General features: G+C 43.8%; 1 protein-coding gene across 1 annotated transcript; it reads right to left on the reverse strand.

Annotated features, from left to right (window-relative positions):
- Positions 1-30,424: 30,424 nt before the first annotated feature.
- TBX19 (T-box transcription factor 19) lies at positions 30,425-52,939 on the reverse strand (the record flags this gene model as incomplete). Its single annotated transcript, XM_084250077.1, has 8 exons — positions 30,425-30,710; positions 33,886-34,018; positions 36,212-36,400; positions 38,072-38,133; positions 40,034-40,095; positions 42,941-43,075; positions 44,372-44,636; positions 52,743-52,939. 8 exons carry the CDS (start codon positions 52,937-52,939, stop codon positions 30,425-30,427), a joined length of 1,329 nt encoding a protein of 442 aa, XP_084106203.1.
- Positions 52,940-60,948: the final 8,009 nt, after the last annotated feature.

Consider the following 60,948-nt stretch of genomic DNA (forward strand, 5'->3'; position numbering starts at 1 on the left):
GTATTTATTTATGCACACAAGAACTGGGCTAGAGGCCAGAAATGTGGGGGGTGAGAGGATTCCCCAGAGAGAGAGAGTAGGGAGCAGAACAGGCAGATCTACTGAAAAACACTGTTGAGGAGAGCAGCGAGTAAGACAGGAGAGGTCTGATGAACTATGTGGGTCACCTCTGTGGCCAAGGATCGAACTCATGCTGCAGTGGCTGCAGATAGCTTCATAGTGCTGCGACTTAACCCCTTGTGCCACCAGGGAGTCCCCAAGTTTTTATGATAATCAACATGAGTATTTGAACCAGGGAAGCAGTCCAATAGATTTCACTCTCTGAGAGCTGTTACAATAAATGTTAAGTTTTGTTACAGACACACCTCCATGAAGAGGAGACACCATTTTCCCCATCATAACCTACATGCAGTCACCTTGGATTACAAGTTCCACAATGCCGTGAACTGGACTTCCTGAACAAGTGGCCTACTGTGAAGGGGAGTGGGGGCAGAGCTGAGAGGACAGGTGGCCCTATATAACATGGAAGGCAGGTGAGCATCCCTTACTCTTGCTTCTCTGTCTTCCACTTGCACCCAGGGGCTTGAAAGAGCGACATGGAAAAGAGACATGGGGAGACACTTAGAAGTGTTACTTCAAAGAGACACATGGGGAAGCTGCTCCTGGCCCCTGGCATAGTCACTGGCAGCAGTTATCTTGACTTTAAGTTGGATTATATGGCACATTTTGAGTTTTGAGTCTTTCCTTCTGTCCCAGTTCTCTGGGACTTGCTTAACCCCTTTCTCATGGTTCTTTGCCAAAAAGTAACTTAGACTTTTTACTGCCAGTCCATTTGATTTAATTTGATTGTTTGACCAGCCTAAGAAGAACCCACAGGAGAAGGGAGACATTGCCTCTCCCCTATAATTCACTACCATGAGGTATCTAATCACCTCCAACTACTATGTTGTCCCTCTTTTCAGCCCTGCCTGTATACACGTTTTTGTGCTCCAGAGTCCCCCCCTCCCACCTTGGAGCCCCTGAAGGAGCCCTCTGCCCATCCCCAGTCTGTAGACTGTTGCCTTCTCTGTTTCACTCCTGCTTTCTGTGCACCTGATCCTTTCAGTGCTTTCCACAAGAGCCCTTGGGAGGCACTTGGCTCGGCAATACTTAATTCTAACTTTGATCATCCTCCTCCATTCCATCATTATCTCTGTTGCTCTTTGCTAAATACCACAAGTGTACACCTATTCCAGGACCTAAAAAGGTTACATTCACAAAACTGTCATGAGACTCTATTGTCTACATCCCGTAGGAAGCAATTACAGCCCTCAGACTCAGGGATAGCTCTTTGGGCTAGCTGCGGAGGACACCTCTCTTTTTATACTCCAACTATTTTTGAATGTCTGTGTCCTCCCCTCCCTTGTATGTGTCCTCCCCTCGTGCCTCACACTTTGCCCTCATTGTGGCCACTGCAGTATTTCTAACACCTCTCTGGCCATGTCACTTCTCTTCTTAAAATTCTTAAGTGAGGCCACATAGTGCAGTGGCTAAGACCACAGACCCTGAAACTGGACAGCCTGGTTTCAGATTCTGAGGCCCCCATTACTCCCCCCATTCTGAGGTTCCCTTAGCAAGTGGCTGAACTTTCCCATGTCTTGGTTTCCTGGTGTGTAAAATGGGGTAATCATAGTAGTTTTCTCTTCAAAGTTGCTGGAAGGACTAATCAAGGTTAATGTTGATTTAGCAAAATATCTGGCACAAAGTCAGTGATCTACAAGTTCTTATTAAGTAGAAAAATGACTCAATTCTACCTACCATTTATTTTTATTTTTATTTATTTATTTTTTAAAGATTTATTTATTTATACAAGAACTGGGGTACAGGTCAGAGGTGCAGGAGGGTAAGAGAATTCACCAGAGACAGAGCAGGGAGCAGAACAGGCAGATGGACCGAAGACATGGCTGAGGGGAGCAGCGGGGGAGGCAGGAGAGGTCTGCTGCGCCATGTGAGTTTCTCCCTGGCCGGCCAGGAATTGAACCCGCACTACAGAGGCTGCAGACAGCTTCACAGCACAGCGTTCAACCTGCTGCACCACCGGGGAGGCCCTCTACCTACCATTTAAATCCAAGTTTCTGGTGCCTTCTCAATGGCGTGAAGATTAAGACACAACCTATGAAGCTGTCCGCAGCCACTGCAGCACAAATTCCATCCCCCGCCAGGAGCAACCCACATGGCACAGCAGACCTCTCCTGACTCGCCCGCTGCTCCCCTCAGCAGTGTACTTCAGTCAGTCTGCCTGTTCTGTTCCCCACTCTGTCTCTGGTGAATTCTCTCATCCCCCACACCTCTGGCCTGTACCCGAGCTCTTGCATGCATAAATAAATAAATCTTTTTTAAAAATGTATAAATGCAAGTTTCTGAAAATGTCTTCACACTCTGATCCACTGGCCTTCTCAGTCGCATCTCCTGAGCCCCCACACCAGCAGGGGTGCTTCAGACCCAGTGAGCCAAATATGAACCCTAAGTGCACACCCCACCCCAATCTCCTCCCCCACCCCCAACCTTGAACCTTGATCTGTACTTTCCTTCTGCCTAGGAAGTTTTTCCTTACTTGCTCGTGGCCTAGCTGCCCATCGCCCTGCCTGGCCTGCGCTGGCCGCTGGGTGTAGGGCCTTCCCCTGTGTTCCCCTGCTCCATTTTTAACCTCCCTCATGGCATTTCCTAAGCTGTATTCTAATGACTTGCTTTCTACTAGCTTAAAAAAGCCCAGTTGTCTTTCAACCTGCCACACACAGTGCTTATTACCTCATAGGTGTTCAATAAATATTTGATGAAAGAACAAACGTCCCACCTGTGTGATAATTAATTATCAGCCTATTTACAATGCTCCAGTCATTTCAAATACAATCTTTGGACTCAGCTCTCAGTGTCATGAGGAGAGTCTTCTCTTTTGAGGATATCTGAACCCCAAATGGACAAGGGCTGGGGTTAGGGGGAAGGGGAGGGGATTGGCTGTAACAGGGAGGTGTAGGCTCCAATAGACCATGGTGAAGAATTATTGTGGCAGTGGTGGTGGGCAGGGTGTGAAAATTTACATTTGTGGAGGCTTAAACTTTTAACTCCCAAAGCAGATAAACAATGTAAACTCAATAAAAACAATGTGGGAAAAAATAAAACGTAAGCCAAAATATTTAAAGTGAGGAGGAAGGTCCTCCCTGGTGGCGCAAGGGGTTAAAACGCAACCTATGAAGCTATCCGCAGCCACTAAAGCACAAGTTCGATCCCTGACCAGGGAGCTACCCACATGGCGCAGCAGACCTCTCCTGACTCGTCCCCTGCTTCCCTCAGCTATGTATTTCCATCTATCTGCCTGTTCTGCTCCCCACTCTGTCTCTGGTGAATCCTCTCACCTACCCCCCCACCTCTGGGCTGTACCCCACTACTTGTATGCATAAATAAATAAATCTTAAAAAAAAAATAAAGTGGAGAGGAAGAGAAAAAGAGGAAAGAGGAAGGGAGGCGCGAGCAAGACAGACAGGGAAGGAGTGGGCACCACATACCAGGATCTGCCTGGGTGGGGGTGAGGAGGGAGGGGTGAGGAGTGGGGGGTAGGGGTAGGGGATAGTGGGCAGGAAGAAAGGTTTTGTCGCAGAACAGAAGTCAGAGCCAATGCTGCCAGCACCAGCGGCCTTGTAGCAACTTGATGAGGGCAGTGTGTCCAGGTCTGGTGTGTCCCAGAGACCAGGGTGACATTGGTTTCACCCTTAAAGTTTCTTTCCTTTAAAAATAAATATTTTCATTTCATGAAGTAGAGAAGGTCTCACTCTAGTCTAAGGAAACTCCCCTGGCATTTAGCAATAGCAATGGTGAATGCTCCATCCACCCTTGTTTCTCCAGCAACATGATAGAAGACAGACGGTGAAGTCAGACAAAGGCTTGCAAATCCAGCTGCTCCACTTCCTCACCCGTGACCTGGGGGATGCTACTTAGTGTTGACTGGCCTCGGCTTCCCCACTTATGAAATGGAAAAAATATGTTCCTTAAGGCTGTGAGGAGGAAATAACTGCCATGTGGAAAAGTCCAGGCACTTTCCCAAATATGAGAGACTCGATTTTGTTAATATTAGTGTTGCAAGACCACTAAGGCTACAGTAAGGGCTGACACACCTCACACTGGCCCTCAAAAAAGGCCCACAAAGAGATACAAATCTGCACATCCACAACAAGGGTGCCTAGGAGAGGCTGCTAACTGGGTGTTGAAGGGTTTGCCTTCAGCAAACCATATGACCCAGGCCTGCAGGGCAAGGCTGTCCCCCCACCACAGGGGATCCTTGGGAAGATGTGTATTCAGCAGTGGGGCAGGGGACATGAACCACACTCTTCAGCCCACTGCCTGTTCAAGAGACTTTCCTATTTCATAAGTCTTGGAAGGAGAGAGTCCTCTGCATACCTTCTACAGCAGTCAGTGAAACATACCACCCAGAATTATGAATATAGCACCATGTGCTCCCTGATCCCTTATCCGGATACAGGACCCATCCGAATAAACATGTTCCTGCCTGTTTGCCAAGCTGCTTCCATGACTTCCCACTGAGCTGCAAGCCCCCACCTCTGCTTCTATTGTTTATATCCAAGAAGTCCAGCCAAGCACCAGTCAGGGGAGTCAACAGTTCCTCAGGGACACTTCATGCCCAGTGATGACCTTTGTCAATTCCTCGGTGTCTTCCCTTCTCAGAATGCCTTGAAGATCCACCATTCCAACCAAAGCAGACACTCTACCCCCAAACCAAGGGTTGCAAGCCCCTCCCTCAACACCTCTGTGCCGGGAGCCTTGACCTCCCAGATAGGCTTTGAGTTCGTGAGAGCAAGTTCCCACAGGCATCAAAATAGCATGTGGCTGCTTGAAACTTGCACTGGTTAAACCTACTCACCACATTTTCAGAGAGCACCCCTTCATCATAGGATGAAAGCGGAGTTCCTGCTTTCACCGAGGTTGCCTTCTCGTGCAATAATAATGAAAACCAAGGACGGAAATTTTTGCTTCTCTGAATGGTGGCCCCCACACGGAAGTTCTCTAAAGACTGCATATCAAATGAAAGCTCTGTTTTCCACTTGCAGATAGAGCACTGGTTCATTGTTGCATTATAGTTGACACTCTTCTCTACACTTTCTAAAAATAACACCTAGTTTTGTGCATTGTGAGCTCTCCAACCTCCTAACCAGTGTAGAGGCCTGTCTGACTATCCTGCTGACCCTCAATGCCTCCTTAGGTGCCAGCCGACAGTGCCCCCAGGCTGGAACATGCTGGCCCAGCAAGTCCACCAGTAAATGGACATAATTTTGAAGTTGCCCACCTCTGTGTTGCCATTATCTCTTCAACTACTGTATCTTGTAACTCTCATATCTTTTCCCAAGAACAGTTCTTGTTCAGTATTTGGACACTTTTTTTTTCTTAATCTTTGAAGTTTTAACTTCATCATGCTAGTTCCAGCCTGTCTACCAAGCCACTTACATTATTTTCAAATCTCAGTCCTGCCATCATTGTTAGCAGATCTCTCTGAGCTTGGTGTCATCTGCTAGATTGTTAAATGCTTCTTTCTTCAATAGAGTCAAGATACAATTCTTGAATATGACAAAGGTAAGGTTAAGGACAGTCTTCTGTCTCAATGACAGACCATCCCACATGCTGAGACAGAGTACTATTTGTTCTAGCAGGTCTGGGTACATCTGACAACAAATGTGTCCTGTCAACTGTGATATACTCTTCCCCACCAGGACAGTATGGAGCCCATTTTCCTGAATGCCGGGCAGATATGGCATACTGCACAGCTTTCCCTGAGCAGGCATGTTAATTGCCCTGTTTTAAAAACATTAATAATATTCATGATTTCATTTTTTCTCATAGAAAGTAATCACTGCCTCCATTTCAAACCATTCAGTCTCTTCAAGAAGTGGGGTTTGGGCCTCCCTGGTGGTGCAAGGGGTTAAGCACCACATTATGAAATAATCCACAGCCTCTGCAGCACAAGTTCAATCCCAGGCCTGCCAGGGAGCAACACACATGGTGCAGCAGACCTCTCCTGACTCACCCACTGCTCCCCTCAGCAGTGTGTTTCAGTCAGTCTGCCTGTTCTGTTCCCCACTCTGTCTCTGGTGAATCCTCTCACCCCCCTCCCCACCACATCTCTGGCTTATACCCCAGCTCTTGTATACATATATAAATAAATCTTTAAAAAAAAAAAGAATTCAAAAATAATAATAATAAAAAAAGAAGTGGGGTTTTGCCGTGTGGTTTGGTTCCCTGGCCAAGGACTGAACTCAGGATGCTACAGAGGGTCATTGTGGTGGTAATGCTGAGACTTAAGCCTGGCCTACACCCCAGTTCTTCTAAGCAAAAATAAATAAATAAAATCTCAAAAAAAAAAAAAAAAAGAAGTGGGGTTTGAATGTTAATGTGTCAACAGCTTGCTTTTCTGCCTGTGGCATTCTGTGACTTCTCTGTGTTATCCAACAAAATTCTGAAGTCATATTTGCACGTTTCTTCAGCAGAGCTCACCTTCCGGCCTTGCCTGGTTTGAGAGTGGCTTCCCCTTTTTAGTTTCTTATTCTCCTTCTGGAGAAGAGGTGGCTTGCCTCAGGTCCTTTAGAGAACACACTGAGGAATAAATAAGCATAAATAAATGTAATAAAGGAATCGCAAGAGGAGGTTAATTTTTCAACTTAAATCAGCCTTCCTCAACTATGAGGTTTTTTGGATGCAAGCAAGATTTCCAAGTTTTTTCCACTACACTCAGCAAGGTTAGAAGCCTGCCTTCCTTGAGACTTCTTCCTGTGATGCTCTTTCCTGGGTACGGGGTCTAATTTCCCCTCCTTTCAAGGCTCCTCCTGCAGGCAACACACTGGGGCAGAGTCAGTGCATCAGTGAGGAAAGAAGCCTGCATGCTGGGGCTGTGACAGGGTGCTCCCAAGAAAAAGGGGAGGTTCCAGGTTCCCTGCCCCACTCAGAGGAGGGTGGAGCTGAGCATCGAGGAAAAGCAGAAGGGGATCAGGATGACTGGAGGGGGCACATGGAGCAGAGAGACATGTGAAGAAGCTGTGCTTACAGCTCGGCCTTGGGCTTGTTTCAGGGACTTGGGGTCATGGCAGGAGACAATTGTAAGAGACAGAGACATGGGTGAGAGACCTGTGGAGAGGCTGACAATGGCAGCCTTGTCTCGAATCCTATTTTGATTTTCTTCCTTTCATCCCAGACTTGCCTGGCCCCTTCTGCTCCCTTCCCATGGGTCCCCTCCAGAAGGTGACTTAGATTTGTGGCAAGCTTTTGGTTCATAGCAGTTCTGCTTTGGGCCAACCCTGTTTGAGTGGGCATTTACCAATGTGGGCCTGGGTAAATTTGGATGTTTAATTGGAAACTATTTTAACTATATTCTTTGTTTTTTCTTTATTACACACTAATTGTATTAAAGTTATTTTCTTTTTTAAAAAAAAGATTTACTTATTTATGCATATAAGAGCTAGGGTATAGGCCAGAGGTGCAGGGAGTGAGAGGATTCACCAGAGACAGAGTAGGGAACAGAATAGGAGGATTGACTGGAATACACTGCTGAGGGGAGCAGAGGACAAGTCAGGGGAGGTCTGCTGTGCCATGTGGGTTGCTCCCTGTCTGGGGATCGAACTTGTGTTGCAGAGGCTGCAGATAGCTTCATAGGTTTCATCTTAACTCCTTGCACCACCAGGGAGGCCTTAAAGTTATTTTCTATTGAAGGTTTTACACAATAAGAGTATGCTTGTCTTTATACGGTGGATGGCAGAACCCCTTTAGAGCATGCAGGTTTGGGGGGTCCTGTGATGCCCCTCCTTCTGCCCTATAACAGTGCCAGAACTGACTTCTACCTGACTTGGGGTTGATCTGCCTTAAGTTGTTGTGTAACTTCATACCGCCACCCCCAAACCCACCACCAGCTCACCCCTTCTGTTGTAGAGCAACCCCAATACAAAACAGGGTGCCTGACTGTGGGTCCTCACCCACGCGCTTAAAAGGACTTATCAATGCTCTACTGCAGGCACACGCGAAAGGTTAATAAAAGGTTTATTTACAAGGGAAGGGGAAATGAGGAAATGTACAGCTCAGGGAGAAAAGTGGGAGACAAAGTTTTAAATGCGTCCTACCCGATCCGCCGATCAGGAATCCCAAATGGCAGTCTGAGAGCTGGCCACGAGCCAGGAGCCGTGAAGCCAGGAGGCGAGCGATAGCGAGCCCCCCAAGGCCCACGTGTTTGGTTTTTATATCCAACCTGGCTGCCCAACTCCACCCTCATGTCCCAGCCACCCTCCCTTGGTGGTGATGGGATTTGTCTTTCCCAGAGTCTTGATGGCTTTAGTCTGGAGTGGGGGTGGAGTCCACAAAGCCTGTATGGGATTAGCGCAGGACATCATTTCCCCCTAACACTTCCTTCACATGGTCTCTCTAAGAGGAACTCACTGGAGGTATTAAAGGAGGATATGAATCTGGGTCAATGGTTACATATTTATGCTCAACTGATGGGATGGCACGCTGCAGTGAAGGAATAAAGGACAGTACAGTTACCTGATGAAGACCTGGCTGTCTTGTAAGCATGAGAAGAGAACAGGTGATTTAAGAGCAGTAAACCCTGCTTTCTCCTGGTCATTTTGGAGTTCTGTGGGCTATGAAATGATGACTTAGGAAAGACGTTTTAAAAAATGATTAAACTTGGGCCTCCCCGGTGGCGCAGCGGTAGAGCGCTGGGTTGCGAAACTGCGCACGGCCTCTGTGGCGCGGGTTCGATCCCCGGCTGCTCCCCGGCCACCAGAGGAGGGTCCCACATGGCGTGCAGACCTCTCCTGCCGCCCGCTGCTCCCCTCAGCAGTGTACTTCGGTCCTTCTGCCTGCTCTGCTCCCCGCTCTGGCTCTGGTGAATTCTCTCACCCTCCCGTGCTTCTGACTGTACCCAGTGCATGTATAAACAAAACAAACAAACAAACCAGCAAACAAATAAATAAAGCATGCCTCTATAAAAAAAAAAAAAAAATGATTAAACTTAAAATCAGTGGGTATATGGTAAAATTAGTCTACTCATTTATTATATGTTGCAAGATAAATTGGTACAATCATTTTGAATTATCACTACAAATTATTACTACAAAGCCAGGGTAAATAAGGAATTCACATTTGTATGGCTGTTCATAAATTAAATTCCAGTATATCTACAACAAGCATGCTAAGTTTGATGTTCAAGGGCAAAATTCACATTTAAAATTCAGGGATACATCATGACAAAATAACCAACAATTTGGTTTTGATCTATCTTATTTTTAAAGATTTTTTTTTAAGAGTCATTTATTCATGCACACAAGAACTGGGATGCAGACCAGAGGTGTGGGGGGGTGAGAGGATTCACCAGAGACAGAGTGGGGAACAGAACAGGTGAATCTACTGAAATACACTGCTGAGGGGAGGAGCGGGTGAGGCCGGAGGGGTCTGCTGCTCTATGTGCATAGCTCCCTGGTCAGGGCTGGGATTGAACTCCTTCTGCAGAGGCTGCGGCTTCACAGTGCTGTGCTTAACCCCTTGTGCCACCAGGGAGGCTCTGGTTTTGATCTATCTTAACACAGCGCACAGTGCCCAAGCCAATGGCGAGATGCCTTTTTCACCCAAGAGTCTCCTCCACCTCCTGGCTCTTCCCTACCCACAGCCAGTTCCAGATCTCTGACTCCCATGAACTGCACCGCTCATACCCCCACTGTCCATAACCCTCCATCAGTGCCCTCCGCTCTGTGAGCAAGAACCAGGTGCATGACCGCAAGCCTCCACCATGGAGGGACTGCCCTGCAAATCACCCAAGATGTGGGCTACAAATGGGCCACTGTCAGTTCCCATTTGGACTTGCTACCTGATGACGTCCTGGGCTGTCCAGCACCCAGACCCCAGGGTTCCCTGGGGTCTCTGATGGGAGGATACCCAGGTTCCCTCTTCTATCTTGGTGAATATGCATCATTGGATAGGTTGGAGCTTGGAATTATGCAGATGCCTTGTTTACCCAAGAGCTCACTCCTGTGATGAGCCCTCTCCCACCCTCCTCTTGTGGGGATCACTGTCTTCCTTGAATTGCCAGGCAGGGGAAAGAGCAAATGCACCTCTTTAGAAGGCTGTGTGTACAGTTCAGGGTAGCCGTGGATTTTGAACAGATGAGACTCCTACAACATCCTACTTTGCTATTATGATCCTCAGTTTCCCTATACAATATGTGAATATTAGTCTTGGCAAATGTCAAGTTAGATAAAATACTTGAAATCTTTTTTTTTTTTTTTTTTTTTGTGGGATCCTTGCCGGTGGCCGGGGATCGAACGGGCTACTGCAGAGGCTGCGGGGAGCCTCGCAACCCAGCGCTCAACCACTGCACCACCAGGGGAGGCCCCTAAAATCTTTTTGTAAGTTTCAAAAGACCACACATATTCTTTGGATGTTATATACTTATAGTTTGATTTACTTCATATTCTTCTAGTCAACCTCCTCATTGGCATGTGCCCTGGCAAAGAAATTAATTAATTTTGGTGAAGTGATAGGTGAAAATTGAAGTGTAGAGTTTGAATGTCAGGGATTCACTGACAGCCAGCTCGCATTCATTAATCAAAGATGAAGGGATTTCGGTCAATATATGAGTACCAGAAACAGGAGCCTAACATGCCCTTATATTGGGTAAGTGATCCACTGGCCCAGGATGTCAAGGAGATTCATCTCACCCCTTCCCCAGGCTCTTAAGAGAAGGCAGGGAGTAAGGGCCCAGGTGCTCGGTTCCTGGTCTCACTGAAGTCACGGGGACACCTTGAGAGTGAGGCTGTCAGCACTTCCACACAGATTGCAAAATTGTGTTTTCCATCCTCTGTAAACTTACAGCTCTCAACTGCCCTTGAAATCAGGGCTACTTACATGAGAGTGAGAGAGGAAAAAATAGAGGTCTCCAGATGAGGATGGGAGGAGGTGGGAGGTGGGGAAAGCTATCTCCTCCTCTGATTCTAGTTTCCTCTCCTCGGCCTTTTGTAGAGCCTGCATGCAGTCCCCAAGGCCATAAAAATAGCTCTCAGGCGAGCTGAAAAATTCATCTTCAGCAAAAAGATGGCTTTTGCAAGTGTAACAGCCTGTACTGAAATAGGTTGGCTTCTTAAAGGACTTTGACAGCTCTCTAAAAAAAAAAATCCTCTAGAAGTTGCAGTGAGGGGGAGGCAGGCGTGGGGCTGAGGGATGATGGAGTGGATTTACTGAATTCTAAGAACCATTAGGTCTTGGGAGATGGAACATCCCGGTGTTCTGGCCCTAGCAAAGTGCTCTAGTTTTCACTGCCTCCCCTATCCCCAATTTGTCCTTTCCTTTCCTCTGGGATGCAGCTTAGACGGGGCTGTGTTGGCAAGTGGCTCATCTACTCCCTGAAGGCTCCGCTTTAGAGGCACAGGGAGTGGGGCGCAGGAGCCATCCTTGTCCATTAGGAAGCCCCACCTCGCAGTTATGCACACCTCACTCAAGCTTGCATGGACAGCCTTCCATGAAACCACATTTGTTTGTTTGTTTGTTTGTTTGTTTGTTTGTTTGTTTGTTTGTTTAGTGGGACCCTCGCCAGTGGCCGGGATCGAACTGGCGCTGCAGAGGCTGCGGGCAGCCTCGAAACCCAGCGCTCAACTGCTGCTTCACCAGGGGAGGCCCCATGAAACCACATTTTAACTCCCAAGCTGCCGGGAGAAAGCCCCTCAGAGAAATACCCTTCCAACATGGAGTTGTCAGCCCCAAAGCATCAGGACCCGATTCGCACTGTGTTCTCAGAGCTGTTTCATATGAGATGGCTTGGTAGGAGGGAAGGTGGTTATCTGTTTTCGTTTGGTTTGCTTATTGTATTCAGAAAGGAGCTTTTCTCCCGACGACACGGTTCAGGTAGCGCTGCGGCCCTCTTTAAAGCCGCCAGTGTTGTGCGAGCAGCAATTTCTCTAAAAGGAAAATCTGCAGCATCACATCTTTTTATAAGTTCTGCGTCAAGACACCCTGGATGCCGCGGGGGCGGCTGGTGAGTCGGTGCTTTGCTGCCACCCAGTGGCGGGTCTCCAGGTTGCTGCTGCAGGAAGGCGGGGCAGCGCCGCAGGTGGATGAGTCCTTGGAATAGCCATGGCGGGGCGGTGGTGAAGGCTCCAGGCCTAATTCTGCAGGCAGTGGGAGTAGGACTTGTGTCGCATTCCGGGTCACTTGATTGGTCTGAACCACACATACTCACACGCAGAGAACCCAAGGTAGAAGCCTATCTCCAGGGCAAATGTTGGGTGTGACCACCTCTCCCTTCCCAACAAATGCTCCCAGATGCCCTCCAGTGATTTCTTCCTCCCTCCGGAACCCTGTGCCCCTCCCCTCAACTCCACTGAATCAGTAGAGAGGAGGAGCAGGCAGTGGAGAAAGGTTAGCCATGTGATTTTGTCTCGGTGCTTCATCCTCTCCAGAAATCTCTGAGCTCCAAGATAGCTAAAGGAGAGTATCTTATATTCACGCGCGGAAGCTTCAGGAGATGCAAACCATCAAGGTAAGATGCATGATGTTCTACAGGGAAAGGCTGGCGAGGACCTGTGAATCTGCCAGGAACAGTCAGGGAAAATAACTAAGGTCATTTATTTATTTATTTATTTATTAAGATTTATTTTTTTTTTTATGCATACAAGAGCTGGGGTACAGGCCAGAGGTGCTGGCATTGGAGGTGAGAAGATTCACCAGAGACAGAGTGGGGAGCAGAACAGGCAGATCGACTGAAATACACTGCTGAGGGGAGCAGTGGGCGAGACAGTAGAGGTCTGCTGCGCCATGTGGGTAGCTTCCTGGCCGGGAATTGAACTTGTGCTTGCAGTGGCTGCGGTTAGTGCCACCAGGAAGGCCTATAACTAATGTCATTTAACTGAAAATATTTCTGCTGGCTCTTTTTAGTTCCTCCACAAGTTTAAAGTGCCAGTAGCCCCTGGTATGTATTATATATGCCCCAAATTGAAAACAACTATCCCATGAGGCCACTTGAATCCTTTAATAACAATGTTATAAACTTCAATTGATAGGAAGAGGCCAGGCCTGAAAGGTTTAATTCAATTTTCTAGTTAACTAAGAATGAACAAAGTAATCGCCTCTCTTATCCAAGAAAGTGGTTTCCAGAAGTTTTAAGTCTCAGTGCACACGTATGTCCTTTTGAATAGTTCTGTTAATACATAGGAAGACTTTGTGACATGCTGGCCAAATTTTAAATGGTGTGGGCTGGGAAAGATTGGTAAGGCATTACATGGCAGAATTTCATTCAGAAATAATTCAACAGGCTAAAATTGAACCGTCTTCTCTTATAACAGATAAGACTAAATTCCTGCAAGTGATGTTTTTAAAAGATTTATTTATGCATACAAGTACTGGGGTACAGGCCAGAGGTGTGGTGGAGTGAGAGGATTCAGCAGAGACAGAGTGGGGAACAGAATAGGCGGATTGACTGAAATACACTGCTGAGGGGAGCAGTGGGCGAGTCAAGAGAGGTCTGTTGCAACATGTGGGTTGCTTCCTGGCCAGGGATCAAACTCATGCTGCAGATAGCTAATAGTGGTGCATCTTAACCCCTTGTGCCACCAGGGAGGCCCCCTGCAAGTAATTTTATTTCAAGTTGACAACACAGACAATGATGTGCAATTTTGGCTTGATAGCAGTTGATGTGGGAAAACACAGGTGTTTTAGTCACCTGGCATAGCTGATGGAAAATACCAGAAGAATCTTAGGTAGCACCAATTGAGAGGACTAAACAAAACTGGATGCTAGTTAAAGTGTGAAGACAGATTTCAATCAGTAATATGTAATTGCAATAGGTGGAGGAATCTAGCATGTACTGAACTCAATTCTGAGTTTTATAGCAGGGACTGGATGTTGTAAAGAAAGAATGATGGTTGTGGGGGGTGGTAACAGGGATTCAGCAGAGTATGATAAAAAATCACAAAAAGCAGGAAGATCCATGGTGCATGAAAACCCATCTGGGTTTGCTAATGGTACAAATAGTGGTGGCTAGACCCCTACCCACCCACAGAGACTAGAGACAGAGACCGTTGGCAGCTTTAGCAAGAATGGGGGCTGCTCTCTACCATTGAAAGGCCAGAAGAAATTGAACTGGAATCTTAATGCTAATTCCAAATTCCTGGGAGAGAGAAGACCAAAAAATAGCCTGGCATGGATCAGATGTCAAGATGGAGGGCTTCCCTGGTGGCTCAAGGGGTTAAGATGCAGCACTATGAAGCCTTCTATGAAGATGCATCCACTGCAGCATGAGTTCTATTGCCAGGCAGGGAGCTACCCACATGGCACAGCAGACCTCTCCTATCTCATCTGCTGCTCCCCTCTGCAGTGTATTTCAGCCAATCCACCTGTTCTGCTCCCCGCTCTATCTCTGGTGAATACTCTCACCCCTCACACCTCTGGCCTGTACCCCAGTTCTTGTATGCATAAATAAATAAATCTTTAAAAAAAAAGAAGTCTAGATGGAGAGGAAGGGGAGGGGCTTAAGGATTGGCCGCCCCAAGATATCCCAAATAGGCCAAGGTGTGTGACTTTGGCATGTGGGTTGTCTCAAGCTGAGGTCCATTGAGGCCCTATAGGCTCATGAGAAGCTCTTACTACTCCGTAACTATCTAAAAGAATGAAAATTGGGGATATGCCCAGATTTAGGGTTATCTCCAGAAATAAGCTTTCTATGGGAGTAACCTATCTATATGGCAGCGCAAACAACTAATTCCAGAGCATTTGGGCTTCCTCATATCAGTTACTCTCTCATCATCTGAAACCCTCTCCTAAAACCCCTCCCATTCTTTGGCTTAGGATCTATACCCTCGTTTTGCCTCATCTACTTTAGAATTTATACCCATGCACAGTCTACATATGTATGTAATTAAATGTGTTCTATTCTACTAATCTGTCTGATGTTAATTTGATTGCAGGTCTAGGCCAAGAAGAACCCAGAGGGGCAGGGGATATTTCCTCAACTCTCTTACAGGGCATGGCATTGTACAAACACAGCTGTGAATGTTCTCAATCCCTTGCAAATTAAGGGGTCAAGGAGTCTGTGTGCTCTACAGCCTGAAAGGTGTAAACAGGCCTATGCAAAGAGGTACTGCTCTCCCCAACACGCCTTTGGTCATCAGAGAAAAGGGAAAGATGAATTTTTGTTCTGGAATTAAAAATTAAATAGAGTTTTAATAAGAAAAGATGAAAGGAGCTAGTTTCACACAGAGAGAACAGTAAGAGCCAGAACAAAACATAAATTTTATGTAAGAGGAAAGAATAATGAGAACTTACACTGGAATAGTATATTGAATGCAATTTTGATTTACTTCAAAGCCCAAGCTAAGGAACTTGGTCCTTATATTTATGTTGGCCACAGCGAGTCACTGAACATTTTTGGACAGAGGGGTGACACATGTAAAGAGGGCCTTAGGGATTAAGCAAAGCACTGTGAAGCTATCCGAAGCCTCTGCAGCATGAGTTCAATCCCAGGCAGGTCAGGGAGCTACCCACATGGTGCAGCAGACCTCTCCTGTCTCTCCCACTGCTCCCCTCAGCAGTGTATTTCAGTTGATCTGCCTGTTGTGTTCCCCACTCTGTCTCTGGTGAGTCCTCTCAACCCCCGCACCTCTGGCCTGTACCTCAGTTCTTGTATGCATAAGTAAATAAATCTTTAAAAAAAGTAAAGAGAGACTCAGGACAATGGTTCTGGTGACCGTTGCAGCAGGGTCTACAAGGCAGAGAGGGGGAGCAAGAGCCCCAATCCAAGAACACAGTCAGCAGTGTCAGAGCAAGAGTCGAGTGGCAAGACAACACCCATGGCTGGCTCTGGTAGGTCTTTGAAATAATGTGAAAATGTGCTGCAGCCAGCAAAGCACAATTCAAATATCAGTTCTTACTCTTATTACTATTAACATTATTAAATGAAAAAGAAGGGGAGAAAATCCCTATAAGCCAATATTTTTACTGCTTAATATAAAGCAACCCACCAAAAAAAAAATTGGAAAGGGGAATAAAAGATTAAATGAATGACTAAAGTGAAGCTTGGGAATTAATTTTTAAAATGCCCCATTCTCTATTAGCATGGAAAATTCAGAGTCATCCCCATCAGAGCCAATGATGGAAAACATTTTATGAGGGTTGGAGACACAGAATGAAATATGCTGGGAATGGCTGAAAGGGAGCAGACTCTGCCCTAAGTAATGGTCAGTACAGCTTTAGTGATCATAAATTTTTACTTTAAAATACACTTTCTATGTTGTCTGTGTCTCCAAACCTTCATTCATCCTCCACTCTTCACTTCTTACATCCACGATGGTGCCCTAAGGGACACTGTCAGGTAGCTTGGCTAAATGAGAGAGAGAGTGCTCAGTTAGGGTTGAGGGGAGCAGTTATAAACCCTAAACCCAGTACGTTACTGGGGGCTCTAGCCTATCAATATCCATATAGGATAAAGTGAAGTGAGGCGGGATGGAATTTATATTTCTTTTTTATCTGAATAAAAACAAGAATGGAAGCATCACCCCATGTGGGCACAGAACCAGGAAGATGCTTTCCTACCCTGGTATCTTTTAAGTGCATTGCACTAAAATATTTATGCTTGCTGCATTGCAGATTTATGGGACCATAGAAATACTAAACTCATAACATTAATTTATTGGTTATCTATGGGTTGTATCTCCAAGAATCTCAAAGAGTCTTTAAACAATAAGCAACTTTTTAAAAAACCAAAATAAAATAAAGAAGTCAGCAGGAATGAATGGATTCTCAATAAAAGACCAGAAACATGAGGTGTGAACACAGGAGAGTTCATTTTCATCATAAATAGTTATGGAATCTCTATTAAGTAACATTTTTGTGTTTGTTGCTAGAAATACTAAGATGAAAGGAAACACATATCCCAGGAGCTTCAGCCGTGGACTAGCGAAAGATGCCTAGGAAAATAAAATAAGACCTTCATAAAAAACATGACCTTCAAAAGGCTACATTGTTGATTTAAAAAAAAATGAACTTGAGAAAGTCTACCAGCTGATACACGAATAATTGTATGGTAATTATCTGTCTTTGCCTGGGCTCTGGATAGGAGAAAGGGTTTACCTTGATAGTTTAAAACATCCACCTGAGACATTGGATTTAAAGTTAGTTTACAGACTTGGATCAGAAACTGGATTGGTTTCTTGGTTCAAAATTTTGGAACAAGAAAACCCCAAATTGAGAAATGAACATGAAAATTAGGCCTGGACTAGTATGGATTTTTTTCTTTTGTTTCAAAAATAGCCCCAAGAACATTTCCCAGGCCCATGTTCTTCTTACAACGCGACTCTGGCACACACATTCTCAGAAAGGTAGAGTCAGTCCATTCTCCCTCCCCCTTGAAACTGTGTGAGCTGTGACTTTGACAGAAGAGATGCTATATGACTTGCAAAGCTCAGTCATAAAAGAAAAGACAGGTTTTCTTAACACACTTATTTGTTAGAGTAGTCTTAGTTTCACCGCAAAATTGAAAGTACAGATTCCCACATAACCCTGCCCCCACACACTCACGGCCTCCCCTATTATCAACATCCTCTACCTGATGGTATATTTGTTGTGACTGATGAACTGATTGGACAAATACATTATATTCACCCAGAATAGTTTGCATTAGGGTTCACACTTGGTGTTGTACATTCTATAGGCTTGAACACATCTGCAATGACTTATAGCCATTATAGTAACATATTAGAGTTTCACTGCTCTAAACATCCTCTGTACTCTGTCTGATCGTCCCTCTCCTCCCCTGTGCACTCCCTAGTCCCAGTAATTCACAGGTACCATTGTTCTTTTTACCTTCTGGACAGCTTTTACCTGGTACTTTTCAGGGTGTTCTCCCCTAGAACACAGATACCATGGCTTGAGTCCAAGCAGCTGCTTACAGAGTACACATCTAAGTGTTCTAGACATGTATTCCAGTTGACAGTCAGTGCTGAACAATCAGCACCTGACTGAGTAGCTTTCAGATGATTCAGCACCCAGCCTTTTGTTCCTCTTAGCTGACATCTTGGGAACCTTAGATCAGAAATCAACAAGCTCTACTGTACCCTTTTCTAAATTCCTATCCAACAGAAGCCATGTGTGTTATAAACAGTTGTGATTTAGTGTAATAAGCTTAAATGCTTAGTTATCCAGAAATAGTAACTAGAACAATTGAAGAGAGGCCAGAAATACAGAAGAGAAGCAAGGGTAACCGTGCTGAATGGACACTCCCACATCTGAACTCCTAACCCAATAAAAAATAAAAATAGGGAAGTAAAGAATTGGTAAAATTACACAAGTTAGAGAACAATATTCTCCAAAGTTGAGCTGCACAAACCCTAAGTCTGGGGGTCTACTTTTGGGTGTCTATCCTGCAGACACTCACACTTGTTCACCAGAGACAAGGATGTTCACTGTTTATGGCAGAAAACAGAAATTAACCAGCTGTCCTAGGTAGGGGATAAATGAAAAACTATCCTAAACATGATAGAAGAATTTAAATAAGTTTATAGTATCTAGGCTTCAAAATATATATGTGTTTTTAAATAATTTATGGAACTGCTTAAAAAAATGACTTGTAGAGGTTGGTATCATTTACTTACCACTTAAACACTAAACTCTTATATTGGCTGTGGATCCATAGATGCCAGGAAATTTATAAGAACATATGTAGAAACAATACACATCCAGAACAAGATTGTGGTTACTGCCAAGAACTATGAAGGGTCTAAGATTTTATCCACATTTTAAACTAATCCCATAAATTCCCCTTGACTCCCAATTCCTGTGGCCATGCTGCTGAGTGGCCTGCATGGGTGCTGTGCACACAGTGGATTTCTATCACAGCTGAAGAATTCCAAGGTTTTTTTTTTATGTATATATTCGTATGTTATATAAGGATTCATTTTGATTATTTATGAAATTATAAATAAATTATATCTACATGTATCTTAACCACTTATTTTAGCCACATAAAGTTTATGAAATTTGGGCAAATAGTACATCTATCTCTAATTCTTCTTTTTTAAATATGGGACATAATTTTATTTTTATTTTTCCATTTTTACAATTTAAACTTTCTATAGTTAGGCTGTTTATGAGAGTTTTTGTGTTTGTTTGTTTTTTACTATTTCAAGAAATTCTGTATTTTGAAGTCTCCATCTGCACATGTGCAGGTCTTTCTCCTACATGTTAAATTTCTGGGTCTTATTAAATGATAAGAGAAAATATTTGGTTTATTCAATTAAAGTTGATTTTTGCAAATTTCTTTCCATAGTGTCACACTTTTTTATAGTAATAAGTGGTATGTTAGTATTCTTGTTACTCTGCAGCATTGTTCCTTTTTCTCTACATTCTCATTTTAAAATATATTGTGAATTAATATCCCATGTGTATCCCAACAATAGGGTTTTTTTAATTTTCATTTATCTTCCCTTCAGTAACGTTGAATACAATCATTTTCTATTAATTTTCTTTTTTTAATTTTTTTTAAATAATAAATTTTATTTTTATATTCCCCATACAATTGCAACCCCCCCATTCTGACCCCAATCCCTCCCCTCCCTCCCCTCACCCCCCAAAAAAGTATCTCTGGTTCATAGTTTTTTGTTGATTTTGACTTTCGCTTTCTTATAGTTATTCATTTTTCTGGTCCCTTATTTAAGTTTTCTAGATTCCTGCTATGAGTGAGACCATCCGGTATTTTTCTTTTTCTTTTTGGCTTATTTCGCTGAGCATGATCCCTTCCAGCGCCATCCATGTTGCTGCAAATTGCATGTGTTTATCTTTTTTGAATGCTGAGTAATATTCCATGGTATATATGTACCACATCTTCTTAATCCAGTCATATATTTTTGGGCATTTGGGCTGTTTCCAAAGCTTAGCTATTTTAAATAGTGCTGCTATAAACATAGGGGTGCAGGTGTTCTTTGGAATTGATGTTTCTGTGTCCTTTGGGTAAATACCTAGGAGTGGAATTGCTGGATCATATGGAAGCTCTATGTTTAGTAGGTCCAGAAATCTCCACACAGCTCTCCATAGTGGTTGGACCAGTTTGCACTCCCACCAACAGTGCAGAAGAGTTCCTTTTTCTCCACACCCTCACCAACACTTGTTGTTGCTAGTTTTTTTTAATATGTGCCATTCTCACTGGTGTAAGATGGTATCTCATGGTAGTTTTGATTTGCATTTCCCTGATTACAAGTGATGTTGAACATTTTTTCATATGCCTGTTGGCCATTTGCATTTCCTCTTCAGAGAAGTTTCTTTTTAGCTCTTCTGCCCATTTTTGGACGGGATTATTTTCTTTGTTTTTGTTGAGTCTCATCAGCTCTTTGCAGATTTTTGTGATCAGTCCTTTATCATGAAACCATAAAATATATAGAAGGAAATATAGGCGAAACACTACGTGATTTGCACATCAAAGACATCTTTACAGACACATCACCCAAAGCAGTGATAGTGAAGGCAAAGATAAACAGCTGGGACTACATCAAATTAAAGAGCTTCTGTACAGCAAAAGAGACAATAACAAAAACAAAGAGAAACCCCACCAACTGGGAGAACATTTTTGCACACAACACTAAGAATTCCAAGTTTTTATAATGAACTATAAGAAAATTATCCCCTTGTTCTAGAGAGAGACACTAGTAAACAAACATGTCCTCTGCTCTTAGGCAGATGGTATCTCTACTTTTTCCATTTTGGTAACAGGGTACAGGGCTAACCTCTGGTTTTCATTTCTAGTGAAATAAGGTTAATGGCAATTGGGATTCAGAGAAGGAGATGGTGAATTTGAATCAAAAAATATTTTTGAGGTAGGACAGACTCCACAGATGTGGAGGGTGAAAAAGATTCTCTGGAAACTTACAGCTTGCCGGCCTGAGCACTGAAAAAGTGGCAATGCCATTCATCTTCAAGGGAAATCTAGAAGCAGATGCAGTTATTAACTTGAGTTTTATATGTGCTGACATTGCGGTATCCATAGGGCACAGAAGTGGAAATATCCTGTACTCAGTGATTGACATATGTATGAGTCCGGAACCAAAGAAAATGTCTGTTCTGGAGGAATTCACACAATAGAAAGTGAAACTGGGGGCTCACCATATGCCCATGCCCGCTCCCCAGACATGTAGAGCAATAGATCTTCACTTTAGAGGGTGATGGAGCCATTGGAAATCTAGTCAAAAAATTCATGGAGCCCTTACTTTCAACCTGTCCCCCAAATTTACCCAATGTACATACACATAAATATCTGCCAACTTTACTCCAAAGCTCTTGCTTTGGAGTTGTTGATGCTCCTGGCTTCTAGACAACTCTGGGACATTCAAGAAAGTGCCCAGAGCATAACTCTTCAGGACTCACACAGCACTCCTCCTGCAAGGCAGGAGATCAAGGGAAGAGGGTTTCCTTCCCCTTCCTTTGAAAACCCACTAACTGTGGGTTAAATAATAAGCTTAAATAATAAGCTAATCATCGATCATGGGCAATGTCATAAGCACAAGCTTGGGGCATCTTGCCAAGCCCAGGGTGTGTCTGGTGAATAAATCAGAATTCTGTGTTTCACACAATAATGTGAACTTTCATGACCCACGAACCCTGGCTCTTGATTGGTTAAATCTCACCAGCCCTGAACCAGGCTCCAAGTGTAGAATTTCATGGCAACTTTGAGAAAACAAAATCTTAAGACCATTTGCTGGGCCTCTAGGTTTCACACCGTGGTCAGCACCGGTCAGAGGCACCCGATAGAATCAGGACAGGTGAACTGGGCTATCTATGAGGAAATAAGCAGCTACTTTTTTTCCTGTCCTATATATATACATATATATATATATATATATACACGTTATTAAACTGTATGCTTCTAACTTCAAAGGTTAAGGAATTATAAGGCGTTTTGGATGCGGTACTTTGAACTTAATTGCTTGCAAAGAAATTTTTGCAACTTCCATTATTTTGTAGCTATTTTGAACATCCATTTCATAGGAGGGATATTCAGGACATATGGGCAGCTACTTTTAATACATCCTTCTGGCTGTCCTAAGCAGCAGTTTTCTTTCTGTAAACAATTGTGCTTAACAATAGACCCACCTACAGTTCGCTGAGAAAAGTGCAGCAGGAATGGGAAGGTCAAGGGAATGTCTCCTCTGTTAGTTTTTCTTCTCACCTGATCTCTGCCCTATTTCTTTTCAGGCAAACACTATTCCCCATGTGGCCAAAACAACAGGGTCCTGACTCCCACTGGGCAGTACAAAAGCACATTCCCTGTTATAAGCCAACCTGCAGGACTCACTGACTCCCCTGGGGACAAGAAGTGTCTGAGGTGCCCTGTCTCTCATCCTCCCTGCTGGCCAACAAATAGTTGTCCTCATCCCGGCGGTGGTCAGCCAAGCAGTGGCCCAACTCAGATATGAGCCCCCAAGGTCAACTCTAATCACTGTAAAGGATTACAAATCCTCTTCATCTTTTCATCACATTTGTGAATTTTTTATTTTTATTTTTTACATTTTCAAAGAACAAGCTTATTAGAGACAAGGAGAAAGAAAAAGAGAGCCATCTGCATAGTCATAAGGTAAGCAGGCAATCTACCCACTTTTTGTGAATATTTTTTTCCAAAGATTCATTTATTTATATGCATACGAGAACTGGGGTATAGGCCAGAGGTATGGGGGGTTAGAAGATTCACCAGAGACAGAGTGGAGAGCAGAACAGGCACATCACCTGAAATACACTGCTTCAGGAAGCAGCAGGCAAGACAGGAGAGGTCTGCTGCCCCATATGGGTATCTCCCTGGCCGGCTGGGGATGGAACTCGTACTACAGAGGTTGTGGACAGCTTCACAGTGCTGTGCTTAACCGGTTGCACCACCAGGGAGGCCCCTTGTGAGTACTTTAAATGTGAAGTTAATTCTTAGATTGCTGAGCGACTTTCGTCCATGCTTTGGCTGTAGCACATGTTTACTTAAGTGTCAATATGTGCACATTGAAAACAAAATCTATTGATATGCTAAAATCAATTACCTCTTTCCTAATGACAATATTTGCCAGGCTTCACTGCACTTGGAGGTCACATTTCCATTAATAATTCAAATTACAATGGACTCACATTCTATTTACTCCAAGATATTCCATCATTTACCAGAATCTGTCCTGAAGGGTTTCTGAGAATCCCCCAGAGATACTTCCCTGTCACCTGGTTCTCCCTGGAGGCACCTGCAGGCCCCTCGAAGTCCCTGGCCATGAGGCCTTGTCTTCTTGTCTCCTGCTTCCTGGCTCCCAGTGTCCAGCCTCTTCCCAAGTGTGTCACAGAGGCCTTCCTTCATTGCCCAGCAGTTCTCAAGATCTCATTAAACTTGACAAGAAACCAAGGGGAAGCACAGAATAATATGACAGTTCCTACTTGCATTCTCTCTCAGCACAAGGGAGGTATTTTGTGGTGGTCGGAGCATGGTAGGGAGACAGGCCACTAGGTAGGACTGAATTCTGCTCTTAATAGTTGCATAAGTTAGTTCCCTGCAATAAATCTGTGTATATATTTATACACACATACATATATATACTTTATATAATATATACATATATGTGTACATAGACATATATATGTACACAGAGATGAATATATATGTGTATATACATATAGCCCACTGGCTCTGCTTTCCCAGTAGATCCCTGCCTAATGCACTAATACAGACGCCATCTTACTCTGTAAAATCTGCTACCATAGAATATTGTATCACAGCCAAGGAGCCTGAACACAGGCAAATTGCTCAATGCCGGTGACAGAACTGAAATGTAAATTCCAGTGTCCTTCTCTGTGTCATTGCTCACAGTGCTCTTGCCTCTACTGTGTTCACACTGGCACCCATCAGAGGTGAAATTGTATCTGTCTACTGGGCTTCGAGATTTTCCCTGCAGAAAATCTCTACTCTTTAGGGGATCAAATTTAAAAATCTTCTGCAAAAACCGACCTGCAGATACCAAACTCTGCTGAGCTTCAGCAACAAAGGCAGCCAACTCTCTCACCCCTTGGTCCAGTTCCAGGTGCTTGGCAGGGCCTTGCTCACTGGTGTAGAAAGGAGGAGCTGACTGCCTGCTCCCTCAGCGCTCCTGTCTGCTCCTCTCTCCATTGCCACCAGGGGCACAACAAAGGGATTTTTGAAAAAAATAATTGCTATAAATCAAATCCAGGTTTCTCTGGGCCTGCTGATCTCCCCACTCAGTCTTGCCACTTTCACACTGTCTCTCATGGTCTCTCGGCTGCCAGACATCAGCCATGATTTATACCATCATCGAGAATCTCTTCACCTCAATAAAACTTACTATCTGGTGTCTGCCCCAGAACTTCTTAATTCCATGCTAAATAGTATGATCATTTGCGTGACCATGGCCATTATAGGCAACAAAAAACTAACTAAATACTCTTCACTGATAATATTTACATAATAAAAGGGGTTCTCTTATCTCAACCCAAAAGAAACACAAAGGGGTAAGAGGGAGAAAAGGAAAAAAATGGGAGTAGATCAGGCCTGGGGAAATAAGACCTGCAGCCTCCTTTGTCAGATACCATCATGTCCATCACAGATGCTGGGAGTGACCTGCTCCATTCACGGTTAATGTTAAGCTGGCAAGTAACGTGAATGAACTACAATAAATGTTCTCTAAAGTCCTTGTAGAAGAGCAATCCTTTAGCTGCTAGACGTGTGCAGAAGTTGGGCTTACTAGGCTGCATGATGTGGCTAGAGGAGGGGAGGGAGTGAGGCTCTAGCAAAGGTGGGGGCACATTCTCCCTGCCAGCACTCTGGATAAAAGATGGGAAACTTCATCGGGGAAGTTCTGCTTGTTTCTGGGCATCAGGTTCTTTGTTCAGATAGCAATAAATTTAATTGTGTATTGAGGCTATTTCAACTAATCAATGAAAAAATGATCATCCTCAATGAAGGTGTTGGTGGGAGCTGGACAGGGTGCCAGACAGTGTCCAGACACAGAGGACTCCCTCCCACCGGTTTCCGCTTACAGGAAGCTCAAGAACAGATTGAATTAATATGTGGTGGTAATGGTAGTGTTATAGGGCAGCCCCGATATTGAACGGGTTCCCTGGCTGTGGGTCCTCACCCGCACGCTTAAAAGGGACTTATGAATACTCCACTACAGACACACACAAAAGGTTAATAAAAGGTTTATTTACAAGGGAAAAGGAAATAAGGAAAATGTAAAACTCAGGGAGAAAATAGGGAAATAAAGTCTTTAATGCTTCCTACCCTAGACGACGAGCTGGAAACCCAAAAAGCACTCTCCGAGCTGGCCGGACGCTGAGAGCTGGCGGAGAGCCAAAATGGGGGACTCCTCCAAAGCCCACGTGTCTGGCTTTATACCAACCTGGCTGCTTAACCCCACCCTCAGGTCCCAGCCACCTTCCCTTTGGTGGTGATGGGATTTGGAGTTCCCAGTGTCTTTGGCTTTGGCCTGGGGTGGGGGTGGAGTCCACAAAGCCTGTATGGAATTAGCTTTAGGACATCCTTTTCCCCCTAACAGTAGGAGCAGTGTTGATTTTGGGAGTGAATATTGCCTGGGAAGCGACTCAAGGGTGATTTCTGGGGTGCTGGAAATGCTCTATAGCACAGTCTTATTGGCGGTCTTAAAAATAGATACATGTGTAAATAGTCATCAAAATTGTACATTTAAGAACTATATAGTTACTAAAAGTCACATCTTTTTTAGGTGACAATAAATTGAAGGTGATTAAATTATCTTGCAAAGCAAGTTTTCTGGACTTGTAACCCTTATGCTTAAATTCCCTCTGTAAACAGTAAACCTCTATGGGGAGAAAAGATGTTACAGCTTGGTTTATGTCACTGTGGGGTGATCATGTGTCCATCCATAGCTGAACCAGGTTGAGGGTGGTGACTTTGGGAGATACTGCAGTAATCTATAAGCTGCAAAATCTAACTGGCTGCCTTCACAGAATCTTCTCCCTACTTGGTCAACTAAGGAGGGGCTGTTGGTAGTGGGGTTTCCCTCGCAGCCCCTTCTGTCCTCTGGAACTGGTGACTCAGATCCTGACCACAGCCTGAGAACCAAGATGTCTGCAGTATAGCCAGGCAGACAAGCTGACGTTGAGGACAGCTAGAACACACACTGAGGGCCAGACCTGTCATGGAAAAGAGTCTCCACCGATCAACCCAAGAAAAGTGGTGTTGGCCCAGCCAGCACTGTAACTTGTGTTTAGCACAGAATCTGGCCAGAGTTGATTTGCAGAAACCATATGTAGAATCCTGGTGAGAACAGCTTCACCTAAAGTGGTCTTCTTCATTCCCATTCTAGGCTAGAATAGTGAAGTCTGTCATGAGGCTCTCAGCTTGCCAGAGCTCTTAACCCCTTGTCACTCAGGTATTTCTAATTCTATTTAGTTTACAATAAAGGTCATTTCCTCCATTTTAAAGACTCTTGAGGGCATTTGTATAGACATAACAAAGCAGTTGACATAGTGAAACTTGGAGTTATCTAGCTGTGTGTGTTTGCCCATGTTGGACAACTTGTTCTTTTGCCTTTCTTGGCACTGCCTCTTCCCACCCAACCTCTGCTTGGGGTGCCCACCTCTGTATACCAGTCTGACCAGGAACCAACAAGTGGCTGCAATAAGGTGGGAACAAGTAGAGGAAATCAAAAGGAGGGAGTTGAAGCTAGTGCCACTGGGTGCCCCAGATGCCATCCCAGCTCCGACTGACTCATGAGAAATGCTACAGGGAGTGGGAGGAAAATAATTGATGGAGAAGGTTGGTTATGAACACGCTGAGGGTACAGGAGCTGAGCTTCTTGTTACAAAGGTTTAAGTTTTATATAATTACCAGCTCTAACAAACCCTGTGCTTGGGCAGGGCTAATTATAAACTAACTAGGTTGAGATTAAATCTGCTATTAGTTTGAGGCACTTTTGCAAAGTAGGCCCTACTTCTCTTGGCCTTTTGTACCATAGGAATTCATATTCTTCTCAAACGACATGTTAACTTGCTGATGTTTACCCCAATATATTCCAGTCTTGGCAGGAAGTAGCAAACACCTACCAGGACGCCAATATCTTTTGTTGAGATTTTTTCCATTCATAACTTAGTATTACCCCTCTCCTCTCCTCCCCTTGCTCCCAGTTCTAGGAGTATCTCTGAGTAGTATGAAGGTGAGAAAGAGGGAACCCCTCAGGCATCTGGCTCAGGTATAGTGGGCAGAGGTACTTGGTGCCAAGGCTGGCTTTGTTGGAGCCAAACCTAAAGAAAGACCCCACAAGGGGAGACACTTTGAAATAAGCCTGGTTTTCAGGAGAGTTAAAATCTCTACCCTCTGGCTAATGGAATTTTTAACTCTTTCTCTTCAGGTAGAATAAAGTTTCTCTTAAAATTTCATGTGACAGGCCTAGAATCCTGGAGTGACCAATTTTTTGTGACTGGGTTAAAAAAAAAGATGAATGAGCAAGGAAATGATGTGCAAGTCTCCAAGCTTTGTCTCAACCATCAGAGACTGTCATTTATGAAACCTAATTAAGCTATCAAATGTTGCTTCTCCCAATTGGGAATTATCCCTGAAGTATCTGGAGAAAACACCAGAAAATGTCTCGTTCTGGCTGGCTAGCTAAGCCAAAGAAAGACCCTCTGTCTAGAACCAGCTAACGTGTGTTAAAAAATCACCATAGGGGCCTCCCTGGCAGCTCAAGGGGTTAAGTGTCAGCACTATGAAGCTATCTGCAGCCACTGCAGCATGAGTTCCATCCCAGGGCAGGGAGGTGACCCATATGGCGCAGCAGACCTCTCCTGTCTTGCCTGCTGCTCTCCTCAGCAGTGTATTTCAGTCAATCCACCTGTTCTGTTTTCCACTCTAACTCTGGTGAATCCTCTCACCCACTCCACCTCCCGCACCTCTGGCTTGCACCCCAGCTCTTGTATGCATAAATAAATAAATCTTTTTTTAAAAATCACCATAGATTGCAAGCTGAGTCTCCAGGAAGACCAATGATACATAATCATCCCAAATGCAGATAATGTGTGTTATTGTTCTGCAGAGGGTTCAATTCATCTGAGCAAAATAAGTGAAAAGCTCACCAAGAGTAGTGATAGTGTTTCTTCCGCTCTGTGCCTCTGGGTTATCTTCCGCCTGCTCCAGATGGGGAGAGGTGTGGGAAAGAGGAGACAAAGGATAGGCTTTCATTGGCTTACCTGTGTTCACTGAGCAGTTGGTGGGTGAGGAGTTGCTGTAGTGGCCAATGGCAGACCTGGGCCAGACCTGCTGGGGCACTTGAGACCACAATGGTCTAAACTCTGAACAGAATGAGAAATGACCTCCTTTCACCACTTACCAAAATACCATCTTGCAAAGATACTTAAGCCTCAGCCACTCACACACCAATCAGGGAACCACCACTCTGGCTGGCAGCCCTGAGCTGGGTAAACTGGCTTCCCAGGACTCCTGCTGGCTAGGATGTCATTACTTCCAGAGATCTGCATCCAAAAATTGGAATAACACAAAAAATATCAGGCATTGGTAGCCACAACACATTAAAGGAGACCTCCCTCACAAGAGGTGAGAATCAAAAACGCCATGCTTGGACTCTCCAGGCTAAGGCATGGCCTGGGGTCACAAGGCTCCCAGAGGAAATATTCAGGACCTCGGTGATGCCCAAGAAGATTGCTCAACCCATGCAGAGTGAAGTTCATGCTGGGAGAGGTCTGTGCTCATCACCAGGTCTGGAAAACTCACTCCCATGGGTACCAGCACCCCCATCAGGGTGTTAGGAAAAGAAACCAGTGAAACAGTGGTCTTGCTCATTGGCTACAGAAATGACCTTGACTGTAGCAGAGGTTGAAACTCTTGTCAGTGCTGAGTTTCCTGGAATATTTATCATTCTATTTTGCTATTCTAGAGAAGTTGTTTCCAAACTTGGCTCTGTGACTCTTGTCTGGAGCGCTTGCTTAAAATTCAGATTCTTGGACTCCAGCTCCAATGATTCAGATCCCATAGATGTGGAGAGTGCCCAGGAATCTGTATTTCCTACAGTGCCCCAGTGATCCTGGCACAGAGCATCCAAGACCTATATTTGGGAGTCAGCTCTCTAGAACACACTAACTCTATAAGTCATCAATGCCTGAGAACTGACCGCACCTCAGCTGAGGAGTCAGGGTTACCCCATGTGCCCTAGGCTGCCATGCTACCATGCTGCCCAGTCCCAGACATTAGCTGAGCTCAGACATCTCTGAGCTCTGCCTCCTACCAGCCCTGCCACTGTCTTTGAAGCACACATGCACTTCACACCAATTCAACTCAGTCAATATTTATTGGGTACCTACAATGGGCAAGGCACAGTTCCAGGTGCTGAGGGAAACAGAGACAAGAAAGCCAGGACTTACCCTCAAGGGGTTTACAATCTTGTGGCAGAGACACACTCACAGGTAACAAAGAAACAAGGCAGAAGGAGGTGAGCTCTGTAACACAGGCGAAACCGGTGGGAGAGCAGGGAGCCGGGAAAGATCAAACTTGCATAGGCAGGTGTAGTGTTTGATGCAAGGATTGGGGCTTCAACCAGTCCCAGGACATGGACAGGATTCACACTGGAGGATCTGGGCAGGAGAAGGTGTAGACAGGTAATCTACAATGACTGCGCAGAGAACAAACAGAATGCAGCCTTGACTGAAACGTGGTGTGTTGAAGTGTGGCAGAAGAGCAAACACTGGAGCAGTAGATTGAGGCTGGACTGTAGAGGCTCTCCTTACAGTAAGGAGATGTGACTTCCTTCTGCAGCAATGGTGAGCCAATGAAGGCTTCTGAGCAAGAGAGTGACATGATCTCATTTCCTCAGTTCTAGGCTACCTTGGGTAATACGTGATTAGTTCTATTTTTATTAAGTTCATCCTCTTGGCCTCAAAGCAGAAGTTCTGTGGCCGGAGACAATTTCCAGGGCTGCCCAAAACCAAGAGGCAGTGACCACAGACTAGGTAAACTGAGTCACTTAGCCATTTTGCACCACCTCCACAGAACAGGAAGTGAAGCCTTCTAGAAGCAAATAAGTATAAGGGGCAGGCACAATGAGAGCGTTCAATGAACTATTATTGCGTGGGTGAGCATGACTATTATTATTGGGTGAGCATGACTATTATTATTGTCATGCTGTGGGTGAGCTGCAGAGAAAATGGAGTGGAAAATGGTGGCAGGTGAGTGACAAATTAGCATCATCCGAACAAAGCTGTCTCCCAGTAGGACTTCTGATATAACCCACCCACCCTGTAGCTCACTGGGTGGGAAGACCCTAAAATCTGACTCACTAGAATCAGTAGATGGGCTTTTATGACTTCTACACATACAAGATTCTATGAATCCTTCCTAGGATCCTGCCTAATTGTCCAAGGATGAAGGAGAATTGCGTCCACCCCCACCGGGGCCCCCCCAGCCGGAGAAGGGATGCGAGGCCACGGCTGTCCAGGTGGACACGGCGATGCTGGTCAGCGAGGGTTCCCCCAGAACCTCCACACCTGCTGAAGTGGGGGCTTGGGTGGAGAGAGGTGAAGTCACCGCTGGGTTCCCCAGGAGGAAGGCTCCCGGAGAGCTGGCATGCACCTCTGGGCCCGGCCCCACAGGGCCTCCGCCACTGTTGCTGATGGTCCACAGGCATGGATAGGGGCTGCAAGACAGACAGAAGGACAGAAATACCCGATGATCCTCCCCATATATACCACCTGACAAGCAGACTCACAAAGTTAAGGGGGCTCAGCTAGAGGAGGAGGCATCTGACCATGACTTTATTTTGCTCTGATGCAGACTGGCCCTGTTTCTGCAAAGAAGTCAAGAGGTACTGAGATCAGCATGGATTAGATGTCCAGAGAGTTTGAATTTTTATGCTGGCCCTGCCACTAGTAAGGGGTTCAGTTTTAAACCCAGCATTTTATTTCTCTGGCCTTTCCCTACAACCTGAATAAAAGGTCAGGGAGTGAGAAGGATATTTGGATGGGATGATCTGGAAGAGAGTTCTCCTGACAGCTGGGAGAGGCCATATGGCATCATAACCAGCACAAGTCGGTGTCAGAAAACCTGGTTCTGGATCCTAGTGCTACCAATTCTTAGCTCTGTAACCTCACACAAATTATTGAATTTCTCTGAGCCAGTTTCCTATATCCAATTGGAGAGATGATTATACACACCATACAGATGTCAGGGGGTTAAATGAGGATGGAGGCCCAGCACCAGTCACTCAATAGATGGTGGTTGTTATAATCAATTCTCCCGCTGTCTAGTCTCTGGCAGAAAGACCACTTGATTTAATTTCTCCTAGTTGATAGTATTGGTTCATTCACTTGCCTACATACTTGAATCACTTAACAACTTTCAAAAAATACTGATATATGAGTCCTATCCTAGGAATTCTGGTTTGACTAATCTGACATGCAGCCTGGACATCAAGATTTCTAAAGCTTTCCAGTCGATTACAATGTGCAACAAATTTTGCCCTTAATCTCTAATATCTATGAAAATTATTGCAGTTGGAGTAATTGGAATCTCCTCCAGTGTTTCAAGCTTCAGCCATCACCGTGTTTTCGGTTTCTCAAGTCTCTTCCTTGCCTGACATGGCACTGCTTGCTAAGAGGCTCTTCCCCCGTGACAGCACTGAATAGGTTGGATTTTCTCCAGCAAAATCTTTATAGAGCCAGGAAAGGGTTCAACACGCCGATGAGGAAGACAGGGGTGACATGCCTCCCTCTGCTCTGTGCCCTGTTTTGATACTATAGACCTCACTGGGCCACAGAAACCTGCAGAAGACATCTCCTCGGGCTTTTATCTTTTTTTTTAAAGATTTATTTATTTATGCATACAAAAACTGGGGTACAGGCCAGAGGTGTGGGGGGTTAGAGTATTCACCAGAGACAGAGTGGGGAGCAGAACAGGCTAATCTACTTAAATACATTGCTGAGGGGAGCAGCAGATGAGACAGGAGAGGCCTGCTGTGCCATGTGGGTCACCTGCCTGGCCAGGGATCGAACTCGTGCTGCAGTGGCTGCGGATAGCTTCATAGTTCTGTGTCTTAACCCCTTGCACCACCAGGGAGGGCCACCCCCCCCCCAACCTCGGGCTTTAAAAAAAAATGTTTATTTGAGCCAACTCAGCTCTCCAGGACTCTGCCACAATCCCCAGAAAGGACTCCTCTATGCTATCTCTTCCAGTACCTTTCTGATGCTGCTTGGGCCAGTGGGAATACCAGGGGCACTGAGTTCATGACTGACTACCTGACCTTCGGGAAGTTTTATCTACCTCTGAGCTTTAATTTCTCCATCAGTAAAATGGGATATTTAATGCCAGCCTCATGGGTAGCTTTGAGTCCTACAATGCCTTACATCAAATCTCTTATATAGAACTTGGCAAACAATTCAGGGACCCCGCCTGCTTTTTCTCAGTTCCTACCATCTCCCAAATCAGCGCTTTTTTTAGATCCTCCAGTCAAGTACAGGCCAATAGAAATAAAATGTAGGCACAAATGCAAAGTTAAAATTTCTTACAGCCACATTTTTAAAACATAAGCATAAAGTAGGAAAATGAAACTATTGTTAATACTATTTCATCTAACTGAAAATGTTCATAATACTATCATTTCTACATGCTTTCGATGCAAAAAAAAAAAAAAATTTCAGTCTTTGTTCTGCACCAAGTCTTCAGAATTGTGTTTGTTACACTTGCAGCACATCTGTTTGAGCTCACTGCATCACACGTGTTCAGCAGCCATGAGGGCTTGGGCTGCTGCCCTGGACAGCAGAGCCTAGACCCTTGTGCACTGTGATCAGCGCAGCATTGTTAATATCCCAGTTTAAAGCAATGTCAATGACCTGGAAGCTCATTAGAAATGCAGAATCTCAGGCCCCAATCCAGATCAAATCAGACTGTGCATTCTGACAACATCCCAGGTGATTCTAATGCACATCAAAGTGTGAGAAGCCCTATAATCTCCTAACTTTTTCTAGACCAACAAATCAGATGTCTCCCAGGTCCAATCTTTTCATTTTGAATCCCTTTTTAGAGTTTCTCAAAATTCTATGTATCTATGCTGAAAATAACTGTTGACATGTATGTAGAATGTTACTGCTTACAAAGCATTTTAATGCTTTTTCTCATATTGATGCTCACCATTATGCTGTAGAGGGCATCATAGTATTTCCATGTCACAGAAGGAAAGCTGAAGCTCGATCAGGATACATTTCCCAGAGTCATGAAGTCAATAAAATGTAGTGCTGACACTCACACTGTCCGATTCCCAGGTCTCTTCTCTTCCTGTTCCACCATACTCATCTCCAGAAGTCAGAACAAAATGCATGTCTCTGGTGCATGAGAGTTATGTCATGGATCCTATAGGTTATACCTAGCCCTAGTATGTGGGTTGGAGTCCAGGCCCCCACAATCTGTCCCCCTGTTAGGATAGGTGGCTGATGACAATGTGGACAATCAAGGATATTGAAATCAGTGTTTGTTTACACATTCCCCCTTCAGTTCCTCTGTATTCAGTGTCTATCTGCTACAACCACTGTTTTCCACCTGCTTTGAGACAAATGTTCCCAGGCCATAATGTCTTTCCCCTTCTAAAATAAAATTCTAAAGCTAGGAAAGAAAGAGCACATGATGGAGCAAGTGCCTCCCCACCCCATTTTCTCCAGGAATGAAAGTTCAATCCTGTAACTACCATCCCTTCCAGGTGGCTTAGGAGTCAAGACGAAGGCTTAGACCAAGCCACCAATGGAAAAGGATGAACTTGAGACCAAGCACTGAAGTAAGCCCCCCAGGCCACCAGCGAGCAGGATTTCAGGCGTTGCTCTTACCTGGGTCCTGCACTGATGTGTCCACTGGTGTGAGGCACTGACAGGATGCCATGAGGAGTGGAGGACAAGGAAGCCCAGCTGTCCGGTCCAGAGAAAACTTGAAGATTATTGCTAGAGCTTTCTATCAGATTCACTTTGGGGAAATAATAACAGTTCAGTTGATAGAGCATGTAGGACATATAAAGACAGTGACCAATGACATCATCCTAGGGCAAAATATTACCGTGACTGACACTACAGAGGCCAACAATTTGTTACACTCTCTAGGGGAAACCGGGAAGAAGGAGGCACTTAGTCTTGTGCTGATCACATTTTAGTGTCGACAACTTCCCATCTCCATTTCATAGATGAGGCTCAAAGAGGTGGAATCATTTGCCCTTTGGATCATGTCAGTACCCCCTCAAAATAATCCTAAAGGCCACCGGTGCCCTAAATGAGATTTCTGAGGTCCAGGACTATATTCTTCTTAACAATCTCCAGTGGATTTGAACAGCTCAAGAACCAAGTCCTCTATGTCTTTGAATGTCCATTTATAGTGTCTATACTCCACAAATGGTATGTTTATAAGGAGGAGGGTAGAGGGGAAAGAAGAGGGATACAAGAAAAAATCAGAAATATACACCTGGCCAGGTCACTCCTTCTCATGAGCTGACGCTTGTGACTTCGTCAGCCTCAGTTCTTGCATCTTCCACCTCTCGCCCTTCCCTCTGTTTTATCCCAGTCTATTCCCCAGAAAACTAGGTCCATCTACTCTCTAGGTCTTGCTTACCCTCTTTCTCTACCCCTGTCTGTGTCCCCTGCCATCACCTTCCACCTCTGCCCACTGTCTTTTTCTAGTCATCCTTCAAGGCTCAATTTAAATACTAACCCCTCTGGGCAGATCTAGCTGCTCCTTTTTCTCCATTCCCCTGGCACTTGACTTATATGTTTTATAGAACGTTTCTCAAACTTTAATGTACTTGAGAATCCCAGGGGATCTTGTTAAAATGCAGACTCTGGTGCAAGAGAATTACCTGAGATTCTACCTTTCTAACAAGTTCCCAGGTGATACTGCAGGCCCACAGACCAGAGGTCCGAGCTCTCATTACATTGTGTTGTGATGAATTATTTATGTATTTGTGTAGCTCTGAGCTCCTCTGAGGGAAAAAGCTCCACTGTAATCACCTCCCTACCCTGGATGCTTAGAAAGTTCTGGAGCAGAGCAGCTGCTCGAAGGATATATGTGGTGTGCTGACCCTGGGGAAGAACCAGGAAATTGAGTGAGAATACCCCTCAGTTCCTGATACCATTAAGTTGCATATTCTCCCTTCTGCAGCAACTGTCAGGTTGTGGAAGGAGCAGGGTGCAAGGAAGAGAGAAGGACAGCTGGTGACAAACCAGCAAAGCCTTCTGCTGATCCAGAGCTCAAGGACATGAGGTCAGAATTTTAACACTCATCTCTCTTCTCCCACATTGTGAATTTTATTTATTTTTATTTGATTTATTTAGAGCTGATCTTTCCAGCTTAGAGTGGAATCTCCATGAAGGTAGGGAGGGCAGGGTGTTTAGCTATTTTGTTCATGCCCCTAAACAGAGCCTTAGCACACAGTCAGTCCTCAATAAATATTTGTTGAACAAATGATTGAATTGGTGTCACCTCTCCCTTCCTCCCGAAGAGTCTGATAACCAGATAAGATTTGGACTTACATGAGGCCAAAGCAGACCAGGAAGCAGTCCACGAGGAAAAAAGCAGACAAATAACAGCATCAACTTAGAAGTAATCAGACTGCAAAGTTGTCACAGTTGGGGTTGATTCTACCAACAGAACCAAACCAAAGTCTGGATGTACGTGATCCAGATCCCAACAGTTCTCCAAGCCTGGGTCAGTGTTCTCTGGACTGAGTGATGGATTCCAGCTCTAGAAGGTTCATGTGGATGTAATGAACTGAGTGATCAGACCCAGCATGGCTTTGAGAGATGTTTGTACACCAGGACCCGGATGAGACCTTGCCACCTACTGGAACCTAGAGGCTAAGTATCTTGTGAAATCATTTTAAAGCGTGAATAATGTCATAACTATTGAAACTATTAGTACATGAAACATTGGAGTGATAAAATACGATAATGTTATATATTAGATGAAAGGGATATCACCTTTAGGTGTTTTTTGTATGTTTTTAGATTTTTTTCTGTAACTTTTTTTAATGGAGGTAATATTAGTTGCAAACTGTATGCCTGATTTAGGAGGATAGGCTCACTACTTCTCTTAACTAGCTGTTTATCTGTGTCTTTCAAGCACCCACAGCCCCAGCCATGTCCCTAGGGCTTCATTAGCAGAATCACACACCTGCTGGAGTGTGGTTTCTATGTGCATAGGCAGAAGAGTAGGGCGCCTGCCGATGACCCCGGAGGCCAGGGTAGTGCTCACAGCCGTGGTGCGTGTGTGGTGCAGACAGAGGCAAAGGAGCAGCATACTGGTAATTGGCATTTCCTGCTGCACACACGCCATCCGGATTGGAAAAGATCCAGCCCCCCACTAGAAAAGACAAGGGGGAGACACAGAGACCACATCTGTGAACTAACACACCAAAAGCCAGGTCACCAGACATCCAACAAATGGTGGCAGCAGGCGGTGCACACAGGCAGCGCTGCTGAAATGGAGCCACAGCGGCCAGTGACACCCATCTGAAGGCCTGAAGCAACAGGAGGTGGTGCTGGAGGGTCAGAAAGAGTGGGCAGCTCTCAGAGGTCACAAGTCCACAGTGCCAGTCACAGATCAGCAGTGCTGATGGTGCCAGAGCACAGGCACTAGTGTTATAGCCCTTTGAGAGCTGTTAACACAAGCCAGCAGCAGACAGCTCTTTGAGAGATGCTGGGCATAGGTCAATGACACAGGCCAATGGTGACAAGGGGGAGACACAGAGACCATCTGTGAACTTCCACACTGAATACCAGGTCACAAGACACTTTGTGTGGGAACATTCTGTGCAAAGGGCCCTCAGCAGCTGCCTGCGTGCACTTAAGTACCACACCCTCCCCACCAACCTCTTTTACATTAGCAGGAAACAGGCTCTCTGGAGATAAATGACAACTACTGCCAAAGTTTGGAAAACCCTTTAAGGAACACTGGAATCACAGCTACATAAAAAATTTATTTGAGGAGAACCCATGTACCAGCACAGCATTTCCTAATTCAGAGAAACAGCAAAAAGAGAGAGTTAAAGAAGCCTAAAGGAAGGGGACCCTAACTGAATCATCTTGACAGATCACCTGCTAAAGATGCAGTCAGGAATGGACCAGAGATGCTCCCTAAAATAACTGAGGGACTGCATGAAACAAAGGGATTGATTATCTATTGTTTTTCAAACCTATTTGTGTCCTGACATTAACTATGACAACTGTATTATATCATCATTTCTGGAGTCTTTGTTATAAAAAAAAAATTTATATTTAAAAAGAGAATTTGAATTTATTTAAATGTTTAAGTTAATAGAAATGCAAAAGTTAAGAGGCTTCTGACTTAATTGTGTAAAATTAAAAGTCAGTCTAAGGGGCATGCCAGATGCTACAGATACCTGGAGAGGTTAAATGTGGTTACACAGAAAAAGCGAAGGCCTCTCCATTTCTCCCTGTAGGAAGGTGCCTTTACTTCTCTCTCCAAGACAGAAAAGACAAGACACCTCCCGTCATCATCCCACAAAGAGAATTCTAAAAACAAAAGAGCAAGTTATACTGCTCCAGTACACCTTGACCGCCAGAGTTTGACAGACACTCTCGGAAGGCTGCAAAATTGTTCATAGACGCTCCTTTGTGAATAATCACCTTGACTGATGAGGAAAAAAATGTTTGAGAAAATTTAACACAGTTTCAGGATTAAAAAAAAAAAAACCCTATTCCTAAACTAGGAATAGAAGGAGCTTGCCTCAATATATGAAAGGTGAGGTGTGAAAATCCCCAGCTAACATGCTACTTAACAGTGAAAAACTGAAAGTTTATCTCCTCCCTAAGATTTGTGTAAGTCCCCCTAGGAGCCCTGGTTCTCTCCAGGTGTTCTATGAACTTGGCATGAGTGGAAGAAATAATTGGGTCTTGACAGTAGCTTTGGGTTAGGCTGTCAGGAGTCATTACAGATAAACATGCAGGCACAGTGGTTGATGGAGCCCAGTGTAGTTCCAGATGCTTCCCACCCAGCATTTACCCGACTCACAGTGAGAGTAGGCCACATGCTGGCTCTCAGAGATGGCTTCTGGGATGTCTTTTAAGTGATTCCTGAAAGAACAATGAAAGTGCACCATGGCTGGCCTGCTTACATACAAGCCAGCATAAAGCAAAGCCAAAATTCTCTTTGGACAGTAATACATTTCTTTTTTTTTTTATCATTTTTTTTAAAGATTTATTTATTTATACAAGAACCAGGGTACAGGCCAGATGTGGGAGAGGGTGAGAGGATTCACCAGAGGCAGAGCAGAACAGGCAGACTGACGAAATACACTGCTGAGGGGAGCAGCGGGCCCAATAGGAGAGGTCTGCGGCGCCATGTGGGACCCTCCCTGGCCAGGATCAAACCAGCGCTGAAGAAGCTGCGAACAGCTTCACAACGTGGCGCTCAACCACCTGTGCCACCAAGGGAGGCCCTGGACAGTAATACATTTCATGGAAGAAGAAAACCAATCACCTTTTTTTCTTGAAGCTGCCATCACTCTCCTTCCTCCAGGGCACTTTACCAACTCATGCAATTGCTCTTTATTTATTTTTTTTAAAGATTTATTTATTTATTTATACAAGCACTGAGTACAGTCAGAAGCACGGGAGAGTGAGAGAATTCACCAGAGCCAGAGCGGGGAGCAGAGCAGGCAGAAGGACCGAGGTACACTGCTGAGGGGAGCAGTGGGCTGCAAGAGAGGTCTGCGCGCCATGTGGGACCCTCCTCTGGTGGCCAGGGAGCAGCCGGGGATCGAACTGGCGCTGCAGAGGCTGCGGGCAGCTTCGCAACCCAGCGCTCAACCACTGCACCACCAGGGAGGCCCGCAATTGTCTTTAGTTACATTTTTATGGATACTCCAATTTACCATGCTTACGGTTTTCTTTATTTAGTTTGATCTTACTGATCTGTGGTCATTGCTTTTGCCTAACAAAATTCAAGTAACAATAACAACAGCTAAGGTTTGTATAGCATAACTTATGATCCACCAACAAACCTATGAGGGAGATATTGCTATACCCATTTTGCAGATTAAAAAGGTGGAATGTCAACTGACTTATGCAAGATCAAACAGTTAGGAAAATGGCAAGGTTAGGACTCAAAATCAGGATCTTTTACACAAAGTGTTCAATTCTTTTTAATTACTCCATGCTACTATCATTTTGGATCTAGTCTGCCACATATCAGACTTTCTTTAAGTCTTCCATTATCTGAAAAAGTTATGTCTTTTACATCATCAAGATTTAATCAATCACTGAAAAATATGACATTTCATTATAGACATCTATCCATTAATCCAGAGACTTTAAGATGAAAAGGAAAAATTAAACAGTTATAGGTGGTATTGAAAAGATTTGGAAGTCAAGCAATAAAATCTGAGCCCTTCAAAGGTAATGGTATTTCTGCTCTAGGCTTTGTTGATAGAAGTCAATGGCAAGTACCAAATTCTTTTATATTTTTTCTAGAATGGAAAAATACAACTGGCCCAAAATGGTAGAATTGTCATTCACACCCTTAATGTCTCTGACTTCTCTTAGACTAAAAGACAGGAACTTCTAACCTTTATGAATTACTCATATGAAACACTCACCTTCCCTAAGCTAAATGCAGTTTTTGTTTAATAAACCTTTTGAAAACATATTTCTTGAAGATAGTAAGGGGAAGGGTGGAGTAAATCATAAAAATCTAAATCACTTTTTTTTTGTCTGTGGTTGTGCTACTTTCCAGAATAAAGCAGGACATAAAGCAAGCCAGGCAAAAATTCTCCTAAATCCATACAAGGAACACATCATTATGAGATTACTGAATTTTGTTGACTTTGTTTTGACTTTGCTGAATGGCGAATATTGAACACATTTCTATCAAAGGTCATGAAAGTGCTCCTAGTCTAGTTCTTTTCAAGATGATCCTAAATTTCACATTTGTGGAAGTCAATTCATAAAATTTTGCTGAGATTTCTTTACTCACCTTTCCTTGGCATCCAAGAAGGCTTTGGCAAAAGGGTTGTACTTGATTTTGAGAGCTGTTATCTTGTGTTTAAAAAGATAAGAAGGGTTAGCAAAAGTGGAATATACACATGAGCAGACAGAAACTATCCTTTCTCCTTCCTTAGTTTATTTTCAGATTTCCTTTTTTTTTCTTTTTTTTTTAACTAAAGTAACAATGGTGTAATATAGAATAAATTTCAAGGGTACAGTCTCTGATCTCTACAAATTTATCAGCCACATCACACTCATCAGCAAAGATCTAACTTTCATCCACCACTCTCCAATTAATATCGTCTACCCAATGCACCAACTCCCTTTACCCTTTCTCTTTTTTTGCTCTAGCTCCATGTTTTGCTTTGTTTGGTTTTGCCTGCTTCTGAACAAAAACACTATTGTGCTGCCTAAGATATATGTTTGATTTTCACCTGTCTTCACTGGAATGCAAGTGCCCTGTGGATAATGATGCCTCTGTTTTACTCATTGCAGTGTCCCCAGCATGTGGGACATCCAGGATGGAGTAACATCCAACCAATATTTGTTGGGAAACCCAACATTGAAAAGCATGCTTGTGCCAGCAAGGCCTGAGCTGTGCTTGTCTCTGAAGAAGAACAAAATAGAGAATAAAAATAACATAAGAGTAAAATATTGCATGACTTTTTTCAGGCACTGAAACTGTGGGAAGAATGAGGAGCAATGTGAGAGGGGTGTGGAGTCAGGTGACCACAACCTGGTCTTCTCTTGGTTTAAACCTGGAGAGGTCAAGGTGCAAGCGCACAGAGGAGATTTGAGCTCCCTCATCCCCACCCCCATGGCTGCCACTCAGGGTGCATCTACATAGACTTGGCAGGGAAACATTGGCAGAGGAGGCTCAGAGGTTACATCTTCCAGAACTTGATTTCCAGGGCTTGTGGAGACGTCAGGTTGGGGGTCTTACTGGACAGCATCAGGCTGGGGGTCTGAGTGCAGGGAGTGGACACCACCAGGCTGGTGGGTCAGAAGGAACTGTCCAGCATATGTCCAGGAAAAACAGAGCCCTGACCAAGCAGGCCCCCACTAGGACAGTAAGCAGCAAATAAGTGGGCAAAGGGTGTTGCCCTGGAGACTGGGAAACAAGGATGTGGTCCCCAAACCCTCCCCACTTTCTAGAATTGCCAAAGCCACATCCTGCCCTCAGAGTACCAGGCTCCACCCTTAAGAAAGAAGTAGGGGAGGGAAGCTACTGAGAAATGGAGTTTTTTAACCCACAAAGACAGCGCCAGCTGAGGGCCCATTTAAATGATATTTAGTTGATGTCTGTTCCCACTGGCCAGCTGGCAGGGCTGAATCAAGAAACCAGATTACTTCTAGAAGAGAATTACATTTTCTTTGCACATCTGTGATGTGAGTTAAATCTACAACTCAGCTTCACCTGTACTCACAAAGGCAATAGCTTCCAAACCTAGATGCTCATTAAAATCCTCTCTGGAGACTTTTAAAACTACACATTCTGGGCACATCCCTGGAGATTTTGACGTGGTTGGCTGGGTGGGAGCCTGAAGTCTCTTAAAACTTCTCAATAGAGAAATGGAAATTAAAGCAACAAGAAGATACCCTTTTTTTCCAGCCCACTCACATTGTCAAAGATGAAAGGCCACTAGTCACCAGTGTTAAGAACAGCATGAGGACCAGAAACGGAAATACCCTTTGCAGGGAGGCCGCAAAGGGCCTGACAATGTCTATCAAAATTCTGAATATGCACTCTCCTTGACAGAACAATTTCACTTCTAGCTATTTACCCAAGCAAGCAAACAATGGCAAATGTGAGTAGTAGGATATGCTTTGAAGCCTTATTTAAAATAGAAAATTAAACAACTGAAAACTATCTAAATGCCCAGTGGAAAATTGATTATCTGAAGTATGACATCTCCTCAGCAAAATTTCAGAAGAGACGCCTGAATCTAATTATATAGAAAGATAGCTATAATGCACTGCTAAATTGGAAAAAAAAATGCAGACTAATATATGTATAGCACAAGCCAATTTATATGAAGAAATCTGTATTCTCATACATATTTAATATGCATAGAATGTGTTTGGAAAACTTTATGCGGTTAATTTTAGTGTCCCTGGAAAGTGGGATTCAAAGGCAGGCGAGAAATAGCACATTTTTACCTTTCATTTTTTAAGTTTACTTGATTTACTTCTGCACTATTTGTTTACAATATTAAAAAAAAAGTATGCATTATCTTTTCAATTTTTTTTAAGTTTAATCAAAAATAATCCAACCCTCCCAAGGTGTTTGGGCCAGTATGTCTGGGAACCCCTAGAGCAAGTAGATGGACCCCAACATCTGCTCGCAACCAGGTCACCGAGGCCTGATTCTACCTACTTAGCTCAAATTGCTGGAGTAGTTCAAATTAGGCAGTAAAAACCCTAAATGTGCTCAGAAAAACTCGCAACCAGGACAGATAACATAATGCAAATGCCAAGAAGGTGCACATTTGGATCGATTTCCACAGACTTGCTTCTGGGTCAAAAGAAACACCAGCTCTCCGCAGGGCAAAGGCACATCAGGTCTCCAAAACAGAGTTTCTATTGAAATTTGCTGTAATGCACAACCATATCTTATTGGCAGCAGAAAGAAAATGCTGGCAGACCTTTGGCAAACAGGCAACTGGCTACCCCATGCCACACTTCATCTCTGCTGAGTGCATGAGTCCCAGAAAACCCACCTTTCATCCAAGCTGGGTGCGGCAAGACTATGGAAGCACCCCCGCCCAAATCCACCACTCTGTCCCAGGTGACATTTATACACACACATGCACACACACTTATACACACATGAACATACCCACAACATACATACAAACAGACTCACCTATACACACACACACACACGCACACTCACCTCCTCGTTCTGGTAGGCGGTCACAGCTATGAACTGGGTTTCAGGAAAAGAGCAGTTCATTACCATTCTATGGGCACCTCCAACACGTACTATGTGAACTTGGGGCTCATATTTGTGCAGAGAATTCAACATTATCTGTTGAGGAACAGGAGAGAGAGAGCGCTCATGGAAAATCCGGTCTATCACAGGTGACCCGCAAGCCAGCTCCTTCAGTCAGTCCCAAACTCAGCGCCCAACAGGGGTAAGGATACATACTGGGGATCCCCGGTGGCCTCAGCTGCTGCTACACCTCTCTGAGAAACAAGTAGGGGCAGTTTTTCCAGAAGCTCTCAGGGAGCAACTTTGGAGTGAGGGATGGGTGACCAGGGAGGGTTTGTTTCATTTTCTGCCCAAATCCTGGCTTCTTTTTCTTCCCTCTCCCAATTTTCAGCATGACAATCCAGATTTCAGTTTGTTAAAATATTGCTTTTCTTCACATGAGGAATCCTAATATTTGACCATACATGGCTGTCTTGTGAAAGTGACCACCCGAAGGGGAATGACTTCCATGATCACTGTCACATCCCAGCCACTGTTTGTGATTTAAATGAAAGGTTTTTTGAAAGTCTGTTGTGAAATCTGGTAGGCAGTAATGGTTTTCTTTTCAATTTCCTGTTTTAATGAAGAGCTGGAACCTTTTGAATATTTCCAAGACTGGGAGGTTGCCTCCCCTGCTAAAATGCAAGACTGAGGACTAAGAGCTTGACCAAAGCCAAATATGGAGGTGGGGTCTGGGGTATTAAGACCTTTACCTCACAGTCCTATTTCTAATCCCCCCAAATGATCCACGTTGTACTAGTTCACTAGTACTTACAATCCTGCAGGAGAAAAGAAAAGAGGGGGGAAAACTCAAATTTTGTTTACTCTAATTGGAGATTTGAAATAAAACCTCCCTTATTTAAGGTTTGTTTGAATTTTTTTCTGAAAACCCAAAGCTGATTCAATATTCTATTGATAATTATCATAATGCCCAAGTGGAAGTAGCAATTATTTCATTAGGAGCAGCTTTTTATCAAGGTTTTTGTCTATTGCCAACATGCCACTTACACCAAAAAAAGGGGAAAGAGAATAACAAAACCCCGGTACCCACAAACATCTCCCTCCCAGGGCTGGGTAAAAAGCACCACACACAAGACGAAACTCTGAAAGGTCCTCATGATTAAGTAAACTACGCACTCTCTCACTCTCTCTTAACATCAGGAAGTCCATTAAAAACTGAAAGCACCAATTAAGAGCTGTTTATTCCTGTTTACATTTGGACTCCGGGGAATAATTGGCTTCTGTGGGAGAAGAGGCCAGTGAGGACCCCTCTAATTGCCTAAATGCACCCTTGATATTTCTTGATTGGTGTGGTGGGATGGCCGGGCTGGGTGGCCAGGCAACCGATCGTACCTGCCCACCACCGTTGAGCTTGTTGGTCAGCTTCACTTTGCTGAAAGAGATGGGTGCTTTCATCCAATGGGCCCCAAAGTTGGGGGAGTCCGGGTGAATGTAGACACAGCTATGGCTGGAGACCTCCGGCTTGCCTGCAGGTACCCACTCGCCATTGACATATTTCCAGCGGTGGCTGTCTGTTGGGACAAAGTCCAGCAGGAGGGAGTACATGGCATTGGGGTCCAGTCCTGTGACACTAATCTTTAGGACAGGGAACATGCGTCTAAAAAAAAAAAAAGGCAGACACCAAGTCACAGGAGGCATGTTAGAGTGGCCTCCCATCTAAGAAGACGGCTCATGGAAGTGCCTGGGGGTGCAGAGAGTGCCAGGTTAGAGAAGACTGAATAAAGACTGGCCCCAATTCCAACAGAGCCCATTTTTGTAAATGCATTTTATACAACTGTTTTACTTTATACATTGTGCTCTATTCCAAAGTCATTGATCTCATTAGTCATTTGACAAAGAGGAATCTGAAGCCCAAAAAGTATAGTCAGACGTCATGTTCTCAGAGCTTTCCTCAAAGATTTTCTCCCAGCATGCATTGGGATTTCAGACTCTGGCACAGAGCAGTCCTGCCAGGCTTGCAATGGACACCAGTTCTGAATAACAGGGACAACAAGGTTTTATGGCAAAATTAAGTGAGCGGGACACTAGGCTGCACCACGTTAGCCCAGTTCTAACAAGTCTGCAGGACTTCTCAATGCTTTAATAGAGCAGGGTGCCCCATGAGCCTTTGAAAAGGAGGTGTGGGGATGTGCACTCCCCAACAGGAAAACCACTTCTGAGGCTTTTGTGGAAATTTGTGTTCAAGAAATACACTTGAGACATTGATCTGGAGTCTTTGGTCTCACCCTCTAGAATCATACCCATTAATTTGTTCTCACAAATATTTGGAGAAGCTGCCTAAATCTGGTTTCTAATTCCTTTAGTTTTCCTTCACCAAGCAATTTAAGCTGCTCCAGTCTTTCTTCAAAGACCTGGTTTCCAGACACGCACACAGGACTGGTTGCTCCCGATGCTGTCTTGTTTATAAGACTTTTTTCAAAATCTCAATCCCTGTGCTAAGAAGTTAATAGTCTAGAATATAGACCCTTGCTATCTTAGTGGCCTATGCTATGGCAATGTCAGTATCAGCCAGATGTTTACAAGAAAAGCAGAACCTCGAAGCTCTCTGCAAACCTGTTTAAGGGGGTTCTGTGTTTTCACAAAATCCCCAGGAAAGACACAGGAATACTGAAGCCTGAGAAGTCCCAGTCTACAGTATTTTTAGCTTTGAAGACAGTAGCTAGGAGAGATGAAGGGAACAGAGGAAGAGGGAGCCCACTAGAAGGACTGCACTTCTGATGCGCCTGGGAGGAGAATGAGAAGGCAGAAGGTGGGATGTGCCCACTGCCAAGGGGCACCAGGGATTTCAGGAGCAGGTGCGCTAGAGGCAGGAATGGGCAGAGATGAGGGGCTGAGGATCACCAAGGACATCTGGCTGTGTTCAGAGTTGCCCAACTTTGAGATAGTGTAGAATGAGAATTTTTACCTATGGAAAGAGCAAAAACAGAGCAGTGATTAAGGGTGAATTTAGAAATGGGTTCAAGTCACCCAGACTCCCTAGTCTTCTGAGTTTAAATTATTTGAACTTCCTGAGCTCTTTGGATATAGACTGTATTTTTTTTCCCTTCAACACATCTCACCTCCTCTATATTTCCTTTTCAAGTTCTTTGCTGTATTTTATTCAACTTAATCTTCTCAATGCTTCCCCAAATCTTAATCCCTGATTAGAGATTAATAACTTGTTGAACTGATCTTTTTTAAATCCCTACTCTACACCAGGAACTCTGGCAAAAAAAAAAAATTCACAGATTCAGTGCCTTATTCACAGGGCTTACATTCTTATAGAGAAGTCATGCAAGGTTTTTCATGTGGAAGGTAATTTTGGATCGCAGGAGTGCTGTGAAGGAATTAGAACAGGTGATGTCACAGAGAGAGAGTAAGGAGCTTACTCTAGACGTGATAGTAGGTAGGTCTCAGGATGATGTTTAATGCTAAAACCTAAAAAACAAGAACAAAGTATATGCCAGAAATAAGATTTATGTAACACACATACACACAAAAGAAATAACAAGTGTGGGGTCCAAATAAGCTTAGGTACTGAAGAGAGAGGAACAGTATCTAAGTATCTTCTTTTTTAAAGATGTATTTATTTATGCATCCAAGAGCTGGGATGTAGGCCAGAGGTGTGAGGGTGGGGGGGGGCGAGAGGATTCACCAGAGACAGAGTGGGGAACAGAACAGGCAGACTGACTGAAATACACTGCTGAAGGGAGTAGTGGGTGAGGCAGGAGAGATCTGCTACGCCATGTGCGTCACCGCCCTGGCTGGGGATTGAACTCGTGCTGCACTAGCTGCAGACTGCTTCATAGTGCTTACTCTTAACCCCTTGAGCCACCAGGGAGGCCCTTTAAGTATCTATCTAATTAAGTATCTTACAGTATCTAAGGCAAAATGAAGGGGAAATTCACATTTTCCCTTCAATGGGTTATAGTCTCTCTCTCTCTCTCTCTCTCTCTCTCTCTCACACACACACACACACACACACACACACACTCTCACTCTCTCCCCCCCCCCTTATTATGCTAGATCTCATCAATAATGAAGCATGAATTTTTAGAAGTAAAAATAAGAAAATGTGCAATGGCTCTTTTTTTACACTACATTCAGAAGCCATCTCTGATGTCCTAGGGAAACCTGGATCACATGGAGAGATGCTCAACACCTTTAGCCATTGAGGAAGTATAAGTCAGCTCTGCCACTTCCCATTCACTAGGATGGCTGTGATTAAAAAGATGGATAATAGTAAGTGTTGTCGAGAACTGTGGAGCAAATGGAACACTCACTCCTTGCTAGTGGGAATGTAAAATGGTCCAGCCACTTTGGAAAGCTGCCTGGCAGTTTCTCACCCAGTTCAATAAGGAATTACCATAGGACCCAGAAATTCCCATCCTGGACATATATACAAGAGAAAGGAAAACAACAACACATCCACATAAAACTTGTAGGTAAATGTTCACAGCAGCATTACTCACAGTGACAACAAAGGGGAAACAACCCTTATGTCCATCAGCTAATGAATCGATAATCAAAATGAGGCAGACAGAGGATCCCTGGCTTACAATGTTTGGCTTGTGATTTTCCAACTTTCAGATGGTGTGAGAGCAACCCCGTTCAGTAGAAACCATGTTTTGAGTTTTGAATTTTAGTCTTTTCAAAATTCAGGCAAGCAGTGTGTGATATAATGTCCTCTCCAGATGTTGGGCTGTGGTGATGAGTCCAGGCTCCCATCAGTCACATGACTGCCAGGGTACACCACTGAGAATCTGCAGTGGATTGGGGTGCCAGCATTTTTTTCCAAAGATTTATTTTTATACAAGAACTGGGGTACAGGCCAGATGCGCAGGAGAATGAGAGGATTCACCAGAGACAGAGCGGGGAACAGAACAGGCAGACTGATGAAATACACTGCTGAGGGGAGCAGCAGGCGAGACAGGAGAGGTCTGCAGTGCCATGTGGGATTCTCGCCGGCTGGCATCGAACCCCCGCTGCAGAGGCTGCGGACAATTTCACAGTGCGGCGCTCAAACGCCCGCGCCACCAGGGAGACCCGGGGTGCCAGCATTTTTTGACAATTGTGCTTTCACTTCCCATCATGTCTTTTTTTAACCTCCCCCCATTCTTTTACTTTATTTCTCTTTAACTGAGGTAATATTGGGGTGCCCCCATCAGGTATTACCACCATAGTGTACTCACCACCAACTCACCCATATTTCTACCACCTTCCCTGTTTTTCTTTCCCCTCCTGCACTCCCTTCCCCTTTGGTATTTCAACCCTTGACAGCTGTTTGTCACCTTCTGCCTCTCAGTGTCTAGGATGTTTTATCGAGGACAGTTACCTAATTACCTGTGGGCAATCCTCACACAGGCTTTGCTTTCAGGGGTGAGCTGCGCTGCTAAGCCAGTTGAATGTCCCCCTACCTCTTCTTCCCAAGGGGTAGTTAACTGAGAAGTGTGTAAATCAGCCCTTAACTGATTAAGTGTTGAAGGGGGGGTGCGAAAGAGAAGCAAATGCGGTGGCAGGGTGAATAAGCACTCCCCAAAACCACGTTTGAAGAACAACAGGTGATTGGACTTTGCCCACAAACTTTCTATTACTTTGTATTACATATAGTGGGTTTTTTTTTTTTTTTTGGAGGGGGGGATTTATTTCCCTCACAGGGGATCTTGAGAGTCACTGTTTCTGAAAAAGGCTGTGAGGAAGAAGAAAGGTCTCAGAGATGAGGCAGATTTTCTAGGCAGGGAGGAATTGCAGAGATAGTTAAAGGCAAAATTCAGAAAGTTTCACTCCTTCCTCTTTCCCCCCACAGAGCTATAATATTTATGAAATACTGGGCCTCTCTGGTGGTGCAAGGGGTTAAGCACAGCACTGTGAAGCTGTCCGTAGCCTCTGCGACAGAGTTCGAGCCCCTGCTGGCCAGGGAGCTTTCCACAGGGTGCAGCAGACCTCTCCTGTCTCGCCCGCTGCTCCCCTCAGCAGTGTATTTCAGTCAGTCTGCCTTTTCTACTCCCCACTCTGTCTTTGGTGAATCCTCTTACCTCCCTGCACCTCTGGCCTGTACCCCAGTTATTGTATACACAAATTAAAAAAAAATCTTTTCAAAAATTTATGAAATACTCATAGAGTTTTTGGAGTGAGTGTGTGTGTGTGTGTGTGTTTGCATATGTGTGTGTGTATAGGTGAGTGTGCACATATGGATGTTGAAGCTTACTTATGCACAGGTAAACTGCATGAGAATAGCAACAAGGAACCAAAGTAATCTGGTTAGAGGCAGATTACACCAATACCCATGACCTCATAAATTACAGCTGTAAACTGGTGAAAATTTTCCGTGGGCTATAAGGATGCATAAACTTCAATTTCTCTCCTTCTGCACAGTCCTCCCTGGAAACTATAATTATCAGCTTCTGCACCAACATCCCTTAATCACTGATAAGATCAATTCAAGTGACTTCCAACTCTTATTTTACTTTATGGACTCACCAGTTAATCAGAAATGCTTCAAATTTCTTAAGACCTGCTCAGGGCAACTTTAATCAGAATTAAGTCAAAATTATTTAATTGCATGGAGACACACATGAAATATAGTATTTTCCCATAAGAGGAAGATATTACAGCAGCAAAACAAGAGCTGTAAGAGATTTCATTTATCTGCCTCTGAAGAATGAAATAAATTTTTTCCTGCAACCTAAAATAGAAAGGATGCAGATAGAAGGAAATCCTCACAAACTGGATGCAGTGGAGAAGATTCAAATGAACTCCAGAAATGTGTATGTGTCATTGATATACCTGGTACACTGCCAAATATGAATCACTAAAATTTTAAATAAAAAAGAGGGTTAAAAGAAAATAGGGGAAAGGAAAAGAAGTAAAACAGAGGAGAAAGAGAAAGGGATAGAGACTAGAGAGGGCAGGGAGCAGAGAAGAGGAACCAACACCATTCCAGTTTCTGGGGAAAATCCTCTATTACTTCTGATCAATGTCAGAGGGCAAGCCTCCATTTGCATAGGAAGAAGGTCTCCGTGTGAAAATGAGTTTTTTAATTAATCTTTTATCAATCCATTTATTTTAATGGTATTTCAAAACTTGCTCCATACAGAACAATGAGACCTCAACTGCGCAGATGGAGGTCCCACAAAACTTATTTTTTAATTCGTCTTATTATTTTTAAAATCTTTTTGGAGTAGCATTGGTTTAAAACACTATATACTTTTCAGAGGTAGAGCATTATAAATCAGTGTCTGTATGTACTATATTATATTCACCATCAAAAGTCTAGTTTCCATCCTTCATACAAATGACCCCCTGTACCTGATTTGTCCGCCTGCCTTCGCCTTGCCACTCATAATCACCACTTACTTCTTACAGTCTAAGAGTTTGCTTTTGTTTTGTTTGTTCTTTAGTTTTGTTTCCATGATATTCTTAGAAAAGCTAAAAAGTTAACAGAGCCAGACTGGTAATGTGAATGAAAGGGCTCGGGCTGGGTATTAAATACCAGGAATATTCCTCTGGCCACAGACACATCTGCGTCTGTTGCAGGAGCTGGTGTGACTGTGGGGATGGGGTATTTGCAGGAGACACAGAAGGTCTTTAAGCAGAAAATGATCAAAAGGACACACTGGAATAGACAGGAGAAAAAGAAAGAGATAAGGAGGAGAGGGAGAAAGACAATGTAACAAGAAAGATGTGTCTGTATTGCAGTGTTGTTAAAAATTTAACCTGTGAAACTAAGACATTGAAAGTCATTCCAGGCCAAGCTCACACATTATCAACCACATTAATTTCTTAGAGATTAGCTTTTCCTTCTGTCTCTGAAGCATAAAGGGAATTCTCAAAAAAAGTAAATAAATAAATGAAACTCTTGGCAAAATCTTCACCGAAGGAGTTCAGAGAGTTGGAAAAGAAGGAAGGGAAAAGAAGCAGGACCTCCACAAATAATAAGAATTACCAAGTTGACCAAAATTAGACTTTCCTACAAAAAATATTTTTCACGTAGTTAAAAATAAATGACTTTTAACATATGAAGAAATGTAAATATAAAGAAAAAATTTTATCAATAAAAAGTAATGAGAAATCTCTTCTTAAATTATAAACGTGCACACCAAGGTAACATTACTAAAATGTGAATTGAATTTTATGATGGCTTCAGAAACTTTTATTATTTATTCCTTTTTGAAATAGATTAACAGTATCTTTACTTGATGATTGTATTTATTTTACTCTCACATATGGCCACTTTGCCAGCCAACGAGATAGCTGTGACACTGTAAGTATAACTACTATCCAATAAGCACAAAGAAAAATAAACAGAACTTCTATAAACAGACACAAAATTTTTATAATTGCATCGTCACTTATCTTGGAAAGAAAAGAAATTCTAATTAGGAAGTTGGGATGACTTTTGCTATTGAAAACACATCATTATATTTCTTTCTACTAAAAAGGCTAAAAGTGTATAAATACTGATCAAGAATAGGAACAGGTGTCATTACAGTTACAGATATTAAAATTAATAATCCTCTATAAGAAATAAGTACAGGACCCACTTAGAGAAAATATAAACATCAAGCAAGATTGATAATCACAATTTGCTGAAATGCCTTTATTTCAGGTACACCTATCATATACAGAACATTTCCATGTCATGCACCGTCACTCAAGTTCATAATTCTTCCAGATAGATAAGCAACAGTTCACTTTCCACACTATGCATTTTATTCACAAGTGAAAAAGCAAGGTTTCGGAAGAGAAGCATTTTATACAAGAATAACCCGCCAAAGTTCAGCTGGACTTAACTTTATGATAGAACAGAATTTCTCTCAAAGGTCACAATTACAGTCCTGCAAAAGTAACTCTACTGAAAATGAGTTTTGATGTTTCATACTTTTGTGATCATGTGAACCAAATATTCATGAGCATCAACCAAATGTTGGGAGCCAGTTTGGACAAGCTGGGGGCAATAAAATTTTCTTTCAAAATATTTGCATCTCCCCTACTGAACACAAGCTTCTAATATCACTCGACAGTCCCTTTGTGAACTAGAATCCAAGAAATACCAACAAGGATCAGTTTCAGTTAATCCCTAATTTGTGGCGATGAGAACTCAGAAGGCATCTTCTCTTCTCCCCGGCAGCATGTTACAGTTTCTTTAACTATTACCACAACAGCTCTCAGATCATCATGAAAGCACAAAATCTCAAAAGAACACTCACCTCAGACACATCCAAGGGAACAGATGTAGTGATGGGTAATGAGATTTAATCTGCCCTTTTGCTCCCAATCTTCTACTAGTCATAAATTTCTGGCAAGTTTGATAGACTTAAGAGGAAACCACCCAGCATCCACGTAACACTGACTTTCACTTTATCTGAACAGAGTTGGGGCTCAGGATTGCTCCAGGATGTGCTGTCAGCCAAAAATTAATGATTTTCTGACATGTGAGTGCAATTACCAAATCCATGGGACATGCCCCCCCTTTATAGTAATTTTTGGAATTTCTCCATTTAAAATGCATGCAACACAGGTGGCTTCATGCCCCACTTCTCTGATGAGCTCAGAGAAATTAATTAAGTTGGCTGGGGGAAAGCCGTGAGATCGTCCTTCCTGTGAGTGACTTTAATCAGACCCTGCAGACTCTGGTTAAGAGCGGCAGCCGCTTTACTATTCAAGGGGTCTCATCTCCCTTGCCAAGCCCTGCTATCCCCAGCAGGGCTGCCTATAAACTCACCTGCCATTCTTGGTCACGATCATTTCATTCGTGACTTCCTTGAATCTCTGCCAGAGAGAAGCATCCTCTAGGATGATCTGAAGTTGCTTCTCTGTAGGGTCGCCTTTTTCCCTCCCTGCCTGGAGCTCACTTTCCACCACGTTGAGCAGGCGGGACACTGTGCCTTCGCTGGTCTTTGGAGTGCCCAGCTCGCTCATGGCCAAGGCCACTGGAACTTCGCTGAGAAACGTTACCTTCCTTGCCTGCTTCCACCTCCTTCCTCCTCTCTCTTGCCTGCTTTTCAACCCAGCTGGACAGAGCCTGGGGAGCTGGAGAGAAGATGCCCCGGCTCTTGCCTAAGCTCCTAGCATGACACCCCTTAAAGTCTGCAAATTATACCACCAACCTGTTAAGCTTCAGTTGGGGAGGGGGGTGCAGGGGAGAGGTGGGGAAGAAAAAGCCCTCTCTTAATTACTCATTGGATCAGGTGGGAGACAGCCTGGCACTCCCATTGGCTGCTGTGTACAGAGTAGACATTTAAGAAGAGTGCTCCATCCAAATTATCAGGCTTTTATCTTGTTGTACCTGAAGAGGTCTAATCGGTGTATTGAGGACCATTTTCCCATTAATTAAAATTGTTCCAGGCCCAGACTGCCACAATCAGGCAAATCATGTTTGTGTAGAAATCGTGGTATGTGGCACCTATAGGGAAAGAGGTCTTGGGGAAAATCGACAAACTTGATGCCAACACAGGCTTTGCTGATACAGTTGAGGGAACTTAAAGCCCTCAGCTATTTGCTAGCACCTTAGAAGCCCTGGATAGGAGAGCACATGCAGGTCACAGGCACCAAGCCAAGAACAACTGTACCAGGGGATAAAGGATACTCTTGTGCCACCCACTTGAGGGTCGAAAAGCAAGAGAAAGAGCCAAGGACCACTTTCTCCCAGGGTGCCCCCTGCTGGTCACTGCTGGCCTTGAGACCCTCTGCTCACACACTCTGCCCATCTAAAAGGCCCTGGTGGCCTCCCACAAACAGATGTGTTCTGAACCTTGTCCTTCCTCCTTGGAATCCAGAGTCCAGATTTATTTTATCTCCAGCTTTCATCAGAGGGAGGAAAAAAACCTTGTATCATATTATCATATTATCTCTCTTAGGATGCATTCCTCCCAGTGAGTGAAAATAAGCTTGGACTTTATTATGTAGAGCAGCTTTGATCTTGGGTCCAGAAAGGCAAACTGGCTTTCTCCAAGTGGAGAACCAAAGTCTATCTGGCATTTCCAGGTGAATCCCACGTTCCCTGGGAAGATATGACTAGTAGAAAATGTTTCTTTGACCCACGACACACGGTACAAATCGGGGGCAGAAGGAGGGTAAGGTCATTCTACTGCCTAACCCTGAGTACACCTTGGGGACTGTGCTTTTTTCTCTCACTAGAATGAAAAGTAAGAAAATCACAACAACAACAACAACAACAAAAAAAACCAAAGAGATAAGATAAAGTCAAAGTAAGGAGACATAAAGTGCATTTGGTGCCAAATACTGATGTGCATCACATGTTGTGACAACAAAACAGAAATGACTGTGCCTTCATGGAATTAACAGTCTGATAGAGAAGATAGGTAATATAATGAGATAGATAGATTGATAAATAGATAGATAGATAGATAGATAGATAGATAGATAGATAGATAGATAGATAGATAGATGATATAAATTAAATAAAAGCTACAAAATTAGGAATACTGTTAAGTCTATGAAAACTATGCCGAAGGGTGAGGTGGTGGAGAAAAATGTATGCAAAAGAGGTGGGGAGAATCCTGATTAGATGGGGTAGAATGGAAAAGCTTTTCTGAGGAGACTTTTCTGCTGACACCAGGACATGACAGGGTTTTATTAGGGAAGAGTTGGAGGAAGACTTCCAGGCACCAGGAACAACATGACTTAGTATAAACACAGATTTTATTCAACATGAAACAGGAAACTATTGAAGTCTTAAGCATAAACTTGACATGATTTGCTTTGTGATTTAAAACACCTGATTAATAGAAAATAGATTAGCAAAAGGCAAAAATCAAAGAGACACGTACGTGACAGGCTGCTATGTGGTCAAGCAAGAGATGGCAGTGGCTTAGCCTAGGGTGGTGGCACAAAGACATATGAATGGATTCTAGAAACATCTTATAAGTAGATATGACAGAAGGACAGGAGGAACCGGATATGGGAATGAGGGAGAATGAGAAACCAAGTATCTGAGGGGAATAATTAGTAGATGGCAGGGCCACTTAGTGAGATGGGGAGGGTAACTAGAGGGGGTGTTTGCAGAGGTGTGGTTTAGTTAGGGGAACCACCATTTCCATTTTGTAGACAATATTAAGAAGCTTTTGATAAACTGAATAATGGTCCTGATCTCTGGAACCTAGGAATACATTACCTGATGTGGTGAAGAGTCTCTGCATCGCCACATCATATGCCACTGGGAAATGCAAATGTAACCAATAATGAGACACCACTACACACCTTTCAGGCCAAAATTGAAAGCACTGACAACTCAAAATGCTGACAAGAATGTGGAGCAACAGGAACACTCATTCATTGACCATCTACAAAAAGAATCATAAAGTACACCATCAGTCTTCTAGTAACAACCTGAAAACTAGAAGAAAATGAAGTAATGCCTTCACCATTGTGAGCAAAAAATATCATTAATCAAGAATCCTACACTGTCCCAAACTATCCAGTGTGAGACTAAAAGTCTTTTTCAGATCTACAAGACATAAAAATCTTACCTCCCACCCATTTTTTCCCAGAAGTTATGACAGAATATCCTTAAGCAAACAAAGAAGTAATCCAAGAAAAGAAAGCAAAGCATGAAGTCTTAGAAACAGGGGCCCCAAGACAGGATAAAAGTAAAGGAAAGGCCCTGGGGTGACAAGTGTGTGACTACTGCACGGACAAGCATCAGTGGCAGGCTAGAATTCACGAGATCAGCACCAAAACATCTGAGTAAATCAAATAGGTGTATTCACCTAACAGGTCCAAAAGGAAGGAAGGACACAGAGCAGAGGGATCAGCCACATCTTTGAGAGCAGGCAGTGTGCAAACTTCATGTCTCTCGACATCCTCAGCTGCAAACACAGCTATCGATGATGATTCGGAGTAAGCGAGGGTCCCATCAGATCTGTCTACATGTCCCCAACCTGTCTCCCCCTCACCCCACTGCACATCCTTCAATCACAGAAATTCTCTTCTACATGTTATGTATCAGGCCTTTGTGGAAACGTTCCTTAGAAAATAAGAGACGGGAAAGTCATCTTATATTCTTAAAAATAGATATAAAAACTTTAAAAATGTGATTCAAAATCCCTGGACTAAAATGATGTTAATATTTCTCACTTTGCTTGTTTTTTCCATCAACACCAGCAAGTTTATTAAGGAAAAGAGAAAAAAGAGAAATCACCCATATAGACAAGGCAGGTAGTAGAGAGCCACCATATTTCCCAGTTTGGCAATCCAGCATTCCCCTGATAAACTCTCATGGTGCTACTCTTATTGTTATTTTACCTACTAGCAAGGGGCCAATTATTTTATATATTTAAAAAAACCACCTTCAATATAATATACTAACATACTATACAGGGGTTACTATTTTTTGAATAATTTTCTAAGCACCTCTTTTGTCCCTAATGTATTTTGTGAGTGGAGGTTCTGGTCAAGAATTTTGATAACAAATCACTCCTTCCACAATTCTTTACAGCCAATACCCCCTGAAATATTAGTGACAAATCTTGCTTCATTGTAATATTTTCAATATTTAAAGACAGAGCTTCATGTCTGCACTTTAGGATCAAATCCCTAAGTTGCTTTGTTGCCAATACCGTAAGCCCACATTACTTTAAAAAAAAAAAAAGATTTATTTTATTTATTTATGCATACAAGAACTGGGGTCTAGGCCAGAGGTGCAGGGGGGTGAAAGGATTCACCAGAGACAGAGTGGGAAGCAGACAAGGTGGATCCACTGAAATACACTGCTGAGGGGACCAGCAGGCAAGACAGGAGAGGCCTGTTGCACCATGTGGGTCACTTCCCCGGCATGGGATCAAACTCATAATGCAGTGGCCAGTAATACATACCTCGATAGTGCTGAGACTTAACCCCTCACCCCCAGGAAAGCCCAAACCCACATAACTTTTAGAACATAAAGCACAGTGGCAGATACATGGCAGGGCACCTAGAGTTATTGCTTGATTTGTTGTTTACTATGTCAAGATGTAATGAATCTTAGGGTTACTCAATTACTTTTACATACATTGTGATAAATATTGAGGCATTTTTAAGAGAGAGCTAGTGTGTAGTATGGCTATTTTAAGGACTATTAAGGCTATTTTAAGGACTATTTAAGGCTATTTTTCATTTTGAGACATTTTTCTCCTTTGAGATAACCTAAAGATATTACAATGAAAAATGTTGAAAGATAACTTTCCATTCAGAAATACAAAAATAAAAAATAAAATAACAAGTAATAAAACTAGGATGTCTTACGTCATATGTTACCTAATTCTGGGAATGCTGCCCTTTCAACAAGGTATCAAGTCAATTAAAACACATACACACATACAAAAAAACCCCAAAAAGGTCAGTGCAATTTTTTAAAATGCTAATGATTCCCATTCTACAAAGAAGTAGAGGTTATATAAAACCTGAGCAATTTAAAATGCCTGCCTCCCTGCACGCTCTTCAGAAATAAGGAACAACCCCTTTCTGCTCCACGGGGCCGGTGATGTTCAGCTGTTTTTCCAGCTTTGTACCAGCCTTCCCAATGCGTGCCACATAGGGCTCCCCCACATCCCTCATTAAGAAATAGATACACAACAGGTGCCCCAGTTCATAGTAATGGCTAAGGCCCTATTGATGTAGCATGTGAATGGAACGAGGACACTTGCCATGGCGGAAATTCTATTGAGAACTTGATAGTAAAGCCAAGACCCCTTCTGTAAAGAATTGTCCCCTGGGCCTCCCCGGTGGCGCAGCGGTTGAGCGCTAGGTTGCGAAGCTGCCTACAGCCTCTGCAATGCCAGTTGGATTCCCGGCCACCGTGCGAGGGTCCCACATGGCGCGCAGACCTCTCCTGCTACCCGCTGCTCCCCTCAGCAGTGTACTTCATCAGTCTGCCTGTTCTGTTCCCTGCTCTGGCTCTGGTGAATTCTCTCACCCTCCCGCGCTTCTGACTGTACCCAGTGCTTGTATAAATGTATAAATAAATAAATAAATCTTAAAAAAAAAAAAAAGAATTGTCCCCTAAGAATTTTGTGTCTACATCTATCCCCCTACAGCAAGGGAGGGGGAGGAGGTGTCAAAACAGGGGAGAGGAGAACACAAGGGAATATAGTGATGGTTCACAGGTGACATGGTGGCAGAACTATGGGGACTAAACCTAAGGGGAGAAACCAATTGCTGTACAAAAATGAACAATGTAAGAAAAAAAAATTTTAATTTTTTTTTAATTTAATAAAATAAGAAGAATTTTGTGCCTACATCTGGATTTTCACTTAGAGGCCCACCTTAAAGGGGACTTGCACAAAGCCTTCCAGGAAAGGAGAAATGAGAGGGAAAATCATCACTCAGGACCCTAAACTGATGGCAGGAGGGAAGGACTGTCCCACACAGGTGGGCTAGCCTGCCCCCTGCACAGGCGTGTGTGGCTCTCACATCAAACACTTGAGCTCGATGCCTGTCAAAGGCCCCGCAAACATCTGAGCTGCCCTCTCACTTACTGACACCAACAGCCCTGGCTGGTGGGCGGCAGGTCATGGCAGAGCCTGGACACAACCCCCATTGCTGAGACTGCTCCTCAGGTAAGGGCCCACACATGCCCACCTCCCCGCGGTGTCAGGAGGAGCCTGAAATGCTGAGATCATCAGGAGTAAATAATGAAGTGACTCTTGACTCCACGACAATCATGGTTGCATCAGTGGAAGATTCACGTGACTGTACCTCTTTGCCCTCACGTTTGAGGATGCTTTGAGGTCTTTCAAAAATCCTCTCATCACACAAGTAAGGCTCATGACAAAGGTATGTGACTTATCTGGCATGATTTCAGTCATTTATGACACACATTCTAGAGTGCCAGCCTGTCTGACTCGGGGCTCACAATTGGGAGATTGACAAGGTACCCGAAATGGAAGTTTAGAAGGGAAGTAGCCTAAAGGGGCCCCAAGGACACCTGCACCAAGCAGAGGACACCTCAGCTGAGTTTTGAAAGGGCAGAAATTTGAGGAACAGGAGAAATATTCCATGGGCAAGTTGGAAGGCATAAAATCCTGAAGAATTCAAATAACATCAAGGAGTATGGTCCATGGACATTAGATTAGAAAGGAAATGAATAAAAAAACAAAAAAACCTTGGACTGACTTTGGTTATTATAATAGAGAAATGTAATTAGCTGGTGAAACCCTGTCCTGGAAGAAAAGTATTTCTTAGGACAAGTTAAATTTAAAAAAAGGAAAAAAAAAAAGATGTTTAAAGTAAAATGTTAATGTAGCAACAGTGAAGGGAAAACTTGACATCACAAAGGTGGTAAGAAGATGACAAGTTCAGCAAAAGCTGCTCTAGGTGATTAGGAGTCATTGGATCATTTTAAGTTGACACGTGATGAGATTGGCACGTTGGGAAGAGAGCGTTAGCAGACATGGAAAGTGGACAGGAAAGCAACAGGATTGCTGGCAAACAGGGAGCCTGAGAGGGAGAGGCAGGAGCGGTGAGGAAGAGCCAGGCAGGCACACCAGGCAAGAAGAGGTCGCAGATGTGAGTGCTCTTCCAAAGACAGACTCCATGGAATTGGTGACCACTGGCTACAACTGTTAAAGAGGAAGGTGTTATAGTGATACGCAGGCACCTGGCTGGGTGATAGCACAGATGACAGGACCATCATTGAAGAATCCAAAGGAATGGCGTTCCATGTTCACCAGCAAGGGCATTCATCTCCAAGTAGAGTGTGCTGTGCCTAAACTGTCTATGAATACATCCTTTGGACTCCAACCTCACTGTTCAAAATTAGGGAAAGTAGATATCCAATTCTGTGAACTCTGACCTTGAATGCTGTTGGAGGCAATAAGAGGGCTAAATGTTCTTCTGACTGATGACTTAATGAAGTTGTCTCACAGGCCCACAGCTGCCCTGCTGCCATTTGGGAGGGGAGCGGGGGTACTAATTAAGGTGTGCCGTCTAGCTGACACCTGATAGCACTGCTGTGTCCTCTGGCACACAGTGAGCCATGTCTTGGACTCAAAGGGCAGAAATTGGAAGCCACGCAACCTGAGCTCCCCAGAACAGTGCCTGGCCCTGGACACTCATAGGACAGAATCCATGTCTGCACATTCAGTCCCCGTGACCTGCAAAAACCTGACACCTTTCTCCACCCACCTCCAGTGCCACCAGGAAATTAACACTCACCCAGGTACTTGCTTATAATTAAACGGAACAAAAAGACAGCTGCTCCTACCTTTCTTTTTTAACACCAACATGTAGTCCTGGGGATTATTAGCTTTAGGGTGATTTAGGGAGGATTACTCTTTCATTAATGTCTGGGGTCAGTTCCAAGACAATGTCATAAGAGCCTTTTAAGATACCTCCCATGCCACCCACTCATCGTGTCTGAAAGGTTAGATTTTACAAAATCAGTGGCTACCCACTATTTGTCAGATCCCTAAATAACTGATTTTTCACCAGAAACATTACCTCCAAAAATGAAATCTTTCTTGAGTGGCAAGGTGTCTATGAGAATGTCCTTCTAAATTCCCAATTAAGTCCCTGACAGTGATGAAAAGGAATATTAGGACAGGAATATGGCTGCCCTTCCACAATGACAATGTTAAGGAATCCTTGCCCCCTCTAAACCTACCCACTATACATCTACCACACCCCCAAACCACTGAACCAGGTACACAAACACACTGACAAGACAAGGGGAAGGAGCTGGGGAAATGGAAAGACACATAGAAAGCCAAAGGCATCAGAAGACAAGAGATCTTCGACTCTGCAGAGAAAATAAAATATGCCTACAAGTCGAAGACAGCCTGTCTCTTTGTGACTTCCTCACCTATTTATTCTTTCAGTCATTCAACAAATATGTCTTCAGTGCCCCTTCACTTTAGGTTGTATGCTAAGTGCTGAGATATGGCAGCAAACACCAGCACAGCCTCATAGAATTCAGACTCTGCTAAGGACGA

This window comes from Talpa europaea, assembly GCF_964194135.1.
Source record: "Talpa europaea genome assembly, chromosome: 12".
NCBI classification, from domain to species: Eukaryota; Metazoa; Chordata; class Mammalia; order Eulipotyphla; family Talpidae; genus Talpa; species Talpa europaea.